At 41.6% G+C, this 72,089-nt stretch overlaps 1 pseudogene; it reads right to left on the minus strand.

The window, feature by feature from the left end:
• Nucleotides 1-8,611: 8,611 nt before the first annotated feature.
• LOC140726022 (uncharacterized) lies at nt 8,612-43,135 on the minus strand (annotated as a pseudogene).
• Nucleotides 43,136-72,089: the final 28,954 nt, after the last annotated feature.

A 72,089-nucleotide genomic window follows, 5' to 3' on the forward strand; every position in this document is an offset into this window, starting at 1 on the left:
AGAAGTGTGATATGTCTACAAGGATTGGTGGGAATCATTTCAAAACTGGTTCTGTGCTTTGATTGTTCAATCAAGCACTGGCTTGCTGGAAAGAATACATCATGAACTGAAGGCTTTGCTGCAAAATGTGGATAGGAATGACTCTTTTAGTCTCATGGCACACTAAGTCATATATTTCGCTAGGAGGTAAAAGAGGGAGGAAGTGCTAAGGTTAATGCCTGGATTAGAAATCAGTTGGGAGAACCCTTTACCAATTAACCTCTCATAGAAAATAAACATGCAAAATAGGAGCAAGGGTGGGCTGCTTTGGCTCCTAATCTGCTTCGTTGTTTAAGAAGACCACATCTTATCTGAATATGGTCTCAGCTCCAGGTTCCTGAATACCCCCAGTAACCTCCAGGATCACAAATGTTTCAATCATGTTTCCCCCTCACTTTTAAACTCCAGTAGATGATTTGAGGCCTATTTAAGAAGCCAACCAACCTCAAAAGACAACTAACTGTAAGACCATAAGATACAGGAGCATTAATAGGCAATTTGGCCTGTGCATGACTGATTTATTCGTTCATGACTGATCTATTCTCCTGCCTTCTCCCCGTAACATTTGATGCCCTTACTAATCAAGAACCTATCAACCTCCGCTTTAAATATACCCAGTGACTTTACCTCCACAACCAACTGTGGCAATGAAATCCACAAATTCATCACCCTCTACCTAAAGAAATTCCTGCTCAACCCCTGTTCTAAAGGTACGTCCTTGTATTCTGAGGCTCTGCCCTCTGATCCTAGACTCTCCCACTATTGAAAACATTCTCCCCATGTCCATTCTGTCTCGGCCTTCTAATGAGAACTCCTCTCATTCTTCTAAATTCCAGAAAGTACAGGCCCAGTGCCATCAAGAACGTCTCATACATTAACCCTTTCATTCCCACGATCATTCTCATAAACCTCCACTCGATACTCTCCAGCACATCCTTTCTTAGATATGGAGACTACATCTGAAAACTCCCAGATATTAGTTTGGTAAACCTGAGTTGCTTCAAGAGTATTAGCATCCCTTCTTAAGTAAGGAGTCCAAAACTGTACATGATATTCAATATGTAGTCTCCCCATTGCCACTGATCTGAAGAATACTTCAGTGCTCAATTGTTTTAGCAATGAATGATAACATTCTGTTAGTTTCCTAATTAGTTGCTGTACCCGTACACCATCCTTTTGTATTGTTAACCACGACACTAAATAAGTTTAATCATTGGGTTGTGTGTGGGATTTGGAAAACGGAAAGAGTGTCTATGAATCAACCTAGTGCTTTGCTTTGTGACATTATCTTGGAGCTCCAAAAAGTGCCTTAGGTTGCTATGTCTTGGGTTGCCCCCACTTGGAGTGCTGTGCTCAGTTCTGGTCGCCTCACTTCAGGAAGGATGTGGAAGCCATAGAAAGGGTGCAGAGGAGATTTACAAAGATGTTGCCTGGATTGGGGAGCATGCCTTATGAGAATAGGCTGAGTGAACTCGGCCTTTTCTCCTTGGAGCGATGGACGATGAGAGGTGACCTGATAGAGGTGTATAAGATGATGAGAGGCATTGATCATGTGGTTAATCAGAGGCTTTTTCCCAGGGCTGAAATGGTTGCCACAAGAGGACACAGGTTTAAGCTGCTGGGGAGTAGGTACAGAGGAGTTGTCAGGGTTAAGTTTTTTACTCAGAGAGTGGTGAGTGCATGGAGTGGGCTGCCGGTAACAGTGATAAAGACGGATACAATAGGGTCTTTTAAGAGACTTTTGGATAGGTACATGGAGCTTAGAAAAATAGAGGGCTATGGGTAAGCCTAGTAATTTCTAAGGTAGGGACATGTTCGGCACAACTTTGTGGGCCAAAGGGCCTGTATTGTGCTGTAGGTTTTCTATGTTCCTGTGAGTCCAACTGCCTTGAGGGATCATTAAGGAACATTAATCAGGAATTATGGGAGTAGCTGTCAGTAATACAAACAAAAACAAGACTCAAACAAGTGGCCACAGAGAGAAGCCACTGACACTGACAGGCCACTAGTCATTCTCACATGCACTGCCATATACTATATACAGACAATAAAGCTTATTTTATGTAGCCCACTTCAAACCAGGCATTAGATATATTCAGCTAAGGCATTTTGTATCAAGAAAAAGATCAAGAATTGTTATTTTGCCACATAGCATATCGGATGTGTTCCTAGACATACCTGTATCTGTTCCATCAATGGAGTATTTGTTTCTCTGCTTTTATTTCTCCATAGAGTCATCACTCAATACTGAGATAAAGGTAAACTTCAAAAGATTATTGTTTTATGCTCAGAAGCTTTCAGACTATTTATGAAAATTATGCTGTATCAACAAAGATGTTTATGTGTTTCCATTGTATATATATAATTCCAAGGAACCATTTGTCTAAACTTAATTGAAGTAAACTGCATTTGCAGCTGCAGAAATTGTATTCAATCAACTGTGGTTATCTTTGCACTTAAGATAAAACCTCAATTGTACTGTGAATTCAGAGAGATTCTTCCAAATAATTCTTTCAGGAGAGTTTACCAAGCGAGTCTCTCACCACATCTCCTCAGCATGTCTGTTGTGCATGTTACATCTGCTCCCATCAAACTCTGTAAGGCTCACTCATTTGGTTTTGTTTATTATTTTGAGTTCATTATTTGATAAATCCCTTCAGCAATGACTTCACTTGTCAATGCAGCCTGTTATAAACAAGTATGAAATGCAATGGATGGTTTCTGTTATATTGTGACATTGAACATTTTTGCATCTTTTTTACCATTTTAGTTCTGCCTTGACAATATAGAGAAGTGTATCTAGAGGTAGCACTCACTCATTCAGCTGGCAACAACTCTGCTTCACAGGTTGGTGCATTCATTTAGAGTCATCGACTTATATAGCACAAGGCCAGGCCCTTCTGCCCAACTTCTTCAACCTGACCAAGTTGACTATTTGAGTTGACCCTATTTGCCTCCATTTGGCGAAGAGCCTCTTAACTGTTCATATCCATGTACCCACCTAAATTCCTTTTAAAAATTGTAATTGTTCCCACCTCTGTCATTTCCTCCAGGAGATCATTCCACATACCTACCATCTTCCATCTCTCTCACCCTCTTTAACTCTTTTCCTCACACCTGTCCAGGTTAAATTCATCTGCCATTCATCGCCCACTTTACCTGTCATCTTGTTGTTTTCGGAGAGATTCTTCCAAACTTCCTAGCAGTTTGGAAGGAGTAAAAGGGACATTTGATTGAGTTGTGTGATTATATAAATCTTCCTGAACATTCATTAGACAGTATTACACACAACATTGTTTATCATTCTGCCATTATTCCTAAGGATAATTATTATGATAATTAGCACAGATGCATTTTCTTGCTGTATACAACCTCTTTATTCAGCTCACATATTGATGTTGTGATCAATGACATTTTAAACAGGTCATATGACCTATCAATTAAAATAAAGTTGAAGGTTCCCTTTCATTCTCCCACCCCATGCCCCACCTTCACCCCTACCTTGATGAAAGAATTCAGTATTCTTTCATCATTCTATTCACAATAGATAACTTGAACATATAACCTGACTAATCTCTTTATGAAATTATTGAATAGCTCATACACCTCTGTAAAGCTGCTCATGGTTGTGTCGCTTCCTCATTAGAGTCTGATGGAGGGGCGTAGAATATTCACAGGAGTTAGCACAATGGCAAATTGGTCACAAAAGAAAAGGTGTAGTAGTAGAGGGATGTCATTCTGACTGGAGTTCTATGGTATGCGTCACATGGATCAGTGCTGGGATCTCTGCTGTTTGCAATATACATAAATGTTTTTAATGAAATGTAAGTGGGCTGATTAGTAAGTTAGCGGATGACACAGAAATTAATGGAGTTGTAGCCAGTGAAGAAAGTTGTTAAATAAGACACCAGGCTATCAATCAGTTGGTGATATGGACAGAGGAATGGCAGATGGAATTTGATCTGGACCAGTGTCAGGTATGTATTGCAAATGACAGGACCCTTAAGAACACTAATGTACAAGGATATCTTGAGGGTAATTCCATCACTTCCTGAAAGTGGCAATACAAATAATTAAGGTGGTGAGATTGCTAATGACATACTTGCCGTTATCAGTTAGGGCAACCAATAAGTAAAAAAAAAGTGTCAGCTCATGTCCCAGATGTACAAAACTGTGCATATACTGCATTTGACATATGCAGTTCTGGTTGCTGCATTAAAATATAATTATAAAAGCTTTAGAGAGGGTGCAAAGGAGTTTCACCAGAATATAGACTGAATTAAAGAATGTTGACTATAAGGAGCGACATGACAAACTTGGATTGTTATCTCTAGAGTTTTGAAACCAAAGGGTCAACTGATAACAGTATATAAAATTATCAGACATAGAAACGGTACACAAACACAAGAGTCTGCAGACATTGGAGCAAGAAAAGAATGAGCTGCCGCAGAAATGGACAATTGACCTTTTGGGTCGAGCCCTTCCATCTGACCTGAAAGAGTAGAGGGGAAACGGCCCATATAAAGACATGAGGCAATGAGTGTGATAAAAACTAGCAATTGACAGGTGGTTCCAAATGAGGAAGGGTTAATGTAGTCAGGTGGGTACGGAAGGGTGGAGATAGTAACGGGATGGGAGGTGATAGGTGAAGGCAACGAAGGAGTGCAGATCATGGAACGTAATTCAGATTATGGAGGTATAGTGGGCTGATGGGAACAGTGGATGAAGAGATCTATGGGAGGATGGTGTAGGTGACAGGCAGATTGAATTGATAGGGGAAACAAAACAAATGGTGCTTGGAAAGAAAAGTGTGTGAGAGATGGCCAGGGTGAAAACAAAGAGAGAGAAGGGAGCAGAAATTGGAGGATTCAATATTCATGCAGTCAGGTTGCAGACTACTCACGTGGAACATGAGGACAGTTTTTCTAATTTCCATTTGGCTTTGCTCTTGCGATGGGGAATCTGAGGATAAACGTCTGTGTGTGAAAATGGGGAGGGGAGCTAAAATGACTGGAAACTGGGAGCTCCAGATGGCTGTGGCAGAGAGAACACAGATGTTTGGCAAGGTAGCCATCTCGTCTGAGATTGGTTTCACCAATGTAGAGGAGGTTGCATCTAAAGTACTGACTGTAGCAGACTAGGTTGGAGAAAGTGCATGCAAAACCTCACCTCTCCTGGAAGAGCTGTCCTAGGTGATGGCAAAGGAGAAGAAGGTGAGTACAAGTGTTACACTTAAGATTCGCTTTGTTTGTCACATGGTCACTGAAGCATACAAGGAAATGCATCATTTGCATCAATGACCAACACAGCCTGACGTTAGAGCAGCCTGTGAGTGTTGCCATGCTTCTCATGCCAACATAACATGCTCACAAATCACTAATCATACCCTAACCATACACCTTTAGAACGTGGGAGGAATCAGGAGCACTTGGAGGAAGCTCATGCTGTCATGGGAAAAACGTGTTGCGAAGGAGGTGAAGGGCAGCGATGGATGAGTGGACCAGGGAGTCACAGAGAGAGTAGTTGATAAGGAAATCAGAAAGGGTGAAGAAGGGAAGATGTGACTGGTGGTTGGATTGGGTTGAGCTGACAGCAGTGTCAGGGAATGACATGTTGGATGCAGAGGTGAAAGGTGAAGACGAAGGGGACACTATCTTTGTTCTATATGGAGGGAGATGGGAAGACAGCACAAGTATAGGGAATGGCATGAAAAGGCTAAAGTTTGAAGGTGATTTGTGAGGTGAAGGTGATTCCCTTAGCACTACACATGGACTGATAAGTTCTCTGTGTGCATTGATCTGGTGTCTATGCATGTAGATTGCTCTGCTCGCTGTCTCTTTCACAAATTAATGCCATCTCCCACATACCTTTATTTAACTGATGTATAGATGCACAGACACAACAAATTAGAGACGAGTACAAACCTGAAAGTCAGTGAATATTAGCCTCAGGACCAAAAGCTATGAAATGACAGAATTTGGAAGAAGAGAGAGTGACTGAGTACAGAGAAGACCGTAACAAAGGGACGAGTGAGTAACTGCACAGTACACAGTGAAAGGCGCACTACTAGCAAAGTTAAATAACATGACGAAGGCCTGAGCTGGGAAAGGCTATTGAAAGAGTTGAAATGTATTGTGAGGCAAATGACGTGGATGAGGAAAAGAAAGTATCCATGCTCCCTAGCTTAACTGGTGCTAAAGTGTATGGGCTGTTATGCACTTAGTAACTCCTGAAAAGCCAGCAAGCAATACATGTGATGAAATTGTTACAATTTTACAAAATCACTTGAGACTTAAACTGCTGATAATAGCTGAGAGATTTAGGTTTCATAAAAGGAACCAGTCAAAGGGTGAAATCATTGCTGAATACATTGCAGAACTGTGCAAGCTTTCCCAGTACTGTGAATTTAGAGAAAGATTTTCTGCTGCATTAAGGGACAGGTTTGTATGTGGCATGCATTGTCAAAGCACTCAAAAGAGGCTACTGGCAGAAAGAGACCTTGAGAACAGAAAGAGAACTTGGCATCGCTCATTGCAATATCATTTGAGACCACAGCAAAGGATGCAACTGAACTACAGAAAAAGAGTTTAGAATGTGAAACGCACAAAATATTCCTGAATGGTGCAAAAAGCCAAAAATTTTATCACACAAAAATCCTTCCATGATGCAAATGACCATTGGGTCAAAGAAAAACTTTGCAGAAAATGTCACAGACAAGGTCACATAGAGAGAAAGAGCACAACCAAGGAGAAAATCCGCACAGAGTAAAAAGTTTCAAACACTAAACAAATGTATAAAGTGACTGAATGTGAAACAGAATCAAACAACCAGAGTCTGACAACGGTGAGCTGTCATGCCTAGCATTACTGAAGCAGATCACAAATTCACAAGTGTCTGATGTGAAACTGAAAATGGAGCTGGATACAGAGTCAACTCTGTCTATAACTCCAGAGGCTGACTACAACACTGTTTTCTAAGCTGCCATTAGAAAAGACCTCAATGAAGCTAAAGATCTACACAAGCAACAAAGGGCAAACTGAAAGTAAATTTGACATACGGAGGCAAAAGCACAGCAGTTGGAGCTTATCTGTTTAAAAGTGGAGGGCGAGCACTTTTCAGATGTGAATGGTTGAGAAAAATTCCAACTAGACAGGCACACAAAGAAAGCTCTCAATGTGTCATCAACAGGCAACTGCAGCCCAAATAGTAACACTGACCAGAGACTATCAGAGCTGCTTAATGCTAATGAGAAGGTGTTTGAGAAGGGGATTGGTAATCTCACAGGCATAAATGCCAGAATTGAACTGAATGAAGAAGCACACCAGGACTCCATAAAGTGCATTGAGTGTCTTACGCACTGCAGCCTAAAGTGGAGGCTCCTGGAATTCTATCCAAAGTTGAATGGAGTGATTGGGCCTTGCCCTTTGTCCCAGTGATCAAGAAAAGGAAGGCCAGACTTATTTGCACATGCAGGGACTTCAAAGTGAGCATCAACCTTGTGCTGCGTACTATGTAATATCCCCTGCCATGAAGAGAAGACATATTTGCATCTTTGGCAGGCAGGAAGAGGTTTTCTAAGATTGATTTGTCACAAGCCTATCTGCAGTGGAGATCAAGGAGTCAAGCAGGAAGCTCCTCACAATTATCACGGGACTGTCCCAGTACCATTGTCTTATGCATCAGCACCAGCAATTTAGAAAAGAGAAATGGACCAAATGCTCCACGATATACCAGAGTCACAATGCTACCTTGATGACATCATTGTGACTGGCAAGAATGATGAAGACCACCTCCAGAACCCTGGTAAAGTGCTTACCAGGCTGAGTGAGTGTGGTCTGCGCGCAAAGAGAGAGATATGTGAGTTTTTCAAGAATGAAATCTCATATTTTGGACATGTCGTTGACAAGCACGGCTTACATAAGTCACTGGAGAAGATTGAAGCAGTGCTACAGGCATCAAAACTGGAAAACTTGTCACAATTTAGGTCATACCTGGGCCTTGTAAACTACTACCACAGGTTTTTCCCAAATATTGCGACAGTGCTGCACCCATTGAATGCACTGTTGCAGAGAGGAGCAAAGAGGGAATGGACAGAAAAATGTGAAAGAACATTCAAGGAATCAAAGAGATGAATTACATCAGATGGATTGCTCACCCTTTATGACCCATGTCTGCCCATCAGACTGACTTGTGATGTGTCCCCTTATGGCATTGGTGCCATTCGGTCACACATCATTAAAGGGTGATCTGAATGCCCGATTGCATTTGCTTCAAGATTACTGATGAGCGCAGAATATGACTACGTACAAATCAACCGAGAGGCCCTTAGGCTTGTATGGAGAATAAAGAAGTTCCACAACTACCTCTAAGGACAAAAGTTTACACTAATAACAGATCACCAGCCCCTTTTGTCCATTTTCAGTCCCAGGAAGGGAATTCCAGTGATGACTGCTACCAAATCACAATGCTGGGCACTTTCCCTAGGAGCCCACTTTTATGACAAGGGCACCAAACAATAGAGCAATGCTGACGGCTTGTCATGTCTTCCACTGTTGGCAACAGCAGAGATGTTCTACACAGCATTGGTGAACCAGTTGCCAATATCAAATTCTAAAATACAAAGAGAAACAAGGAATGACCCGACATTTTCAAAAATCTATGAAATCACCATGCAAGGGAGGCCAGCTCACGGTAATCCTATGTTTCCTGAGTTCTCAGTGAGACAAGACCACTATCAGTATGTCAAAGACCGCTGATATGTGGATCTCGTATTGTGGTTCCCTCTAAACTGCGCACCAGTGTTAGAAAATCTGTATGAAGGACACCTGGGTACTGTCAAGATGAAGAGTCTTGCACAGAGCTACATGTGGTGGCCGGGAATAGATAGGCAGTATGAAGACTTGGCCAAAAACTGTTTGGGATGCCAAAAAGTTTAATATGCACTCCCACAGGCCATCTTCACTATAGAAAGAGTACATATTGAATTTGTTGGGCCATTTATAGACTCCATGTTTCTGACCACATCAGAATAGACTGTTTCTGCTCTGAGGACTATCTTCTCCTGAAAAGGCTTTCCTGAACAAATTGTGATTGAACAGATGACAATACATGTCAGAAGAGTTCAGAATATTCGTAAACAAAAATGGCATCAAACATTTCAAGTCAACTCACCACCCAGCAATGAATGGACGAGCTGAAGGATTTGTCCAAACCTTCAAGAAGTCCATTAAAGCCATGGATAAGGAGGATATTCCTCTACAGCAGAAGGTGGACAATTTCCTTTTTGTTTGTCAGAACTCTGTTCATGCGATGCAAATCAAAAACCTGCTTTGCTGTTCATGAGCAGGAATCTGAGATCTTGCATAGACCTCCTGTAACCGGATCTGTGGAGGGATGTGCAGAAGAAACAGTTCAGCCAGTTGGCAAGGAGCTTCGAGGTTGGACAGGAAGTCCTAGAGCTTGATTACCGAGAAGGCAAGTGGACATCCAGTAGGATAGTTCAAGAACTGCTCTGCTGATATACAGAGTGGGAGGTTGGAGGTCAGACTTGAAGACATCATGTGGACCAGATACTGGATGCTCAGCTGAAGAACACATCTGAGTCCACTGCATCCAAGGAGCTAGACACATTACAGCCATTGGATTTACCTGTCAGTGATGATCATGTCACTAACTGCAACATGACATCTGCAACAGAGAAAGTTGTCCTTGACAAGACACCGGCCAAACCTGATGCCACTCCACAGGTCCAGAGGTGCTATCCTGAAAGAAACAGGGCATCACCAAAACAACTGGATCTTTAGTATAGTGAAGTTAGTTATGGACTATTATTGTGAAAGCATCTTTATCTGAATATGGGTTATTAAAAGGAAGTTGAATATTTCATTAGAGCAAACACGAGGAAATCTGTAGATGCTGGAAATTCAAGCAACACACACAAAATGCTGGTGGAACACAGCAGGCCAGGCAGCATCTATAAGGAGAAGCACTGTCAACGTTTCGGGCCGAGACCCTTCGTCAGGACTAACTGAAAGGAAAGATAGTAAGAGATTTGAAAGTAGTAGGGGGTGGGGGAAATGCGAAATGATAGAAGAAGACCGGAGGGGGTGGGATGAAGCTAAGAGCTGGGAAGGTGATTGGTGAAAGTGATACAGAGCTGGAGAAGGGAAAGGATCATGGGACGGGAGGCCTCAGGAGAAAGAAAGGAGTGGGGCGAGCACCAGAGGGAGATGGAGAACAGGCAGAGTGATGGGCAGAGGGAGAGAAAAAACACAAACAGCTAAATATGTCAGGGATGGGGTAAGAAGGGGAGGAGGGGCATTAATGGAGGTTAGAGAAGTCAATGTTCATGCCATCAGGTTGGAGGCTACCCAGCTGGTATATAAGGTGTTGTTCCTCCGACCTGAGTTTGGATTCATTTTGACAGTAGAGGAGGCCATGGATAGACATATCGGAATTGGAATGGGATGTGGAGTTAAAATATGTGGCCACTGGGAGATCCTGCTTTCTCTGGCGGACCAAGCGTAGGTGATCAGCGAAATGGTGTTCAGCGAAGTGGGAGGAGCCAAAGGAGAAATTATTGAGAGTAAGAACTAGTTCCGCTAGACGGAGGAGAGTGGTGGTAGAGGGGAATTGGTTAGGTCTGGAATCCAAAAAGAAGCGAAGAGCTTTGAGACCGTCCTGGTGGGGGATGGAGGTATATAGGGACTGGACGTCCATGGTGAAAATAAGGCGGTGGGGGTCAGGGAACTTAAAATCATTGAAAAAATTCAAAGCGTGAGAAGTGTCACGAACATAGGTGGGAAGAGATTGAACAAGGGGGGATAAGACAGTGTCAAGGTATGCAGAAATGAGTTCGGTGGGGCAGGAGCAAGCTGAGACAATGGGTCTACCTGGACAGGCAGGTTTGTGGATCTTGGGTAGGAGGTAGAAATGGGAAGTGCGGGGTGTGGGAACTATGGGGTTGGTGGCAGTGGATGGGAGATCCCCAGAGCTGATAAGGTTGGTGATGGTATAGGAGACAGTGGCCTGGTGCTCCTTAGTGTGGTCATGATCAAGGGGTAAATAAGAGGAGGTATCAGAGAGTTGTCGCTGTGCCTCAGCCAGGTAGAGGTCAGTACGCCAGACAACAACAGCTTCCCCCTTATCAGCAGGTTTTATAGTGAGGTTGGGATTGGTGCGAAGGGAGCGGAGAGCAGTGCGTTCGGAAGGAGTGAGGTTGGAATTGGAACAGGGTGTGGTGAAGTCGAGACGGTTGATGTCCCGTCGGCAATTATCAATAAAGAGATCCAGAGCAGGCAGAAGACCAGAGCGGGGTGTCCATGAAGAGGAGGAGGGTTGAAGACCAGAAAAGGGGTCATCGGTGGGTGTAGGAGAGTCCTTGCCAAAGAAATAAGCTCGGAGATGAATCCAGTGGAAGAAGAGTTCAGCGTCATGGCTTATGCGGAACTTGCTGAGGTGTGGGCGAAGGGGGACAAAGCTGAGGCCCTTACTGAGGACAGAGCACTCTGCCTCAGAGAGCTGAAGGTCGGAGGGAATGGTAAAGACCCAGCATGGATGAGAGATGGGATCAGAGGGGGGAGGGAGGCTGGTGGTGTCAGTGGCGAGGGAAGGGTTGGGGTGAGAGGAAGATGGAGCCTCTGAGGGCCCAGGAGCTGACGATGGGATCTGAGGGAGAGGGGATGGCAGAGTGGTGGTGGGGGAAGGGGAGACGGGAGACACAATCGCAGCATGTGAAGACCCGGCCAGGAGTTCAACGCTGGAGTCGCAGTCGGTGGTTGTACAATCGCTTTAAAGCTGTCCATGGCCGTTGGAACCCGCGTTGATGGTGCTGGAGTCCGGGTTTTCAATATGCCCTGGGTTTCTGGGACAGCTGAGATCGACGGCCGGGCCCGGGGCCACGATGCAAAGACCATGCTCTGGGGTCTGCAGATGGAAGATCTTGCGATCCTTGCAGGACGTGATAAAGTCAAAGAAACGGCGATTGCACGCATGAATCCGACGGAGGATGAAATAACGGACAGGTCCATTGCAAATGGAAATGTTTTGTTATATATATAGTTTTATGTTACATTAATCTAAAGGGGAGGAAGTGTAATGTATGGATCTATGTCTTTTAGAGTAACGACTCCTCTTAACACTATGATAATCAAAACATAAACTGCTCTGTACTGCAATGTTAGCTATGTTCTCTCGATTGCTGCTTTCTGACCTGCTAAGGTTTTCCAGCATTGTCTTTTGTTCTTATTTTAGTTTTCCAGCATCTGGTGTTGTTTTAGTGGATTGATTTCTTCTTCTCTAGAATAGGCTTGCTGAGCATTTCCTCTGCTGTCACTTAAGATACCAGCAATCCTACAAAAGGTTTCGTGCTTACAAATTTTTCCTATTCCTACCAGGCTTTGTGTGCTTCCAATGTTCTCAGTGCTGTTCCAAATGCTCCTTTTCCAATTTGGACAGACATGGACCAGGAACTCCAAGAATTCAATAAGGATCTTGTACTTCTCTAGGGACACTTAGAGAATATGCTTAATAATCTAAACCTTATAAGCAGCACTATAAATACAACCATTGAACCAAAGTTCAAAGCAAATTTATTATCATACGTACAGTACATGTCACCATATATTACCCTGAGATTTATTTTTTAATACGAGGAAACACAGTAAAATCAGTGACAGAAACAACCAAATTGCGATAATAAATAAATAGTATTGAGAACATGGGTTGCAGAGTCCTTGAAATTGAGTCCATGGGTTGTGAAGTCATTTCAGTGCTGGGGTGAATGAAGTTTTCAACTCGGTTCAGAAGCCTCATGTTGAGTGGTAATAACTGATCCTGAATCTGGTGGCGTGGGACCTAAGTTTCCTGTACTTCGGAGATTCCGAACCTTTTTTATGCCATGAACCCCTACGATTAACTAAGGTGTCTGCAGACCCCAGGTTGGGACCTGCTGCTGTACTTCCTCCCTGATGGCAGCAGGAAAAAGAGAGCATGGCCTAGATGTGGGGTCTTTGATGATAGATGCTCCTTTCCAGTGACAGTGCTTCTTGCAGGTGTGCTCAATGGTGGATAAGGCCGTATTCACAACTTTTTGTAGCCTTTTCCATTCATTCCATACCAGGTTGTGATGCAACCAGTCAATATATTCTCCATTGTGCACCTACAGAAGTTTGTCAAAGTTTTAGATGTCATGATGATTCTTCACAAACTTTCTAGAATGTAGAGGCATTGCCCAGTCTTCTTTGTAATGCATTTATGTGTTGGACCCAGGACAGGTCCTCTGAAATGTTAATGCTGAGGAATTTGAAGTTACTGACCCTCTCCACCTCTGATCCCCTGATGAAAACCGGCTAATGGACCTCCAGTTTCCTCCTCCTGTAATCAATAAACATTTCTTTGGTTTTACTAACATTGAGTGAGAGGTTGTTTCTGCGGCACCATTTACTCAGAATTTTAATTTCCCTCCTGTATGCTGACTCATCACCTCCTTTGATTCGGCCAACAACAGTGGTGTCATCAGCAAACTTAAGTATGGCATTAGAGCTGTACCTAGCTTTGCAGTCATAAGTATAAAGTGAGTAGGGCAGGGTGCCAAGCATACAGTTTTGTGGTGCACCTTTGTAGAGGAGATGTTGTTATCAGTCCAAACTGACTGGAGTCTGCCCGTGAAGAAAATGAGGATTCAGCTGCACAAGGAGGTATTGAGGCATAGGTCATTTCTTCAGACCTAGAGTTTGTTTATTAATTTTGAGGGGATGATCATGTTGAATGCAGAGCTGTAGTCAATGAAGAGCATTCTGATGTATGCATCTTCATTGGCCAGATGATTTAGGATCAGTTAAGAGCCAATGAAATGACAACTGCTTTTCACCTGTTGTGACAGCAGGCAAATTGGGACAGATCCAAGTAGCTCCAATATTAGTCATTAATCTAAATGTATATCCCTTGCTACAGAAACTGGTGGAAGTTTTGCTTTTCTCATATGAAGATTGTGCTGGAACATTCTCCATGTGGTGCTGGCCTTTGAGCACTCTTAGAACTCCCTAGACATTCCAAAGAGACTGAAAACTGACACTGAGAATTCTGGACTGTCACAGCTTTACTCGTGTCAGGTTAAAAACACAGAGAAGCTTTTGAAACAGAGTTTTATCTCTCTCCAATGTGGTTTGCTGTGGCACCTTCAGTCCGCAATATCTGATGTCAGTTTAAACTAGTCCTGTCTTCTTGCACTACGCCATTTTCCCTACATCCCCTACATGTTCTTCTGCCTATCTAAATGCCTTTTAAATGTCGCTATCACCTACCCTGGCACAATGGTAGCATAGTGGTTAGCTCAATGCTTTACAGCACCATCTGTAAGATTAGTGTTCAATTACTGCCATTGCCTGTAAATAGTTTCAATGTTCTCCTCGTGACTGCTTGGATTTCCTCTGGGTGCTCCAGTTTCATCCCACATTTCAAAGACATATGGGTTAGGGTTAGCGGATTTTAGGAATGCTCTGTTGGCACTGTAAGCTTGGCAACATGTAGGCTTTCTGTACAATCCTTGCTGATTTGATAAAATGAAAACTCTGCATTGCACTGTTTTGATGTACATGTGACAAATAAAGTTAATCTTTAACTTTTAATCCATTGCTATCATTTGTAAACTCCTCTGTATGTGGGATATGTATATAAATTGTCACAATGGCTATCAAAGATATTAATGGTTTACGAACAAGGTTGAACACTTTATCCCTAAACTAGGTACATTTCATTGGTACATTTCCTACATTAAACTGTCTGAGGAGCTATTATCATATGATTCTCTTGTCCAATCCGAGTACAATATGTACGTATATGGAAATAGGTTCAAAAGTCCAAAGGGCAATGTGTGTATTTCTATTGATATCAGAGTCTTGGAGTGATACAGCAACCCAACTCATCCATTCCAACCAAGGTGTCCACCTCAGCCCATCCCATTTGCCCATCTTTAGCCTGTGTGAAACCCTGACTCCCCTGCAGAAAATCAGGTCAGGATCTTGATTCCTTTGCTTGTGTGCAATTAGTCTTGCAGCTTTTCTGTCAACTAGTACTTGTTTTAGTATTTAATATAGAACTTTTATTCTGCCTTATTGATTCGTGCAGTGTTGTGACTGGTCAATTATACTGCTAAATACATTGAAATCAACATGACAATGAAATCAGTGAACAGATCATCTATTTTGTGGCATTGATCAAAGGGATAATATCATCCAGAATGCTTTAAAGTACTGCAGGCATTTCTTTAAGTAATGTGATAGAACAAGTTTAACATTTGATGTACAAACATAACTGGGATTATTTTGGGCTTCATTAGCATTTGCAGGTGACTTATAAAAATTACACACAGTGTACATGAGGAGCTCATAAGGTCTGGCAGCATCTATGGATGGGAATAAACAATCAAGGTTTTGGGTCGAGACCCTGCATCAGGACTGGAAAAGAAGGTGGAAGAAGCCAGAATAGGAGGGCAAGAGGAGGGGAGGATGAAGTACAAGGTGGCAGGTGACAGGTGAAACCAGGAGATGGGGAGGGGGGTGAAGTAAAGAGCTGGGAAGTTAATAGGTGGAAGAGATAAAGGGTGGGAAAAGGGGGAATCTGATAGGAGAAGGTTATGGAAGAAAGGGAAGGGGGGGGGATCACCAGAGGGAGGTGATGGGCAGGTAAGAAAAGAAGGTATGAGAGGGAAACAAGAATGAGAAATAGAGAAGGAGAGGGACAATAACCGGAGGTCCAAGAAATCGATGTTCATGCCATCAGACAGAGTGTGGCCTCATCGTAACAGTAGTGGAGGCCATGAACTGACATGTAGGCATGGGAATGGGGAGTAGAGTTGAAATGGGTAGCCACCGAGAATCTGACTTTTTGTGGCAGACAGAGCAAGGGTGCTCAACAGAGCAGTCTCCAAATCTACATCAGGTCTCACTGATATAGAGGAGGCCAAACTGGGAGCACCAGCTCATCTTACCTGCCCGTTAGCTCCTGTTGAAGGGTCTGGGCCTGAAATGCTGATTGTATGTTCCCACCTCTAGATGCTGCCTGACCTACTGAGTTCCTCCAGTGCATTGTGTCTGCTGCTCTAGATTTCCAGCATCTGCAGTACCTTTTGTGTTTATAAAAATTACTTTGACATCTGGGACTTTAGAGCAAAATAATAGAAGAAAATGTTGTAAATACTGAACAGGTCAGGCAATCTCTGTCGAGAGAGAAACAATTAATGTCAGGTCGATGAGTTTTCATCCATCTTGAAGCTAACTTTAGAGGGTCAGAGGTCTGCCATTTACTCATGTTGATTCCCAAGGCTGTGCAGGTGCCTTTTGGGAACTGTTGCCTGTGTCCTTACCGTTTGCATGGTCTCCTAAGAGAAAAATCCTTAGCTACTCTTTTCCACTAGCGCAAGATAAAGTCAGTGCAGACCTTGCTTGCCCTTTACTTCATCCTCTTCCCAATGTGAGATCCTGGTAAGTTTGTCCTTAATTTTAACCCTCCCCCTTCAACCATCTGAGGGGGAGGACTAATGGGGAGAGATATCATAATTGAGCAAATTGACCTCAATCTGATCTCATTCCCACCCAATTAAATATTGATATTAGTGTTCAGAAGTCAGGTAATTTACAAGGTTCTTATAAAAAGTGAAGAGGTAGGTGCCCTGAAGGTTCAGACTAGCAATGGCATGATTTAATTTCAGCTGGAGGTGAGGATCCACCTGAACTCCCACGTGCCTAGCCACTGACTCAAGACGGGAGCAGCTCCCTAATGAGCAAAGTGCTGAAGATCCACGGCCGGGGGTGTAATGGAGGGGCTGGCTGCTGATTTTCTGAGCAGTTTCATTTCATTAGTTACAGGCACACAATCAGAGCAGAACCAACTGAACCAGAACAAAAGGACAGAGAGTTTTAAACATTGCTTACCCTTGTGTTCTCTGCAATCTTTTCCACGGTTCAGCTGATTCTGCTCGAATAAGGATCCTCCCTCAGAAACCTTTCCCCCACTGTCAGTTGTAAGAATTTATCAGTTGGTCCGGAGAGAGGAGGTTGTGCTTATTTTTTGGTACGTTGCATTATTAGACACATTTCAAAGGTTTTGCTTACCAATCTTGTTCTTCTGCATTTTGAAATCAGATTATTCATAACTGGAGGACTGCATTGGACTCATATATTAAATGTGTTATTTTCTATAGATTAATTTACTGTCAACTGAATGAAATAAAAGGTTACAAGTTTATCATGTTTAGATATATCATGAATATTTCCTTTGGAAAAGGGAGTAACTGTAATCTGTTACTCTTTTCAAATACATTGGATTGAAACATTTCCACCTAAAAATTAGGTCAAGAAGTATTTGGAGTTATATTATTTTAAATATTATATTTGTTATGTTGCTTGTAAAGCATGGATTAGAAACAATGTCTACTTGGAGTTTGAATGTTCTCTTTATAGCCTCATAGGTTTCTTCCAGCTCCTCCAGTTTTCTCCTATATCCCAATGACGTGCAGAATGTTGGATTAATTGGCCATTGTATGTTGCCCCTGGTGTGTAGGTGAGTGATAGGATCTGCAGAAATTGATGGGATTGAGGGGAAAATTAAAAAAAATTGTATTAATATAGGATTAGTGTAAATGAGTGTTTGTTGGTCAGCAGGGATCCTGTGGACTGAAGGGTCTGTTTCTGTGCTGTATGTATCTATGGTTCTATGAACATTTTGAATTATATAAACACATGCACAGTATGTACTGATTGTATGTCGTATGCATAGATTATGTCCTTTCGTCAGAGACTGAAGAATAAAAATACTGTTGAGCCACAGGCCCGCGTCTGGAACTCTCATCGATCGATTGTGCTCTAAAAAAACCAAACAAGATGTTACATGGTGGCGCCAGTTAAAAGAATAAAATGAAAAATAAATCTACATTACACATGCGGTAAGAGTGCTGAATTAAAATAAAGTCAGCCCTAGTTTGTCGTTACTGTGTGTGTAAGGAAAGAAAGGCTGCAAACTCAGATCATGATGGAAAGCCAATGATGCTGAAGAAGAATTCAGATAAATTAAACACACATGGAAGCTGGCATTCAGTAGTTTCTGAAAGGCTGAAATGATCAGAAAAGAAGGTCAGCAATATCCTTTAGAGGAAAGACGAGTAAGAATTAAATCCTTTCAATGGTTAGGAAATGAAGAAGAATTGAAATAAAAATCCAATGTGATCTTTGAAGTATTCTCTACATACCCTGAACAATTTTATTAGGTACAGACACACAGTCTAGGCAGAATCAGCTAAACCAGAACAAAAAGACAGTTAGCATCACTCAATCCACAGGTACGAATTCTAAAGCCTGAGTCAATAAAATGGTGATTTCTGAACACACCTAAGGAATACAAACCAGTAAATAAAGATTTAATGAAATATATCAAAACATTGGTATACTGGGTGTGTGGAAGACTTCAATTGGTATGGTAGACCAGATGTGCAGAATTACTTAATTTGTAGGGGGCAATAGGCATGTGGAAGACTTCAATCAGTAAGATTGATTAGATGTGCAGAAGACTTTAATCAATGCAGTAGAATTTGCAGTCAGATCACAGGAGGCTACAATTAGGCAGGTGTAAACTCTACTACTGAAACAACTAACTTCCAGGACAACCCTGGGGAAGGAAGCACGGGTGATGTAGTTAGACAAAAGAAACAAAAGATTAAGCACTGGATATCTGCCGCTGTAAAAGTGTTAAAGTCAGAATATATCATGCCCTGCATAGAGATAGAACTTCAGTTTATGTCACCCATTGGGACTGGCAATGCAACTCCATATGACATACAGAGAAATAGTGAAATGACCAAAGGAATCAAAACTAGAACATTCGCATGATGGAAGGGAGCTTCAGAGCACAGTAGTTATTGGAATGATCAATCTCAAATGCTTTTCATATTTATTCATGGATTCCAAGGAGGACATTCAGCCCATCAATCAATAATATTTCTCACATTTCTATCTGTCCTTGTCCTTGTTTCTTCCTCAGGTGTTAATTCCCTCTGATACTCCTGTCAGCCACCTACACAAGGAACAACATTTAGCTGGCATTTAATATTTAACCTATCAACTGATCTAGGGGATCAGCATTTCCTCTATTTTTTTTTACAGCTGAGTGGACCAACCATTGCGCTGAGTAGAAAGTGTTTACACAGCCTGACAACTGCACGGCACTTTAATAAAACATTATATAGAAGAAAGCTCCAGCTGCACAGCAACAATGTCTATGTGCATGGGAGCCTTTCAGCTACTGTGCGGCCATGTGCCTGCACAGCTTAGAGGGAACAGCGTTAGGGACCCTGAGGGAAGGCAGCACACCAGAAGGAAGAATTGGCACCTAAGATCAAGATGAACCCAAGGTTGGTGAAGCTGCGTAGCAACACAAACTCCACGGTGTCCATGTGGAGTAAGTGGGTGAGGTAGTCGTCAGCAAACTGAAATTTTTCCCACTATCAATATTGGAAAAAAAGAAAAAGAAACAAATCCACTATACTAAGCATAAAGCTTGCTCTAGACAGAGTGGCATCATGTCAACTTGCTAACGCCAGAGTTTGTACCTGGAAAACTGAAACATGTGGGTGTCCAACAGAAGCTATCCTGAAATAAAATAATATCATAGCTACAGTGTGTAGAGGGGTAAAATTCAAGAATTTGGAATGACCAAAATTAGGAAAACACAAAGAAGATGAAGGAAATTAAAAGAAAGTTGAAAGAAATATGCCAATTGAAAAGGCTTGGTATTTAGAAACAATGGTTAGCTTCCTTCTTCTTCAGCCCTTTACATCTTCTACCTATCTCCTTCCAGCTTCTCACTTCATTTCCCCACCCCCACTCACCTTCCCCACCACCCAGCTTCCTTCTTCTGACTTGTGCCCCCACCCTTTCCAATTCTGCTGAAGCATCTCAGCTCCGAAATGGCAAACCATTTATTCCTCTCCATAGATGCTGTCTGGCCTGCTGCATTGTGCCAGTATTTTGTGTGAGTACCCAAAATGTTTTGATAAGATAATTTAAAGATTTTGAATAATGCATCACAATTAATTCCCAAGTTAAACCATTATTACAGTCCACCTATAATAAACCACTTGAGTGAAGGGAGAGGCTGAAAATGTGCTGAAAATATAATTGCTGAATTCACAAAATTAACAGACTAAGTCAGATGGAATTAATTTATAGATGGCTAAGGATATGCAGAGAAAGACCTAAATCAAGTGATCTAAGAGGATTTCTACATGCCCATTTCTCCAGAAATCATGAAATTTATGGGCTTATGTACAGTTTAAATTTCTTTAAGCTTGTTGGTTTTAATATTTTTATACCAAATCTTTTTCAGTCTTCCTCATTTGAGTTGACTTCCTTCCTAAAAGACAGTTCTCAAAAGGTAGCTCAGGAAATGGTTTGCATTGTTTTAGTATAACATCGACTTTTAAATTCATGGTCCATTAACAAAGCCATATAAATTTTCACTGTTTAACTGTTTCACAGTTTTTAAGAATAGTGTCTTTGAATTCCAAACCGAATGTATACTGTAAATCATTAAAATTGGGAGTATAAGTAGATAATGCTGTAAAATCTGCACTTAGCAAATTTGCTTCTAATGACATATTTGTGAATTTTAATTTCAGCTATCTGAATAAAATTATGCCTCTTAATTTAGATATCATTTTCACCTATTGCTTTTCAAAGTTACAGTTAACTAGGCAAAAAACATCTCAGAAAATCAGTGATGATATTTCTCACTTCCTATTCTGAATGATACAAACAAAGTCAACATCTCTTGATCCCTGGCTGCAGTCAAGCATTGAACAAGAATTTAACCTCACCGACATTTGAGAGATAGATCTGGAAATGCAGCAGTTTCTCTTCCAAAAATGACCATTAAGTACCTTAAATTAATCCAGTAGCTTTCATGATTATATGCTGACACTGACCTTGGTTTCTTTGTATGCAGTATGCTTTGGTAAATGTCATAGAATCAGAAAATGTCGTGACAACAAGATGTAAAAGAACATGCAGTGTGAGTTCCCTGCTATTAAAGTAAGAGTAAACAACTCAAGATAAGCTCCAACTCTGATCAAAAGTAGACCTTACAGAATGGCTGCATTTTCACAGTTCACTTTAGAAGTCTTTACAATTGGTGACAGGACTTTTTTATACAGGCAATAAATTAGTAGTGCATGGGAGAAATCAGACAAATCATTCTCTTACCTTCAAAGTGTTGCTCCTCTGTTCCATATCTTGTGGAATCCTTTACAGAAGCAGAAAGTAAGAAAAGATTGTTCCAGCTTGATACAGCTCGATAGCACCAGCTAGGTTATTATTGCATCTCCTAGCCAGTCAGTGCACAGAAAGTTTGAGGTAACAGTAGTCACTGGGTTTGTTTCTGAACAGTAGCATCTGATTTTAAAAGCAGATTAATCAACTTCAAAGAAAAAAAGATAAAGGAAGTTCAAGAGATTAAAATTTCATGAGTCATGAGGTAATATTGCAGCGCTATAAAATCCTGTCTAGACCGCACTTGTGTTCATTTCTGGTCACTTCATTATAGGGTGGATGTGGAAGCTTTGGAGAGAGTCCAGAGGACATTTAGCAAGATGCTGCATACTTTGGAGAGCATGCAATATGAGGATAGGCTGAGTGAGTTAGAGCTTTTCTCCTTTGAGTGAAGGAGAATGAGAGGTGACTTGATAGATATGTACAAGAAGAGGCATAGATCAAGTGGATAGACTTTTTCCCAAGGTGGAAATGGCTAATATGAGGGAGCATAATTTTATGATGATTGGAGGAAAATATAGGATTTTAGACATAGTTTTTTACTCAGAGACTGGTGGGTTCATGGAATGCACTGCTCGGGATGGTGGTAGAGACAAATACATTAGAGACATTTAAGAGACTTTGATAGGCACATGAATGAAAGAATAATGGCAAGCTATATGGGAGGGGAGTTTTTGACTGATATTAGAGTAGGTTAAAACGTCAGCAGAACACTGTGGGCCGAGGTGCCTGCACTATGATGTAATGTTATATGCTCTATGTTCTATGAACACAGTGCTAGTCTTCAATTGGTGCCTTGGCCATGTAATACTGTTTTATTGGCAAAGGAAAAGAAAAGCTGGCTTGAGCACATGTGGATAGCACTAGTAAACTGGGTGTAAAAAGGTGTATTTCTCACATTACATATTCAGGGTGGAGATGTTTGGCCTATGATCTTCTCGAAGTACAAGTCAATGCTGAAAGTATGTCAAGATTATTGGAGAACTTGTCAATCTACAGACAATAGAGAGTTATAAATTCAGCACATATAATAAAAGTTGGCAGAGTATGAGCTGAAGTACTGCAGCAAAGACCAGTAAATGCTTTGTAACTTTGTTTTAAGATTGTGCATTTGGCGATGAGTTTGCATGTGGTTTAAGAGATGAAAGGGCTGAGGTGAAGATTCTGAGCACAGAAAGACTGTTGTTGTGGTGAACTACATATACCTGTCTGGATGCCCCCCCGCTGACTGCTCCTATGGCTCCTCCCACGGACCCCGGTATAAAGGCGATTGGAGGCACAGCCCCGGCCTCAGTCTCCAAGATGTAGTGTGGTGGTCACTTGCTGCTTGTTCTTTCTTCCAGACAATAAAAGCCTATACCTCACCTCACGTCTCCGAGAGTTATTGATGGTGCATCAGTTGTGATGGCAGTTTAGAGAAACAGGGAATTCTGCTTTGTTACAGCTATAGCTGTAGTGATAACCTTCATTCAAAGGTAATTCCTGGAGCATTAGATCAGAAACAAGAACATGTCATGTGACTGTAAATACTCCAAGTGACTTACAGATGTACCTGTACATCATTTCCTACACAGCTGTATCTGTAAAGAGTCAAAGTGCTACTGATATACATAGAAAGTTAGTGTAGCAGCAAATAGTATTATAAAACACAAAACAACTGATAGGAGCATAGTTTTAAAAGCTACATCAGCAGAGAAGAAGCAAGTTATACAAGTAAGAAATCTGCATACGATTTTACAACCATTGCAAATTATACAAAATTTATTTTGCAGAACTTCTAGTGCTACATACAATTGTAGTGATAGACAACAGGACTATAATATCACAGTCCTGATAGAGAAACATTTCAACACAGTGGCTCATTGTTTCCTTATGGGGAAGGATATCTATTGCAAACTGTTCAGTCAACTATCCTCAGTAAGGAACTGAGTGAGTCTAAATTCAGTCTAAGATTTACTCAGGGCAAGTTTTAGAAGTCTTTGGAGAAACACAGTGCATGGTATATTATATCTTAGGTTACCCATAGTTGTCACGGATTATGCCAGGTGACTAACAATAAAGGCAAAGATCAGAAGTTGCCAGTGCGGAAGAACATCAGTCTGATGTTCTCTTCAGGTTATTGCATGAATTGTCACATATTTCTCATGAATATTTGATTCTCAATTACAACTGATACTTCCTGATAACAGACCTTGGGGTTGCTCAAGCGACTCAGCAATATGTATCAAAAAAGATGATCAACAAAATAGAAGGACAACTGGGTTGCCTTCATATCTCCAGGTCTGAGTTACCACCTGCCTAGAAATGTTTCAAATGAGGCAACTGATCAATCATTCCAAAAGTTGACAAGTTTGTGAATGACGTGCATGCTAAAAGTACTGGACTTGTCCATATGAAGAATATGTTGCCAGAAATTTTGGCTAGTAGCCAAATACGTTGTGCTCATATATCCAGTTTTCAGAGGAATACCAGTGTGGTATTACAGCTGGGCAAGTAACCATGGGGCTATACCAATGAGTCAAAATCAATTTTAGTTAAAGTAGAATCATTTCCTCATGCACAACAGCAGACAATTAAAATGATATGTAATTAATTGTTCAACATGTAATATTCAAGAGTTTTGAATACACATGAAGTTTTGGCAGAACTAATGACTAAAAATGGATCTTAATTCATGTCAAATATATTTGAAAAATTTATGTTTTCGAAAGGCATCAAATCACTGGGGCAGTTGTACCCGCTTGCTTCCAGTGAGGCAGCAGAGTGTTTTACTATTAGCCATCGATCAGCTAACTGTTTGCAGGTGCTCCAACCTCTGCTACCAGGTTAGCCATTAATGCATCATTTTCTACACGTGAGAATATGTTGGAAGGGTAGGGAGACAGAAACTGACGTGCAGAGGAAATTACAACCGCTGTCAAGTGAAGAGGTCAGAATCAACAGAGCATCCAGCAAGCATAAAATGCGGAAATAGGAGCTTATTTATTTATTTATTGCAATACAGCGCAGAATAGGTCCCTCCCGCCCTTCGAACTGCGGTGCCTAGCAATCCCTCGTTTTAATCCCAGCCTAATCACGAGACAATTCACAGTGACCAATTAACGGCACACCTTTGGGCTGTGGGAGGAAACCGGAATACCTGGAGGAAACCCACGCAGGCATGGGGAGAATGCACAAGCTCCTTCAAGGCAGTGGTGGGAAAGTGCAAACCTGTTCTTTTGCTGGACTTACATTAAAACCCCTTGTTTAACGTCCTTGTGTCCTATTACTACAGAGAGAAATGACTAGATCACCAACAGCTTCCAAACTCCACATCAGGTGGCACGACAACCTATAAATCATCAGTCCTATGCAAGCTACATATCGTGTATGATAATTTTATACTGATATAAGTTGAATTCCTAGCTATTGGATCATGAGTATAATTGATGTGATGTCATATCCTGTAATGCATAGAAACAAGCAAGAATAGGAGAAGGAGTCGGCCATTTGATCATTTTTGTCTGTATTATCATTCAATGCAATCATGATAAATGTTCATTATAGCATTTTCTGCTATGAAGGTCCAGAATTACAGGAATCCATTTAATACACTTTTGTTGTACTTTCCCATAAAAACAAAGTGCTTCATTTTTTGTATAACAAGACCAAAATTGCACAAAACAGTCCAGCTGTGGTCCCACCCCTGTATAATTGTAGTAAAACACCTGGATCTATACACAAAACCATTTTAAATGAAGGCTAGTATTCCATTTGCCTCCTTAACTGCTTGCTGCATCTATCCATTTTCTCTCAGTGGCTGACGTACAAGTACAACTAACTTCCTTTGTACAGCAACATTTTTCAAACTATCACAATTAAATAACACCTGGCCTGTTTGTTTTCTCTAACAAAAATTATACTGCATCTGCTGTCTATTTGTCCGTTCACTTAATTGTCCCAAACTATTCTGAAACCTAGTGTGGCGCATGGCTAAGTGGTTAAGGCATTGGACTAATGATCTGAAGGCATCGTCAGGCAGCTGAGGCAACATGTTATGTTCTTGAGCAAGGCACTTAACCACACACTGCTCCAGTCCAGCCAGCTGAAAATGGGTACTGGCAAAATGCTGGGGGTTAACCTGGCGGCCTATCTGGGGGGTGGGGGGGGGAGTCTCCTACTCTCAGTCGCTTCACACCATGGAAACCAGCACAAGCACCAGCCAGGTGAGCCTAGAAGGCTCGGGACAGACTTTAACTTTTAACTAATCCTGAAGCCTCTTTGAATCCTTCTCAAAGATCACAATTCCACTTTTTTCCTATTGTCAGTAAGCTCCAAAATGTCATGTTCAGTGACCTCATCCAAGATATCAATATACTGCATATTGTGAACAGGTGATTCCAAAATCACTTCACTCATGCCTGTCTGTTACTCCAAGCAAAACTATTTACTTCCACTGCCTGTTTTGTGCCTGTGAACCAATGTTTAGTCCATTCCAGAATATTTTCCCCAGTACCATGTGCTTTACTAACCACATGTGGGACTTTATCAAAGGTCTGGTGTAAGTTAAAAATACACCCATCCCCAATATCTATTCTAACAGTTACACCCCCCCAAAAAACTCCAGTAAATTTGTCGAACATGATTTCCCTTTTATTTCCATCCCAGCTTTGTCTAATTTTGTTGAAATTTTCCAACACTGTTGCTAGCACCTTCTCTATAATGGACTCTTGCATTCTCCTATTACAGATAGTAAGCAAATAACTGTTGTTCTTTGCTTTCTCTCTACCATTTTTATTTGAACAGTGAAGTTAAATTTATCACCCTGCCGTCTGCAAGAACCATTCCATCTTCTATAGCAATTTGGAAGATGACATCTAATTAGATTATTTAAGAGATTACAGGGATATTCTTGCAGAGTATATTAAAGTGTAGTCATCTTGATTTTCCAAAATATATACTCTCAGAGGAGATTATACATAGGTAGGTTAAAAAAAAACACATTCATGAGTGCAGAAACCATTCAATCAATTGGCATGTCTCCAATGATTTTAATGTAAAGCCTCATTGAGTGGCCTGTGTTGTTTCAGTTTATAAGGAATAATGCCGCTATTGATTTTTGAGTATAGCTTCAACAAAATTCTCCTCTAAATGAGATTGTTATTATGCAAAGAAGATCATAATGTCTGAGTTACCAAGCTTTCATTTATGATGGCCATTGTCTGTTGCAATCATCTTGATTGTCAGTCCATTACGATGGTCTCGTTCTTCCAATAAACACTGTAAAACATGAAGGATGTTGACAGCTTTGTGTTTATCCTCTAACAAGGTGACATTTAGCAATATCAATCATAATAATTATCATCAAAAAAGCCAATGGACCATGGCTGAAAGGTGACCTCATGCACTGTTGATGGGGAGCACTGTAAGGTGAAGAGCCATTTGGCATGTCATTGCATATTTATTCAGTGAAACCATTTCATTTTAACTAGATTTTCCAAAAGGCGAAATTTTAAAAAAATGAAAATGAGAAGAGTAATTTATCGGTGATACAAATAATTAACCAATCTCAGTGTGAAATAAGCCTGAAGTCATGTAAAACTGGAATTGTTTGGAGCAATTTTTGTCTGTTCAGGTTTTTTTTGAGTTTCATTTCTTCAAATCGGTTCTCCTGTTGGATGATACATATTGCTGGCTGCTGGGAAAACAACTGACAGCACGATTGTGAATTCAATAATGCTGCAGATAAAAGTGATGTGGTGTAGAAATGAAATGCAGAGTTCACTTGATGATATAATCCTTATGAATTTCGAGCATCATTGGACAGGTAGATCAGCTTCATTCCTAGTTAATTGCAGGGATAAGGCCGTAAGACATAGGAACGGAATTAGGCCACTAGACTAATCAAGTCTGCTCCGTTGTTGCACCAGGACTGATTTATCAACCCATTCTCCTGCCTTTGCTCCATACCCTTTGATGCCCTGACTAACCAAGAACTCTGTTTTAAATACACTCATGGCACTGAATTTCACAGATTCACCACTTACTGGCTGAACAAATTTCTTCTCATCTCTGTTCTAAATGGACATCCCTCCATTCTGAGGCTGGTACTAGACCCACACACTATAGGAATCAATAGGAGTTACCCTCTCCACATCCACTCTGTCTAGGCCTTTCAATATTCAATAGGTTTCAATGAGTTTGCACCTCGCCCACTATTCTTGAAAACATAATGATTGACTCCAGCGTATCCTGAAAATTGACTCCCAATTCCTTTTGCACCTCTGATTTTTGAATTTTCTTAACATTTAGAAAGTAGTATTCTACCAAAGTGCATGACCATATACTTCCCTACATTATATTCCACTTTCCACTTCTTTGCCTTTTCTCCCAATCTGTCTAAGTGTACCAGTTAAAGCCTGCACTCTGGGTATGACCATCTCAGTAAAAACTCATCTGTGAAGTTTGCAGCCCCGCAGATAGTCTTGAGTGCCTAAATCCTATCGGGAAACCACATAGTTCTGAAGGATTCAGTAACAGTATCATTTATTAATATCAGAATCTGAATTAATTTTAATATCATTGGCATACGCCATGAAATTCACTGTTTTGCACCAGCAAAAGTAGTGTAAACAGAGAGCCAAAAATAGCGAGTCTTCATTGGCTGCTTCATGATCCGTTCTAGAACTTGATGTTGGAGGGGAAGTATGTATTCGTAAAATGATGAGTGTGTGTCTTCAGGCACACTAGAGAGCATGTCCTGGATGATGAGAGTCCTTAATGATGAATGCTACATTTAGAAGATGCCTCGATGCTGGGGAAGGTTGTGCCCATGATGAAGCTAGATGAGTCTGAAACCTTCTGCCATATAATTTTGTACCAAGTCTCTGTCACAAACCCACCAGTCCAATTCAATGCTGTTGCCCGTATTCATGGTAACTTCTAATACCTCTGTAACTATGGGGTTTTTCATTATTTGCAGTGTGCTCAAAGTCATAAAGTGACATACAACATGGAAACTGTTTCTTGGCCCACTGACTGTAGTGACAATCAACCTCATATTAAGCTAATTCCCCCGTCCCCACTTGCTCTTCAACTGCCTCCAGATTCTACCATTCACCTACACAGCAGCACACTTTGCAAAGGGTACCAATCCACATATTTTTGCTATACGGAAACCAGAGCACCCAGAGGAAACCCACATGGTCACAAGTAATGGAAACTTCCCACTGCTGCGACTTGAGGTCAGGATTGAACCCAAATCACCAGCAGCGGCAGGGAGCAGCCACACTAGTGCCTCCCAGCTCCAGGCTTGATCTCCCACTGACAAGCAGGATTCCATCAGTGCATGGCCACACAATCCTGGCATCACTATGGTAGAACAAAAAGAGTAGTACTCAAAGCAGCAGCCCAAAGAAGACAGGACACTCACAGGGATGAAAGGCAACTGAAATCAAAGCCTAAGAAGAAAAGGTCATTTGCCAAGAAGATGGTTTGCTCTGTTTCTGCAGAACTAAATTCTTGCAAGATTTGTTCCTAACCAGTGTTCAATGGTGTTAACACAATTTTGGCACCCGTATCTCCTTTATGTGTTACCCAGCAGTGTCCCAATGGATGCAGTGTGAATTTCACTCAGTTACTAAGTCTGGCATTCAGCAACACAGCAGGGTTAAGGCATACTCCACATGAGAGATGGAGAGACGAACAGCAGCAGTACACTTCACGACAGCCATGGTGCCAAAAGAGGCTGCAGGGGAGGAGGGCAGAGCCCACTATTTATTGAAAGCAGAGGAATATTAATGGGTGAGATTCACACATGGAACAGTGGCTTCTACATCAAGGGAGCTAAGAATCCAGCCAGGGAGGCCATTTAAAACACACATATACACACACACACACACACACACACACACACACACACACACACACACACACACACACACACACACACACACACACACACACACACACAATATCATTGCTCTGATGAACATATGGGTTAAGGGATGTAAGGGACAGAAAGAGACAGACGGAAGGAATGGAGAAAGGACCCTGCATGGTCTGTAAGAATGGAGGAGGAGGAGGAGGGGGGTTTGCTCCCTCTCCTGAAGCTTTCCCACTTGTAATTGAAACTTCACTCATCAACTTCCATGGAAGTTTCTTTCAGTCTCCTCCCAGATTTGAACTGAATCTTGCTCATCCCATAAACTGCCCACAATCCAAAATCATTTCCTTCCTCTTTGATCATTCCGACTCCCCCAGTGATACACCTTTAACCACAATCTCTGAGCAATTCCAGGTCTCCATAGCAACATCTTTTCTGAATCTCCTTCTCCTTGACCCTACCGCCAAAATATCCCTGACACTCTTTGACACAAGACAGAAGTTTGCATTAGGTCAAAATTCTGAGGCAGTTTAAGAATTTTAATATCTCTAACATTCAGAAACTATCAAAAGTTATTGTAATTATTATTTATAATTAAAATGTTAACATCATAAAGTATTTATTGAAACACATTATGATCTAACAATAAAATCTTCCCTCACGTTATCTCTGTTTCTCCCTCCATGGATACTGCCAAATACCTTCAGCATTAAAAAAAAAATCTATAATCTTACAAGATCTTACCTTCTAAACTGTAGGAAGGCTATCAAAGCTTGGAAAATTTAAATTATAAATCATAATTAGAAAATAGAAAAGGGAAAGTAAGGTAGTGCAGGTCAGGTCCGGATATTTGGAAGGTACGGCCCAGATCCGGATCAGGATCCGTTCAGCAGTCTTATCACAGTTGGAAAGAAGCTGTTCCCAAATCTGGCTGTACAAATCTTCAAGCTCCTGAACCTTCTCCCGGAGGGAAGAGGGACAAAAAGTGTGTTGGCTGGGTGTGTCGTGTCCTTGATTATCCTGGCAGCACTGCTCCGACAGCGTGCGGTATAAAGTGAGTCCAAGGATGGAAGATTGCTTTGTGTGATGTGCTGGGCTATGTTCATGATCTTCTGCAGCTTCTTCCAGTCTTGAACAGGACAATTTCCATACCAGGTTGTGATGCAACCTAGAAGAATGCTTTCTACAGTGCATCTATAAAAATTAGTGAGGGTTTTAGGGGACAGGCCAAATTTCTTCAGCTTTCTCAGGAAATAAAGGCGCTGGTGGGCTTTCTTGGCAGTGGACTCTGCTTGGTTAGACCAAGTCAGGTCATTTGTGATATTCACCCCGAGGAACTTAAAGCTTTTGACCTGTTCCACCTGCGCACCACCGATGTAGATGGGGTCATGCGGTCTGCTACTCCTTCTGAAGTCAACAACCAATTCCTTCATCTTGTTGATGTTGAGGGATAGGTTATTGTCTTCACACCATGCCACCAGATTCTTAATTTCCTCTCTGTACTCAGACTCATCATTACCCAAGATACGGCCTTCAATTGTGGTGTCATCAGCAAACTTATATATTGAGTTTGATGGAAACTTGGCTACACAATCATGGGTGTACAGTGAGTACAGCAGGGGGCTGAGTACACAGCCTTGTGGGGCACCCGTGCTCAGAGCTTCAGGCCACAATAAAGGGTTTTAGCATGTTTGCTCGAAGAACCCCAGCAAACCTACTCTTTAATACTGGTCAATGTCCATTTGCATGTCTGGTGTGTTTGGTGGATAGTTTTAGTGAAAGTCATTGCAGACAAGACTGCAAACTGCCAAGAGACCACATCTTAAGCTACCTTCCCTTCCTTTCCCTTTGCTCTGTGAACTTTGTCAAGGTCTGAAGCAGGCTTTTGCTAGGGAACAATGCCAGCACTTAATGATAAGACTGCAACCTTCCAATTACCTGCATCAAAATGATCAAGCAAAATATTATTTTACAAATGACGTAGCCTCAAAGCATTCAATAAAGTAATCTCAAATAGTAATTGTAGCTAAAACATAAAAATTCAAAACTACATATGTTGGAAATCCAAAATAAAAATCTAAAATGCTGTAAACCCTCTATTAGGCAGCATTTGTAGAAAAGACCTGAGACCGGAAACATAACTGTTTCACTCTTCAAAGATGCTGTCCCACCTGCTGATGGTTTCAATATTTTCTACATTTAAAGCATTATTTGTGCTAATATAAATATATGATGAAATGCCTGGACAATCGAAGAATGCCTGTAACATTGTAATTTGTATAAATTAGTTTCACTTTGCATCATTTTCATAACTAGTGTGATGTAAATGGTGCTTGAGTGCAGCATGAGAACAAAAAAGAGGAGTGTCTCGTGGGAAGGATAACATATTTTTCAACACTTAAGAATCAGTAATGGCTTTGACATCAAATTTACATTCAGGGTTAAATTTGTCATACAGAACTGCTTCTGACAACATGTTAATCCATGTTAATATGCATTATTAAACAACTTTCACTTCAAAAAATTAAAATGCAAAATAATGGTATCATCCAAAATGAATGTTGCTGGTGACATGAGAGAAAGGGTAATATATTGAGCTGAATTAGTTCTTTCTTTTGAGATGCATTATAACTCTTCCCAAAGCTGCTTTTAGATTCTAAGACAAAAGTAAAAGAATAAAAGGGAAAGTGGTTTTGTTTCAATTTGATCATCTGTCAGTTTTATTATATTAGTAAGTACCTTGGAAACTTTTGAAGCTTTAACTGTCAGCCTTATTCTGTTATTTTAATTGGACAAAATTTTGCAGAAGTGAAGACTGCAGGAACACCACAGGGAAATAAATTCGGAGAGAATAATTTATCATATAACCAAACAAATTTAAATATTCAGTATCTTTATATTTAAGGATCACAATTCTGTGTAATATTTCAAACCAAACTAATCTGAACAAAGATTTCATATTATACTATTTAGGAGTTCTTCTATGATTCAAAGGTTGATATTATGAATATTTTTTCAATTTAATGTCATCATTTTTTTCCAAATCCCTTTTTATCTGTATACAAAATACATAATGAGCCAATGAAGTGGACATCCACAAAGAACATTTTTGATCATGAATTGGTGCCATTACCAGGGTTTGGTATTAGAGAATTCAAATTAATGAAGGTTGAGCTTAAGTGTATTAATTTTACTGGATAATGACCTGGAAACAGATCATTGATACAGAATGTTACCTCCAGCAATCTGGATGTGATGTTATGCATTACCAATGAGAGGGGATATATTGCTTAGTTTTCTCTATTTCGATTATAGGTACACACTCACAGTACTTTGCTAATCATCAATTAAAGACTCCAGCACACTTTGGCTGGAGTGGTTGACCAACATCACAGGAATGACCAGGCTGATTTTTGACTAAGTGACACAAGTCAAGTTTTGATTTTGTTGGATAACATAGCTTTTTTATTTTATGAAGAACTATAACTAATATAAAAGTGCTCTTTTTGCATAATCTTCCAACATAAGACATAGGAACAGAATTAGGCCATTCAGTCCATCGAGTCTGCTCCACCATCCCTTCATGGTTGATCCCGGATCCCATTCAACCCCATACACCTGCCTACTCACAATATCCCTGGATGTTCTGATCAATTAGGAAACTATCAAATTCCGCTTTAAATATACCCATGGACTTGGCCTCCACTACAGTCCATGGCAGAGCATTGCACAGATTCACTACTCTCCAGCTGAAAAAATCCTTCTTACCTCTATTCTAAAAGGTCGCCCCTCAATTTTGAGGTTACGCCCTCTAGTTCTGGATACCTCCACCACAGGAAACATCCTCTCCAAATCCACCATATCCAGTCCTTTCAAAATTGGTTAAGTTTCAATGAGATGCTCCTGCATTCTTCTAAACTCCAATGACTACAGACCCAAAGCTGCCAAATGCTCCTCATATGTTAATCCCTTCATTCCTGGAATCATCCTTGTAAACCTCCTCTGGACTCTCTCCAATGACAACACATCCTTTCTGAGATATGGGACCTAAAGCTATTGACAATACTCCAAGTGTGGCCTGACTAGTGTCTTATAAAGTTTCAGCTTTATCTCCTTATTTTTATATTTTATTCCCCCTGAAATAAATGCCAACATTGCATTTGCTTTCTTTACCACAGACTGAACCTGTAAATTAACCTTCTGGGAGTTTTGTACAAGGACTCCTAGGTCCCTCTGCACTTCTGATGTTTGAACCTTCTCCCCATTTAGGTAATAATCTGCACTACTGTTCCTTTCACCAAACATGCATGATCATACATTTCCCAACACTATATTCCATCACCCACTTTTTTGCCCATTATTCCAGTTTGTCCTGCTGCAATCACCTTGCTTCCTCAGCACTACCTACCCTTCCACCTACCTTGAATCACCCGCAAACTTTGCTTCAAAGCCATCAGTTCCATTATCTAAATCATTGACAAACAATGTGAAATGTTGCTTGGCGGCCGGGGCCGGGATCGAAGCGCTCAGCAGAGTTGGTGCTCAGTATTCGGTGTCGGAGGGCTGGTCGGAGGCTCAAAGTTTTCAGACGGACTCAGAGTTGGCTGTGGTCAGGTGCTTCCAGGGGGCTGCATTGGCAAGCTGCGGCACTGGAGATTCATGGCAGGAAGAGTTTTTCTTCCTTCTACCATCTGCGTGAGATGATGGGCTGTCAGGACTTTGAGACTTTTTACCGTGTCCATGGTCTGCTCTTTATCAGATTACGGTATTGCTTTGCACTGTTGGAACTATATGTTATAATTATGTGATTTTTGTCAGTCTTTTATCAATTGTGGTATTGTCTGCACTGTTGCAACTAAACATTAACTATAACTATGTGGTTTTGTGTAGGTTTTTGGTTTGTTGGGTGGTAGTGCTGGTCTCTTGACTTGGTGTGTCTGGGTAGTCTTGTTTTGTCTGGTGGGTTTGGAGTTCCTTTCCGGGGAACGTGCTAAGATGGTAATGCGATATTGATATGCAGCAGCCTCTCCGGACTCTGGATTGGGGATTACCAAATGTTATGTGGTTTTTCTTGTGTGGTCTGTTTTGTCGTGTACTTTTTTGTGATATCACTCCAGAGAATGTTGTCTCATTTTTTAACTGCATTGCATTTGTGGTTTCTAAATGACAATAAACTGAATCTGAAAAGTAGCAGGCCTAATACTGACCCCTGAGGAACACCACTTGTCACTGGCAGTCAACCAGAAAAGGCCCCATTTATTCCCACTCGCTTCCTCCTGCCTGTCAGCCATTCCTCTATCCATGCCAATATCTTTGTCATATGTAATGCTATAAGACTTTATTTTGTTATGCAGCCTCATGTGCAGCCTCATTTATCAAATGCCTTCTGAAAATCCAAGTAAATGACATCCACTGTCTCTCCTTTGTCCACCCTGCTTCTTACTTCCTCAAAGAATTCACAGAAACCATGCTGACTTTGAGCATTAGTGTCGAAGTACCCCAAAACCTCATCCTTAATAAAAGACTCCAACACTTTCCCAAACACTGAGGCTAGACTAACTGGACTATAATTTCCTTTCTTACGCCTTCCTCCCTTCTTAAAGAGGGGAGTGACATTTGCAATTTTCTAGCCCTCCAAGACCATGCCAGAATCAAGTGTTTCTTGAAAGATCATGACCAATGCATCCATTATCCCTTCAGCAATCTCTCTCAGGACTCTGGAATGTAGTCCATCTAGTCCAGGTGACTTACCCACCTAAAGACCTTTCAGTTTGCCTAACACTTTTCCCTTTGTAATAGCATTGGCACTCACTCCTGCTCCCTGACACTCATGGAATTCTAGCACACTGGCTAGTGTTTTCCACAGGGAAGACTGATGCAAAGTACTCATTAAGTTCATGTGCCATTTCTATTTCCACCATTACTACCTCAACAACATTATTTTTCAGTGGTCCAATATCAACTCTCACCTCCCTTTCACCCTTTATATAACTGAGAAACTGTTGGTATCCTGCTTTATATTGTTAGCTAGTTTGCCCTCATATTTCTTCTTTTCCCTTCTTATAGCTATTTTAGTTGCATTTTTTTGGATTTTAAAATCTTCCCAATCATCCAACTTTCCACTCACTTTTGCTACCTTATATGCCCATTCCTTGGCTTTTATGCAGTCCTTAACTTCCCTCGTCAGCCACAGTTGCTTACCTCTGACATTTGAGAACTTCATCTTCTGTGGGATATATCTATACTGTGTCTTGTGAACTATTCGCAGAAACTTCAGCCACCTCTGCAATACTGTCATCCTCGCTAGTATCCTCCTCCAATCCAGCTGGAAAAGCTCCTCTCTCATGCCTCCATAATTCCCTTTATCCCATTGTGATACTAATACACGTGACTTATGCTTCTCCCTCTCAAATTGCAGTATGAATTCAATCATATTATGATCACCGGCTCCTAAGGGTTCCTTTGTGTTAAGCTTCCTAATAAGATCTTGGTTATTACACAACACCCAATCTAAGAAAGCCTTTCCCCTAGTAGGTTGAAGCACAAACTACTCTAAAAAGCCATCTTGTAGGCATTCAACAAATTCCCTCTCTTGCAATCTGACACCAACATGATTTTCCCAACACCCTTGCATATTGAAGTCTCCATTACAATTTTGACATTACCCTTATTACTTCCCTTTTCTAATTTCCTTTGCAATCTCAACCCCACATCTTGTTTACTATTTCAAGGCACATTTTTGATTCCCATAATGGTTTTTTAACCCTTGCCGTTTCTTAACTCCACCCACATAGCTATCTGTCATTTAACAATTAACTAAAGAGAGTAAAAACTCCACAAAGCCTTATTTATTTGCATAGCCATCAAAGACGATCAAAGTATGTAAGTATGTATCCTCTACCTCATTTCTTGGCGCTCTTGAAGCTCATGTTTTTCATTTCTGACATTCTGTCAAAATATAACTGGATGAATCAGAATGCAGCAGACATTTTGCAGTCTCTTTTCAGACTAACCTCTATTACAATTTCTGAAATGCAATAAAACGATTCATGAGATTTAAATATTAATGAGGCACAGAGAAACAGCTCTAACATTTAAAGAATTTGTGCAATTTTACACTTTTGGAAGGAAGGAAAAAATAAAATAAAATTTTTCTTTCATGATTAAGACATAATCTTATGTGCACTCAAAGGCATGAGCCTCTAGTTAGTGTTATATTTCAAAAAACATCATATACAACACACAATAGAAAATTGTTTGAAAAGGGTGAGGCAGAAATAAAGGCTGCACTTAATGAGGTTTTCTTTCCACTGAGTGGATTTCTATCTGTTGACAGGATAGCTCTTTATTAACCATGTAATAAAGTGTACGCATTAAAAAGCTAATGTGTCAAAGTCATCCTAATCACAGATTTATTCCCATCATTATTCCCTTTTAACTGTAATCTTAAACAAATTTGCTGCTCCAAGTGCAACTGGGCCTCCATTAAATATCTGCCCAATGTGACATTTTGACTGAGCTAAGACTGAATGCTTTTCTCTATTCCCATCCAGCTAATAAATTGGAGAGAATTTCTGCCACAGAACACATGAAACAATTCTATTAATTTGCAAAGATTTAATAGAACCACACATAGGTTAAACCTAAATCAAACAGAAATTTCAAAGCAATGGTTGAACAGCTACAGAATACATAGACCATAGAACAGTACATCACAGGAACAGACTCCTCAGCCCACAATATTGTGCCAAACTAATTAAATTAGTAATCAAATGCCCAACTAAACTAATCCCTTCTGTTTGCATGATGTCTATATCCTTCCATGTCCAGCAGGTTCATATGCCTATCTAAGGACCTCTTTTGTATCTGCCTCTCCCACCACTCCAGGCACCCACCACTCGCTGTGTACAAACTTGCCCTCACTCACCTTAAATGGATGCCTTCTAGTATCAGACATTTCTACACTGGGTAAAAAAGATACCGGCTGTCTACTCTTGCTATGCTTCTCATAAACTTGAAAACTTCAATCAGATCTCCCCTCAGCACCTGCAGCTCCAGAGTAAACATTCCAAGTTTTTCCATCATCTCTGTTTAGTATATGCCCTCCGATACCGTATCTGAGTAAAGCTCTTCAAAGCCTCTACATTTTTCCTATAATAGGGTGATTAGATTTGAATGGAACACTTCAGATGCACCCTAACCAGAGTTTTATAAATCTGCAACATAACTTTCAGAGTCTTTAATTCAATTCATTGATTAATAAAGGCAAGCAATACATATACCTTCTTTACCTCCCTATCGAACGATGAAGCCACTTTCTGGGAGCTATGAACTTGGACCCCAAATTTCCTCTGTACATCAGGATTGTTAAGGGTCTTGTCTATATCTCAGTACAATCCCTTTACATTTGATCTCCCAAAGTGCAACATCTCATATTTGGCCCGATTAAACTGCATCTGACTTTTCTCCACCCACATCTGTGACTGATCTTTTGTACATATTGTGATGAGCATTTGGTCCATAATGACAGACAAGGAAGCTCGTTAACTCAACAACCATTTTATTGTGATAAACACAAACAGACCGGGCACCACGACCCGGAGAGTGAACCCAACCAGTTTCTCCAGACAGGGAGATGACCATCACTCACCCCAGTTACGGTCAGAGTGACCCACCAATACATAAGCAAGTAACCGTATAACCCAAGTTAAAAGGTAACAATAAATGAACTGAAACTTCCCAATATCATCCCACAAATGCATTTTAACACAAGAACAGTAAACGGTACTGGTCATTCGAAATGCAGGGGCAAGTTGTCGACCATGCCCCCACCCAGAATTTCACAATATATTCCACTGTTTCCTTTGACAATCTTATACAGTATGCTCAATGCCACCAGTCTTTATGCCATCTGCAAACCCAACCTTTCACATTTTCATCCAGGTCATTTATCATAAACAGCAGAAGTCCTCAGAACCCTATGCAACACCACTAGTTATGAACCTACAGCCATATTAATCACTACCCTCGTCATCTGTGAGAAAACCAATTCTGAATCTAAACAGTAATTTTACTGTGGATGCTATGCAACTTAATCATTTAGAAGGGCGCACAATGAGGGATCTTGTCAATTGCCTTACTAAAAACATGCAAACAACACTTACAGCTCTATCTTCATCTATCACTTTTGACAGCTTCTTGGAAAATTCAATCAAGTTAGTAAGAAATGATTTGGCTTGTACAAAGCCATGCTGATTGTCCCTAATTAGACTAAGGTTTTTCAGATACTCATAAACCTTATCCCTAAGAATCCTTTCCAAAAGCTTCTCTACCTTGCCATCCTTGTTCTTCCTTCTTTCTGGAACATACCTGTTCAATACGCAACTGTTCTTTCAACATTGTTCGCATGTCAGATGTTGATTTGCCCCAAAACCAGCTGTTCACTATTAACTCTTCCTACTGTATACTTTTGTAATGTGCCCTGCCTCAATTTAATACTCACTGGCAAGGTCCATAATTATCCTATACATAACTATCTTAAAACATAAGGAGTTGTAATCACTGCTTCCTAATAGTTCTTGCAATGATGCATCAATCAAGTGACCAGGCTCATTTCCAGAAAAATATTCCCAGCATGGCCCTTCTTCTATTTACACTATTTTGACTATTTACATACTAATTTAGGAAACCTTCTAGGATGTACATAACAAAGTCTGTCCTTCTAAACCTCTCGCACTAAGAGCTCCCTGTCTATATTGAGGAAATTGAAGTCACCAATGGCAACAACTATGTTGTTTTAATCGCATCACAAACCACAACAAAAGTGATACCTTTGATTTTGGTGTTACAGTTGAGATCTTGCAGCTTATTAGTTGCAGACTGGTTCAGGGGCAGGAGAGGTCTTGTTCTTCTGAATAAGAAATTAATTAACTTGAAATGTTCATGTGTAAGTAAAAAAGATTCTAAAATTTCAGGTTATTAGCAGGAGATTCCTAACATTCTGGCCAGTATTTATCCTCAATATTGTTCTCAGCTGCGCTTGTCACCTAGTCTATTGGTTATGTGCTGAAATATCAGCCCAGGGGTCTACCTGGAAACATCTAGCAGTTAACTTAACATTGAGAGAGTATTGCACTGTTGGAATTATCAAATTTTGGAGAAGACATTAAATCTCTATCCGTTAGGCATTGCCCTCATACTACTTTAAAAAAAAAGTATGGAAAAGTTAACTATTGTTATTTTCTCTATACTTAATCCAAATTCAACATCAAATAATTAACTGACCACTTTCCAACAACTGTTAGTGCAAACATGTTGTGTCCAAATTGATTACTACATTTCCTGCTTTACCACAGTAACTACTTAGATCCCATTGACTGTGAAGCATTTGGGATAACCTAAAGCTGTTAGAGGTGCTTTAAAATATTCTTATACAACTGAACATCAAGCATCTGGTGAAATACTAGTGTCTCAGTTTTGCTACCATAGGATTCTCAGGTACTACTCATAGAAAATAATGCCGTTTTACGGTTCACTAGCCAAAGTTTACCTCTCAAGCAAAATCACCACAGTCATAAACACAAGAAATCCTGCAGATGCTGGAACTCCAAAGCAACACACGCAAAATGCTGGAGGAACTCCTGGTCTTAAAGAAGGGTCTCACCCTGAAACTTCAGCTGTTTATTTATTTCCATAGATGCTGCCTGACCTACTGAGTTCCTCCAGCATTTTGGGAGTATCAGTGCAATCAGTTAAATAGCCCATTAATCCCCTGATATTTCAGAGACCCATGTATGTCTAGTTCATTCTCTCTAATATGCGTAACATTACAATTTACAATCCCACTGAGCACAAATTGATTGCTACATTTCTCATATCACAAGAACAACCTCAGTTCAAAAGCATTCTACTGACTTTGTAATACTTTGGCATTTTAGATTTTTTTAATTAGATTTAATCCTTATCGCTCCTTATGGAGCATAGGGCCTCAACAAAAGTCCTCCACTTCCTGCGATCTCCAGCAGATGTTTTTGCAGTCTCCCAAGTTTGGCCGGTGGCTTTCAGTTCCTCCAAAAGCCTATGCCTCCAGGTTTGCTTTGGGTGACCTCTTCTTCTCTTCCCTTGTGGATTCCATTCGAGTGATTGTCGAATGACATTCGACTGGCTCATCCTCAAGGTGTGGCCGAACCATCTCCACTTCCTCCTCCTTATCTGGAATACGATGGGCTCTTGGTTTGCTCTCTTCCATAGGTCTAGGTTTGACACTCTGTCGTACCACTTGAGGTGGAGGATCTGCCCGAGGCATTTGTTGAGAAAGGTCTGGACCTTGTTGCAGCTGGTGTTAGTGATTCTCCATGTTTCGGATCCATATAGCAGGATGGCTTTCACATTGGAGCTGAATATACGGAGCTTAGTTTTGACAGAGATGGCCATGGATCTCCAAACAGGTCGCAGGGTTGTGAAGGCATGTTGGGTTTTTCTGATCCTTGCTCTGATATCCTCATCTGTACCTCCTGATTTACTGATTTTGCTTCCGAGGTAGGTGAATTTGTCTACATCTTCAACTATTTGTCCTTCGATCTGTAATGACTCCTCTTGTTTGTTATTAATGCGTAGAACTTTGGTCTTCTCCTGACTGATCTTAAGGCCTACTCGCTGTGAGGTCTCTCCCAAGGAATCTACTTTCTTCTGCATATCTTGAAGCCGGTGTGAGAGAAGAGCGAGATCATCTGCAAATGCCAGGTCTTCCAATTTCCCTGTTAACGTCCACTGGATGCCTCTCTCTGAGTCAGCATAGGCTGTTCTTGTAACCCAGTTGAGTACCACAAGAAAAAGTAGAGGCGACAGCAGGCATCCCTGTCTGACTCCAGTAGTGACCAGGAACTCTTCGGACAGTCTCCCATCGTGGATGACCCTGCATGAGAAGCCATCATAAAGCTGCTTGATGATATTCACCATCTCTTACGGTACACCATAGTGTCATAAGATGCTCCACATTGTCTTTCTGTCCAGGCTGTCAAATGCCTTCTCAAAATCAATAAAACACACATATAGTGGAGTTTGCCATTCTATTGTCTGCTCCACAATGTCTCTAAGTGTAGCTATCTAGTCAATGCATGATCTCTCTTTCCTGAACCCTGCCTGCTCATCTCTAAGTCTCTGGTCAATGGCGTCTTTCATCCGCTCCAAGATGACCCTGGTGAGAACTTTGCTAGGAATGGACAACAAGGTGATCCCCCTCCACTTGCCGCACTGTGAAAGATCTCCAGGTTTTGGCAGCTTCACAAGGAAGCCCTTCTTCCAATCTGATGGGATCTCTCCTGTTCTCCATATCAAATTCAGCAGTATATGCAAATGGTCCACCATAACCTCTCCACCCTCTTTCAATGCTTCTGCAGGAATGTTGTCTTCTCCAGCAGCCTTGCCCTTCTTCAGGCTTTTCAGGGCTTTTTGAATTTCTTGCTTGGTGATTTCACCTATATTGATGTTGAGTGGGTCTCCAGGCTCCAGGTCAGGTGGGTTCTGTGGTGGTGGTCTATTTAATACTTCCTGGAAGTGTTCCTTCCATCTCGCCAGCTGATCTTCAACCGAAGTGAGCAGATGGCCTGTCTTGTCTCTAACAGGTCTGTTGAAATTGCTTTTAGGTCCCTCTCAAAAGTTTAGTTGTCATGTAGAGTGCCTTGAGGTCCCCTTTACTGACCGCTGTTTCTGCTTGCTCTGCTATTTCATTGAAGTATGACCTCTTGTCCTTTCTGAGCTGTTTCTACACCTCCTTGGCCATCACGCTGTACCTGTTGGTGGTGATTTGTTTCTGTTGCCAGGTTCTGGCCTGATTCAACTCCTGTTTGAGCTTTTTCCTCTCCTCCACCTTCTGCCATGTCTCGTCCCTGATCCAAGGTTTACTGTTGACTGGTGGTCTTCCCAGTACTTCTTCGCAGGCTCCTACAGTGGCCTGCTTGAAGGTAGTCCAGGCGTGTTCCGCTGTTCTCTCATCTTGTTCCTCTATTTGAAGAGCCCCAAAGCGGTTTTGCAAGGCGATGTGGAAATCTTTCTTGTTCTCTTTCATCTGTAGTTTTCTAACATCAAACTTTATTCGCGTGTTCTGTTGCTTCTTCTTGGCTGACAGCTTCATCTTCAGCTTTGCAACAACCAAATGGAGGTCAGATCCAATATCTGCTCCTCTTTTGGCTCTCACATCTTGCAATGAACTTCTCCAGCACTGGCGGACTATGACGTGATCAACCTGGTTCTCTGTTTGATGGTCAGGCAAGACCCAGGTTATCTTGTGGCAGCGTCGGTGGGGAAAGAGGGTACCTCCAATGGTCAGTTCGTTGAAGGCACAGAAGTCGGTAAGGAGTTCTCCATTTTCATTCATATTCCCCAAACCATTCTGGCCTATCTCTCTCTCCCTAACAGTGTTATCGCTGCCTACTTTGGCATTCAGATCTCCCATGACGATCAACATATCTTGCTTAGGTACCTTTCCAACTACTGCTTGAAGCTGGGTGTAGAAGAGATCTTTTTCTTCTTCCTCAGCGTTGTTAGTTGGGGCGTAGCACAGGGTAATGGATACCTTCTGGAATCTGGACTCGAACCTGGCTGTGATGATATGGTCGAACACTGGTTCCCATTCTATCAAACTTCTGGCTGCTTCTTTGGACAACATCAGGGCCACACCAGCCTCATGCAGGTCTTCCTCTTTTTCTTTGCTGGAATAGAGCAGAGTTTCTCCCGTCTGCAGTTTGGTCTCACCAAAAGTATTCCACTTTGCTTCACACATACCCAGGAGTGTGAGGTGGTATCGGTTCATTTCCTTCACTGCCTGTGCGCACCTACCTGTCTCCCAAAGCGATCTCACATTCCATGTTCCAATCAGGATAGATTTCTTCTGTGAGAGCAGCTTTGGAACCTCCATTATGGTTTTCCTCGGGTGAAGGAGGGTTGTCAGCCCTGCAGCTTCCTGACGGGTTTGGTTGCAGCGCGTCATCAGCCTCCTGAATGGGGCCCTGCTTTTCCCAAGATCTGGGTTAGTGGTTGACAATCTGTTGACGGTTTCTGTAACAATTGCTTGTTTTACGTGAACGGGTTGTTAGCCCATTGGACAACCCCCAACCTGGAGGACCAGGGGTTTTCTGTCGGGGTCACCTTCCCCTAGGCAATGGCATTTTCATGCTAACGATCTCCACCTGCCCGGGTTTGAAATCAGAGTTTACCCTCTCCTAGATAGGCTGCTATCCAAGGTTAACGAGTCCTATCTACCCGGGTTTGGAATTGGAGTTCCTTCTCCTAGGCTATGTTGGTTCATGGCAGCTTCTTCCATATTATCTGGAGCACCCCTCACACGAGGGATCCCCCATCCACCACCCAGGCGTCGCACCTCAACACCGTATAGCCCCAGTGCGAGGACTTTGGCATTTGGAACTGGAGAATGTAATGAAAGCCACAAGAGTCAAAAAAGTTTTTCAATTCAAACATGTTCAATACTAAGGTGATTATAGATTAGAATCCTTGATGATATTCCAGTAGTTATTGAAGTGTTTTGGGGACTTGTAGGGTTTAGTGGCCTCAAAAATTCAGGCTTAAATCCAGCTGGTAGTAGAATTGGTTGGCTTCAAATGCATATAAGCAGTACACATATTTTGATGACATAAATATATTGCATGGCAGTGATTAAAAGGAATAAAATGTTCAACTATGCAAAGTAACAAATATGGTGACTGAAATGTTCTGCTTTTGAGCAGATATGATTATCACATTTACCTATAGATTCTCTTTGGCTACGTCCACACTAGACTGGATAATTTTGAAAATGCCTGTTTCACGTAAAAACGGTAGGCGTCCACACTATGCAGTTTAAAAAATATCTCTGTCCACATTGAAATGGAGATTTCGGCGAATCTCCTCCTACTGCGCATGTGCAGGACACATCTACCGAAAACAAGCGACATGTTTGGTGTTGAATCTCGCTGTGAAAGACAGTCTAGAAAACTTTCAGTTACAGACTAGAAAAACTTAAACGATGGGCAGCTGTTGGCTCTCACGCAGGAGGACTTAAAACTAAAAAAAATACTGAAGCGTATGGAGGCAACCGACGGGGAGTTCACAGACAGCATGACCCGGCTGACGACAAACATTGGAAAACTGACCAACTCTGTTGCATTAATAAAACACCTTGTTAAATGTGTAAAACATGTCTGCATCAGTACTATCTTGTATTTCTATACAACGTTACATTAGGCTGTTATACATCTATTGTCAGAGAAGTACTTGCATAAATAGGTAAACCACCTTCATACGAGCAAGGACAAAAAACAGGGCAAAGTGAGTATACTTATTTATTCAGAAAGTTATGGGTCAAAGTATTTGGTGAGTACATTTCTAACTCTTCTGGCTTCAGTCTTGTTGCCTTCTGTTCTGAAATTGCGTTCAAGAAAACAGTGAAATGGCGCGCTGCCATCTGATAGCGTTTTCAGATTTCTCCGGTTACCCCGTCCACACTGATCTGCCCAAGCGGCATTTTCAAAATTACACAGCCTGGACAGCGTTCCTGAAAAGCTCCAGTTTCGGGGGACGAAAACGCCATTTTAGTGTGGACGGAGGGTAAAAACAAAGAGAAAAAGCTTTGGTTATGGATTTATCCGGTGTAATGTGGACGTAGCCTCAGCAATAATATGAGTGATGTGAGCCTTGGAGTAAGGCAAACAAACTCGGCTATGGTTACTTCCAGCATGCCAGGTATGGCGATCAGACCTGAAGATTTCTTGATTCACAGGATGGATCAATCTGCTGATTCAAAAAAAGCAAAAGGTAGAAGTATGTTTTTCATGATAAACTCCCAGTGGAGGTCCAATGTGGTGAATTTGTCGAACTCGTGTTCCTCTGACTTTGAACATGTAATGATCAAATGCCACCCATTCTATTTACCTAGGGACCTCCCATCTGTGATAGTCACTGGAGTTTGCATACTACCAATGGCCGACTATAATCAAGTGTTTGAGATACCACATGATGCTGTCTGCAAACAAGAAACAAATCATAGTCGGGGACTTCGGGGATTCCAACCAGGCTTGTTTGAAGAAATCCCTGCCCAATTATCATCAGCATATAACCTGTAGCACCAGAGGACCCAACACACTAGACCACAAAGATAAGGAATGCCTACCATTCTATACCCAGACTGTATTTCAGGAAATCTGCTCACTTAGCTGTCCTTCCCAAACCTACATACAGGCAGGGATTAAAGTGTAAAACTCCAGAGGTCAGGGCAACAAAGAGATGGCTGTGGTAGGTAGAGTGCCAGCTACCAGTGGAGTGGGCCGTGTTCAAGGACACACCTGTGGATCTGCACCAATATACCCTGGTTGTCATGGACTTTATAAAGCAGTTATTTACAACTGTATCTCCACAAAATCATCCAGTCTTCCCCAAACAGAAGCCCTGGAGGAATCACAAAATCCACAATCTGCTGAGGGCCAGATCAGAGGCATTTAAGTCCATGAGGTCTGCTATAATCTCAAAAAAATTATCTCATGGGCAAAGTGGTAATTCTGGACTAATCCTGAATCAACAAAGAATGCTAGACAGTTGTGGCAGGTCTTGGATGCTATCTTATGAAGTAAAATCAAGCGATATAGGCGACAACAGTGCTTCACTCTCAGATGAGCTCAGTAGCTTCTATGCTCACTTTGAGCGTCATAACATGGAAGAACCATCACAAACTCCCACAGCTCCGGACGATCCTGTGATTTCAGTCTGGCTGGAGCATTCACTGAGCTCTTTAACCTCTCACTTTGGCAGTCTGAGGTACCCACCTGCTTCACCTGTACTGGTGCTAAGAAGAACATGGTAACCTGCCTCAATGACTATTGTCCAGTAGTACGTATATCCATAGTGAATATGTGTTTTGAGAGGTTGGTGGTGAGGCATATCACTCCAATTTGCCTACCAATGCAATAGATCCACAGCAGATGCCATCTCATTGGCTCTTCACTCAACCATGGAATATCTGGATAGGAAAGATACATTAGGATGTCCTATTTGGACTACAGCTTGGCATTCCTTCAGACCTATCTCCTCGAAACTAATCAATAAGATTCAAGATCTAGGCCTTAATACCTTCCTGGGCAATTAGTTTCTTGATTACCTCACTTGCAGACCTCAGTCAGTCATCTCCTCCACAATCTCTGTAAGCACAATTGCAAGGCTGTGTGATTAGCCCCCGTTATGTTGTGTACTCGCTTTATGTTTATGACTGAGTGGCCTAGCACAGCTCCAATGCCATATCCATGTCTGCTGATGACACCACTGTTGCAGGCCGAATCAACAGCAGTGAAAAAATCAACAAATAGGAGGAAGATTGAAAATCTGGCTGAGTAGTGCCACAACAACCTCTCACTCAATGCCAGCAAGACCAAGAAGCTGAAAATGGACTTCAGGAGCAGGAAAGCGGATGTTCTCGAGCCAGTCCTCACCAGAGGATCGGAGGTGAAGAGGGTCAGCTACTTTAAATTCCTCAATGTTATTATTTCAGAGGACCTGACCTGGGCCTGGCTCATAAGCGCAAGTATGAAGAAAGCACAGCAGTGTCTCAGCTTTCTTAGGAGTTTGTGAAGATTTGGTATGACATCTAAAATTTTCACAAGCTTCTATAGATGTGTAGCAATGAGTGTATTGACCGGCTGCATTACAGCCTGGTATAGAAACACCTATAAAAATCCAACAAAAAGTAATGGATCCAGCCTAGTCCATCACTGGTAAAGCCCTCTTGCCCTCTTCATCATTTAACACAGACACATGAAATGTTGTTGCGGGAAAGCAACATCCATTATCAGGAACCCCACCACCCAGATTATGCTCTCTTCTTGCTTTGTCATTGGGATGGAGGTACAGGAGCCTCAGGACTCACACTGCCAGGTTTAGGAACAGTTATTGTCCCTCAACCATCAGGCTCTTGAACCAAAAGGGATAACTTCATTCAACTTCACTTGCTGCATCATTGTAATGTTCCCACAAACTATAGACTCATTTTCAAGGACTCTTCATCTCATGTTCTCAATATTTATTGCATGTTTTTATTATTATTACTTCTTCCCTTTTGTATTTGCACAGATTTTTCTGTCTTTTGTGCATTGGTTGAACACACAAGTTGGTGCAGTCTTTCATTGATTCTATTCTAGTTATTAATCTATTATGGATTTATTGAGTATGCCCACAAGAAAATGAATCTCAGGGTCATATGTACACTTCAATAATAAATTTACTTTGAACTTTGTAAATGAAAACTATAAGAGCATAAGACTTAGAAACAGTATTGGGCCATTTGGCCCATCAAGTCTGCACTGCCATTCGATCATGGCTGACTTATTTTCCCTCTTAACCCCATTTTTCTGCCTTCAACACACTTTCTAGTTAAGAGCCTATCGACCTCCTCTTTAAATACAGTATACCCTATCCGTTGGCCTCCATACTGTGGCAATCTATTCCACAGATTCACCATCGTCTGACTAAATAAATTCCTCCTCATCTCTGTTCTAAAGGGATGTTCTGCTACTCTGAGGCTGTGCCTCAGGTCCTAGATGATTCCACAATTTGAAACATCCCCTCTACATTTAGTCTGTCTTGGCCTTTCAATATTCAGCAGATTTTAATGAGATTCCTTCCCCCCCACCCCCCCCCCCCCATTCTTCTAAACTCCAGTGAATACATTGCCAAGCCATCAAATGCTTCTCAAATGCTTATCCTGCCTGTTATTTCCTTAAGAAGTTCCAATAGATTTATCAGGCAGAATTTCCTCTTAATGAAACCATGCTGACTTTAGCTTACTTAATCATGTGCCTCCAAGTATTCTGAGCCTAATCCTTAATAATGGACTCCAACATCTTCCCAACTATTGAAGTCAGGCTAACTGGCCTATAATTTCCTGTTGCCTCCCTCCTTTCTTAATGAGTGAAGTGACATTTGTGATTTTCCTGTCCTCTGGAACCTTTCTAGGATTTAGTGATTCTTGAAAGATCACTACTTCTTGTGTATTTAATATTTCAGTTATATTTGAATAAACTGGTATATATATTGTTTGATTAAGCATTCTTGTCTGTTTAAATAATTAAAAACAGGTTATGTGTAAAACTATGTTAATTGCATCGGTCATCACGCTACCATGTGATACGTGCACACCTCACTTAATGTAAACTTGAACTAAACCCGTAGTTTTGGTCTCCCATATTTCACTTGAATTAATTTAATGTTTTGAAGTTACAATGCATAATATTGGAGACAAGGTATTTTAAATGAACCCGAGATAGCTACCGATCTGCTAAAGCAAGCGAGACGTTTGAAGTAAAAAAGAAACAGCTCAGCGCAACCCAGCACGTGAAGAAACAGTATTCAAACAGGAAGACAAGACTGAATTTTTTTAAGGCAGTAAACGGAAGAATTCAGGATTCATAAACTGAGTACTGAATAATACTAGTCATTAAATAAATTTAGAAATGGCTGGTCACATTGGAAATATTGATGAGTTTGATTACACAATGAGTAATTGGCTCATATATACTGAGTTATTGGAGCAGTATTTTGAAGCAAATGAAATAGCCAATGAGAAACGAGTGCCAATTTTGCTGAGTGCACTGGGTTTAAAGGCATACTGTTTGCTTTGTAGTTTAATTGCTCCAACGAAACTATCGGAAATAAGCTTTCCTGATATTGTCAAAGTAATGCAGGAACTCTTTGAGTCAAAGACACTATTAATTGCAGAATGCTTTAGATATCATAAGCGGAATCAAAATGAAGGAGAGACCATTTCAGCACATGTGGCTGAATTGAAAAGATTGTCTGAGCATTGTCAGTTTGGTAATGGTCTTAATTATACACGAAGACAACTTCACTTTGTGGAATCTTAAAAGGAAGCATTCAAAAACAGCTCCTAACTGAAGCAAGGCTTACTTTCAAATGAGCAGTGGAAATTACTGTTTCAATGGAATCTACAGAGAGAGATGCAATGGAATTGCAGTTGGGGATGAAAGCAGGCATCAACAAAATTGCATTCTCTACACAGAAACCGGCCTGACCAAACAAATCTGCATTTCCATTGTGGCATGGGCTCACATACACCAAACAAATACAGATTTAAGTGTAAAACTTGCAAAAAAAAGCAACAAATTAGGACACATACAAAGAGCATGTCAGGCAGACTACAGTAAATGGATTGTACAGGGAAGAGAAAAAGCTAAAAAGTCAAGTTGCAGTTTCAAAAAGAGCACTAATCTGCATGCTGCAGATAAAAAATCTGATAATGATGAGAGTGCCACAAGACTGGCTAGCCTTGAAATTTTCAATGTGGAAACTAACAATAGACAAGCAATATGGCTTACACTAGAAGTGACCATTAAATTAATTAAAATGGAATTGGGCACTGGTTCAGCTGTTTCTGACTTTTTACAAAATTAGTTTGAACAGCATATCAAAGATACCAAACTGAAGTCTACAGATATCCAACTAAGAATTTATACCGGAAAAAAGATAACTCCTGTGGGAATGACATCCATAACATTGAAATACAACAACCAACAAGACACATTGAACTTGTGTGTGGTAAGAACAGGAAGGCCAGAATTGTGAGGATGTGATTGGCTGAGACAACTACAACTTGATTGGGGATCTACCCATCAATTACATACCACATCCCCTGCAAAGAAGCCAACTGAAAGTGAATTAAGAAAGGTACTGGATGATGCCACAGCTGTCTCCATGCCACACACCATGAACCGTTGCCCAACAAGGGCAAACAGATTTTGCTGCCAACTTCTGTGCCTCTGTTTGGAAAGTATATTCGACCAAAGAAGAACCATGCTGATCAGAGGAATTGTGAAAGTGATGAAAGCAGTGGTCTGACTACAACAGTTTTTTGTAGGCAAAATGTCTGAGAAAGCTTCTGATATGTTAATCAGGCAGTTAATTGTGAAATGTGGCTTGGTTTTAAGCTGGAAGAGCTCGAGGAGCTTCAGGAAAGTTGTAAACATTCAGCTTTTGTAAGTATAAAGAACCAGAGTCTACTCTGTGTGCGTTAAGGTTATTGCATGAACTTCAAATGGGAGACAAGAAGTTGCTTGTAAAAGTAGATGCAAAGACCAAAGCCTAACTGGATGAATGGAAGGTGAAAAAGAAAAGAGTAAATAGAGACGTACAAACAGGATTTGTCAGATGATGTTGTGGATGAGGAAACAAAGAGGAGAGGTCAGATCGTAAAAGGAACAATAAAATGATTAGTAAGACAATACTCCAGTGAACTAAATGCCCCTTCCCAAGATCAAGATGAACAACTGGAAGGAGAAAAAGGAAGAAGAATGGTGGCTACCATTATCAGAACCATTTCCTATGATCTCAAAGTCAACTCCTACAACCACCACAGAGGAGGCCCTAGAACCTGCCAAGCAGAGAGCTCCTCCTTGTCAGAAAAGATGTTATTCTGAGTAAGAAAGCCTCCACAGTGACTGAAGCTTTAGACTTGAATGGGACAATTTAAAATTTACTATGCTGTGGATGTCTGTATATAGTAGTTGTATTATAAAGTATACCGTGGATATAGTTGAGATGCTTTATATATTGAGTTGGGGGTTTATAGCTACACCGGGGGGGGGGGGTGTTCTGTATTTAATATTTCAGATATATTTGAGTAAACTTGTATGTATTTTGTTTGATTAAGCATTCTTGTTTGTTTAAATAATTCATTCAGGTTATATGTAAAAATACATGAACTGCATACGTCATCACGCTACCATGTGATATGTCCACACCTCACTTAAAGTAAACTCGAACTGCACCCATATTTTTGGACTGCTGTGTTACATTTGAATTAATTTAATGGTTTGAAGTTATAAAATATAACACTACTAATGCCTCCACAATCTCGTCAGCTGTCTTTTCAGGTGTAGTCAATCTGATCCAGGAGACTCACCCACCTTCAGAGCTTTCAGCTTCTCAGCACCTTCTCCTTAGCAATAGCAACTACACTTATTTCTGTCCCCTGACATTCCTGAAGTTCTGGCATGCATCTGGTTTCTTCCATGGTGCATTGAGACCAGCCTCCATAGGAGCAGAATAAAACTAGGTAAAAACCTCCCATACTAATCAATGGTCAAGCCTAGATGTTGTCACAATCTGAAGCAGTAAAATTCTGTGTTGGAAACTGCACTTTATAAATCAAGTAATGTTCTTTATCAATCCAACTTGACAGCCTATGCTGTCCCTATAATCTAGCAATATTGTCAACTGAGGTGACACAAATGGAAAAGTAGAACTAATTATTGAGTTTATATTGTAGAAGATCCTAATGCCAAGCAGCATCCACATTTAATCCAGAAAAAATACAGTTAATTACAACCAAATAGCTTCCAGAAAGTTATGTAGAAAATGATCCTTTTTCCTTTTCTTTTTAAAAGCAGCATTTATTAAATGCTACTTCATCAGAGATAATCACAGAATAAACATACTTTTTATTTAATCTGGAAGTAGCTCATTACAACCTTCCTGCCCCACATTTGTATACAAAGAGGGAATAGGGCTTTGATTAATTTCCTCTGTCCATGTTCAGCCTTCCTGATTATTGATACTGACAACTTCACATCCACCAGGAAAACTGATTCCTCTTGTAAACTGTAAGCATGAGGGTAAGGATACACACTATAAGTTTAAAGATGATAAATCACATATAATGTTGCTCAACAAATTGGAAGTAATAAATTTTACTTAAAAAAAATCAAAGCATTTGAATCATATTATTTTGAATCCAAGCCTTCTGTATCTAATCTGGGAAAGTCCGATGATTTCATCAAATAGATTATTTTGGAATTTTTTCTTATGAAGTGAAGTTTTGCTGAAGGTGACAATAGTAGCAGAAAGGTTGTAAATTTATCTCATTGCTAGTAAGGCGCTGGTGGGAGTGAGGTTTGCGAAATTCCTCTGAGTGCCTGCAATGGAAAACAATGTTTCTCACCTAGAAGATCACATATTTCCAGCAAGAAATATGAAATGAAAAGTCAACACAATATATATAATGGAGCTTTTCTCACTCAGCTACAGGCATGTAAAATGCCAATAACTAAACATGACAGAATTCTAAGTCCAGATGTGTACATAATTGTAAACTGATACTCTGTGTAGATAGATGTGTAATTGATTGACAGAGCTAGTTTCACAAGAGCTCAAAGAATTTGGTAGAAACGTGAACAACTGAGGTACTTAATTAATAAAATGTGTATATGGTAGACAAAAACACTGGTAACGTAACTGGATTTTAGAGTTATAAAGTAAGATATTAACCAGAAATGCCAAAAATCCATAGTAAATAACAAAGGAGTGGAACCATGTATTGTGAAGAAAATCAAGTGTTGGACACAATTATAAGAAATAAGTATCTTAAAAAGTGTAGATTTACCAGGAATCACTGGCATAGTTATAGGTTTAGTTTCATTGGAACAGTAAAAGCTATGAGGATGTAGGGGTTGTCTGCTGAGGCTGTTGAGGATAGTGAGGATAGTGGCTCGAAAAGCTTGCTGTATCAAGACACTAGATAGGATAAAGGAAATCCCAAATACATCAACAGTGAAGTGTGAAGCTAGGAAAGGGTCAATCCCCTGAGGGAAACATGGGGGTAATCCAAGCAATGTGGACAAAGTTTTCAATTAATATCTCTATCGGTTTTCGCCAAGAAGGACATGGATGATCATGAGTTCAGGGAGTTTTACAGGGATAGTCAGAAGTAAGTCAATAGAGGGTACAGAGGCAATTTATCAGGAAGGTCCCTGGACTGGAGGGCTTTAAACACAGGGAGAGATTGAACAGTCTAGGCTTGTTTACCCTCAAATGAAGGACATTGAGAGATGAACAAATAAAGGCTTATAAGAGACCTGCATAGGGTAGATAATCAGAATCTATTTCCCATAGAAATAATATATTAAAAAAACAAGAGGCCATAGGTTGTAGGTGTAATTGTCAAGCTTTAAAGGGGATTTGAGGGACACACAAAATACAGGAGAAAATGCTAAAACGTCAAATGTATCTTTTCCATAGATGTTGCCTGGCCCGTTGAGTTCCTCCAGCATTTTGTGTGTTTGCTTAGATTTCCAGCATCTGCAGATTTTCTCTTGTTTGGGATTTGAGGGAAATGCTTTTCATACAGAGAGTAGGTGACATCTGGAATTTGTTGTGTCAGAAGGTGGTGGAAGTTGGTACAATCACGCTGGAAATGGAGGGGAGGTTTGATCCAAACTCAGAGCACTGGAAACAATTTAGTGGCAAGCGATAACTTTAATAATAAACTGCAAAATAACAAGCCATGAGGGGCCACAAAACAAGAGAGAACTGATTCTTAACATGACAAGGCAACAAGGTAGCTGAAGGTTAGGAGCAACTGGTTGAAGCTGGCTGGTTCACATGAATGATGTCATAGGCCCTGCGGGCTCTGGGTCAAGTCATGAATCTGATGTTCGTAGCTCCTGGGTTGAGTCAGTGCCAACCAGAGAAAGAGAAAGCCTGCTGTTCCTCCGCACCTAGATCCATCTCTCCGAGAGCGCATCATGTTGGAATGACTCCACTCACTATGGACCCAGCGGAGGTTCTAAGTGCCCCGAGTCTATGTTCTGAGTGCACATCCCGAGCCTGTCCAGTCTACGTTCAAGATTTTTTTCTACGATTCTCTGGGTCAACAAGGTTTGTAAGATCTCCCAAATTATGCTTTATTTCCAGATTTCATGTTGTGCTCCTAGGTTTCATGCTACACTCCTGGATTCCACAACAGATCTGTTCTGGATTTTCCAGCCCTAACCTGAGAGCATCAGATCTGCCTTGTGTTTTTCAGACCTGTGGCCTCTGCAGCTTGCCATGGAGTATTGAGCTTCTAGGGTTTTTGAGCACCTGCATTTATTAATGGTTATCTTAACTAGACTTGTTAAGTTCTTGTGCTTTCAGTTTAAACTTGTCAAGTTAAACTTGTCAACTTGTGATCCTCGCAGTCAATGATTATTTAAAGAGGACTCTCATTTAGTGCCTTAATGGAGTCATTGTTTTGGAGAGAATGAATGATCTCATGGTGTTGCTCAGTCAATCCTCTGAGGCATTTGCTATTCCTTTGTCTAACCTCTTGCTTCCATCTCTTCATGTGGTTTCTGCCATTCCTCTGCCTGTGGGTTGGGTTGTGAGCCTGTCACCCGCAGCTCCTGGGTTACATCAGTGCCAGTGATCCCTATGAAAGAGAAAGCTTGCCGTTCCTTCGCACTTGAGTCCAATCCTCCGAGTGCACGCCATGACAAGTAAACAAGGGCTGTGGATGAGTTCTGGGTTTAAATAGATTGCAGGTGATGAGTTGGAAATGAGTGGCAGGTGATTCCTGTTAGCTGGATGGAGACTGGGAGGTGCCTGCCTTTGGAGGTCCCTCTTCCACCTCCTAAGGTTGGCACCCCACCGCTCAGGGCAAACTGGATGGCAATGAATCCAAGATGAAAATGGATCTCTCCTCTGGGAGGTACACTTCCCAGTCAACCAGGTGCTGCACGCTTCAGTCACAGTGACACGAATCCATCAACTAGCAAACTGCGTATACTGGACTACATTCCACCATCCTAAGTACCAGACATGGAGGCTCAGGTGGATTGAGTGGCAAACAGACAACCAGATGAGGCCGGACAAGTGGAAGGCAAGTGTGTTCTTGAGGGACAGTGGCAGCTGAAGATGATAAGAGACTGAATTGATGCAATGAGTAATCATGAAGAGACCAACGAACGGGGGTGAGAGCTTGTGGGAGTCAGAGTGCAGGGGAAGATCTCAGGTGGACAGAAGGATATGGTCCTCAGGCCAGAGTGGTCTGGCTGGGCACCCTGGCGGTTGGCCTAGTGGCAGTAGTCTTGGTTGGCAGCTAGGGTGGCCCTCTGTGCCCTTTTCTAAGCAGTCCAGCATTGGCAAACCAGGGCCCTGGCAGATGGGACTTCAACTGAGGTTGGTAGCCATGAAGCACTTCAAAGGGTGACATACCAGTGGCAGTGGTGTACTGACATACATCTGTGATCATGGTGGGCTCTCTGAACCAGCATCACAGAAAATCCAGAATACATCAAGCATCTGGATGGCCAGAGAGGGGTGAGCAATGGGCCCACTGGAATGCCTCAGGATACACAGACACCGGCATGTTATGTGGTTGTCAGGCGTGTTGGCTGTAGCAGGCTCGTACTGTAGGGCCTGGCAGATCTGGTTCTCAACATCCCAGACAATTAGGGCAATGACCTGAGAGGATGGAATGATAGATTGAGGGTTGAACTGTCATGACAGGGAGCCCACTTTAGTGTTCTTGGAGATGGGTCAGTAGGAGGTGGTGAAGTTGAAATACTCAAGGAAGGGGACCCAGCGAGCCTGACGTTGGTTGAGTTAGCGGGTTTGTTGAATGGATATGAGGTTCTGGTGATCAGTCCAGAGCCAGAAGGGCTTGGTGTTTCCCATCAGTCAATGTCTCTATTCCTCCAAGGCCCATTTGCTGGTGAGTATCTCCCTGAATCCTACTCCATAATGGCACTATGTAGAGTTTAACTTGAGAAAGAAGAACGTTCAATGGTGTGACTTCCTGCCCAGTCCTCTTTGGGAGGGGATGGCCCATGTCAGATATATCCACAAAAGGTACAGAGGGGTTGGGACGGTGGAAAATGGGAGCAGTAGTGACGCATCTCTTGAGCTCGTCGGAAGGATGCTCCACGACAGCAGACCAGGTTATCTATGAGGCAGATGATTTGGTGAGCCAGGTGAGAGGAGGTGCAATTTGGATGTAGACTTGATTTAGAGAAACCGCAAGCATGACTTCATTAACACAAAGTACATTGCAGATGCTGGTGTCAAAGCAACACATACAACATGCTGGAGGAACTCAGCAGATCAGGCAGCATCCATGGAAACCAACAGTCAACGCTTCAGGCTGAGACCCTTTGTCAGGACTGAAGAGGGAGGGGGCAGGGCCCTTATAAAGAAGGTGGGGGGAGGGGGGGAAGATGCCAGGTAAAAAACCAGTAAGAGGAAGGATCAAGGGGTGGGGGAGGGGAAACAGGGAGGGGACAGGCAGAAAAGGTGAAGAAGGAATGTAAGGGGAAAGCACTATGTCTAATAGAAGAAGGCAGAATCATGAGAGAGGTAATAGGCAGCTGGAGGTGGAGGCAGAGTGAAACTGGGATGAGGGAAGGGAGAGGGAGGGAACTACCGGAAGTTGGAGAATTCGATGTTCATACCAAGGGGCTGGAGACTACCCAGACGATATATGAGGTGTTGCTCCTCCAACCTGAGTTTGGCCTCATCATGGCAGTAGAGGAGGCCATGTATGGACATATCCGAATGGGAATGTGAAGCAGAGTTGAAGTGGGTGGCAACCGGGAGAACCTGTCTGTTGCGGCGGACGGAGCGGAGGTGCTTGACGATGCAGTCCCCCAATCTGCGTCGGGTCTCGCTGATGTAGAGGAGGCCACACCGGGAGCACCGGATGCAATAGATGACCCCAACAGACTTCAGGACTTCACACTGCTCGTTGTTGCACAGTGTTTGGAGCAGGAATAGATCAAGGCTACTGCCTCATAAACTAGGCCACATGATTTTCATTCACCATCTCCCTTAACAGAAAACATACAAATAGTACCACAGCTGGCACACATATCAATTTTATGTCATTTATTTTTATTATTGCTTTTATTTATTACTTCTCAGCCCAAGCTGGAAAAAACTGAGGTACAGGCATAGTATTATTGTTATTGCAGTTGTTCTTATCATGGTATGTTTTCTTCACAGGTAGTCCTTTAGGATCAAGGGTTACTTGCTTCTACTTTTGTGAGTTCTGAGCAGGGGACAGAAGCTGAGCTGCAGCGTGAGAATGTTAGTAAGTATAGCTCATTCACTATGTTAGTGTTCCTGCTATATTAGAGGGATTGTAACCTACTACTGGTATAAAATGAGGATATTGAGCACGGGCTATTATTATTTGGTATACATATGGCAGAATTGATAAAATTGTTCAACCAGCAACACTTTATAGTTTCAGTTCTGTTGGTTTGGTAGATGCTGTCAATGTGATCATTTGAAGAAGATTGAGGCGGTCAACACTGGTGCTCTTTTATTTTAGTGTGGTTTGAAGAGGCATTGTAACTGCCATTGTCATAAAACTGATACCCTCCAACAGCTATCATTTAGTAAAACACCATGGTGCATTAAAATTTGCCAAACACAGTCAAAAACGCCTCAGAGTATAAATATAGATGCAACATGAGTCATCTTCCAGTTTGATTAATAGGACTGGATGTTACAATCCCTAAAGTTTCTGCACTGTACTTGACTTGAGTGGAAGTAGTTCTTAAAGATGACTACTAGATGATGTTACTACCATTATGACACATCTTCAGTTGTGTACCTCGACATCACTGGGTGTTTTGGCCTTTTATCACAAGACACTCTCAGCCGAGGTAGGCCCACCACAGGCTGATCAGGCCTGGGTGTGTGTCACATGGTTAGTCTCTAGATGGTCACTTGGCAGGCCAGACAGCTTCCCTTCTTTTCAGCCACAGCCAGTGACTGCTCATTTTGGCAGCATTAGCAAGTGCTTTGATTGCCTTCCTATGGGCCAGCCCACTGAATCCTACTTCCCTCAGCAGCCTTACGGTGGAACTGCAAAGCCCCTGCACCCCATCTCAACTGGGCACACTTTTACGTTCCAGCCTCGCTCCTCTGCTTCAACTGCAAAGTTGGGATATCGCAGCCTTTTCCGTTCGTAAGCCCCATCCATAGCATCCTCCCAGGGGACTGTCAGCTCAATAATAAAGACAGGAGTTGGACCAACGGACGAGGTCAGGCCGCAGGTTGGTTGTTGCAATTTCAGATGGGAAGGTAAGTTTCCGGCCTAAATCAGCACGCATGTCCCAGTCCCTGGCTGCACTCAGTTGGCATGAGTCATGAGGCAAGGAGTTAGCCCCTGGTTTCTCTCCTTCCCGGATGAAGGATGATAGTTGTGGGACCATTGTCTGGGCATTGAGAGGCCTGTCGATGGCGGTTACTCTCTTACACTCCTTACACTCAAGTTCAGCTGCCAAACACCTCAGCACTTGGTTGTGTCGCCGGGTGTATCTGCCTTGTATTAGGCTGGTCTTGCAACTAACCAAGATGTGCTTGAGGGATGCCGGAACTGCACACGGAGGACAGGCTGGATCCTCTCCCAGCCAAAGATTCAGGTTTGTAGGAGAGGGCAGGATATCATATGTTGCTCTGATGATGAAGCTCAATCTGTTTGACTCCATGCTCCACTGCTCACTCCATGTGATTTTCCTCCTCTCAACACCCTCCCACCTCATCCAGCAGCCTTGCTTGGCTTGGGATGTTGCTTTGGCACATCTGGCTGCTGCTTCTTGGTGGCGCACCTCCTCCATCACCAGGTGCTGGTGTTCAGTTGTAGTTGCCTTTTGCCAGGTATATTTCATTAATCCAAGGCCAAAGCCTCCTCTGCCCTGTTGGACATAGCCCACTACGTCCCTGTGTGGGAGGGTGGCTTCTGCGTCCAGTACTGCTGCGGCTGGGGTCCATTTTTTCTCTGTTGCTAGAAAGGAACAATGCCTCTTACTATTGGGTCCGAGATTTTTTGAGTGTCATTTCCAGCCTTGCTTTGGCACATTTGTTTTCCTCCACCAGGCTAGAAACTGGCAGAGAAAGGGCTCCGTTCCCATAAAGTCCTGTGCTGCTAAGGCATCTCGGTAGCCCAAGCCACTTCCTCACATGTGAGTTCACCAGCCTCTCCAGCCGATTTGCATGAGACATAATGACCTTATGAATGGAAATTGGCCACATAAGTCAGGGCAGCACCAAAGCTCCAACCTCCCTGGCAGGGCCGTGTTGTTGATTAGCTTGAGGCCACTGATTGTATCCTGCCTTAGTTGTTCCACCTGCTTGGTGTCTCTGAGGTCTGCGTTGTACCAACGTCTGAGGCTTTTGATGGGCTTCTCCAGGACAGCTGGTATTGGCTCAGCATTGATACGAAACCTTATATCGGTGAGCCAGCCTTTGACAATTGAGATACTGCGAGACTTACTGGGTTTGATCTCCATTCATGCCCATTTGATGTTTCCCTGGAGTTTATCCAGCAGGCGTTTGGTGTATGCTTTTGTTGGTGTTATTGTGGTCATGTCATCCATGTACACCCTGATTGGAGGAAGATGCAAACCATTCTTCAAGCGTTTCCCTCTGACCACCCATTGTGATGCTTGGATAATGAGCTCCATTGCCATGATAAATGCCAGAAGAGCGATAGTACAGCCCACCATTATGCCTATCTCAAGGTGCTGCCATGTGGTGGTGTTATCTTGTGTTGTGACACAGAACTGCAGGTCCTGGAAGTACGCTTTGACCAGCTTTGTGATGCCCTCTGGAACCTGGAAAAAGTTGAAAGCTGTCTAGAGTCTCATGAGGCACCAACCCAAAAGTGTTGGCAAGATCCAGGAAGACCACATGCAGGTCTTTCTTTTCTTTCTCGGCAGTTTGTATCTGGTGCCAGATGACACTTGCGTGTTCCAGACATCCTGGGAAACCACGTATTCCTGCTTTCTGCACTGATGTATCGACAAAGTTGTTGCTCTGCAAAAAGGCTGAGAGTCTTTGAGCCACAACACCAAAGATCTTCCCTTCCACATTCATGAGACTAATCTGGCAGAACTGATTGATTGTTGAGGAATTCTTCTCTTTGGGAATTAGTATCCCTCCCGCCCTCCACCATGCCTTAGGTATAATTCCTTTCCCCCATGCCACCTTCATTAGATTCCAGAGGTATTTCAGGACGCCGGGGGTGTTCTTATAGAGCCTACATGGGACGCCATTGGGCCCTGGAGCTGATGCTGATCTTGCTCGTTTAACTTTACTTTCCTCCTCCCTCCATGTAGGGGGCCTTATGTCCATTTGGTGCTCAGGTGGGTGGATTGGTGACATGTCATTCGGAATGGTGACTGGCTCATGCCTCCGATTGTCAGATATCCTCCAATAGTTATCATTTAGTAAAATACCATGGTGCTTTAAAATTTGCCAAACACAGTCAAAAACACCGTAGAGTATAAATACAGATGCAATGTGAGTCATCTTCCAGAAACAAATTCTCAATAGGAAAACAACCTTGACTTCCTTCCACCACTACAACCATTTGAGTACATTATCAGTGTATTTCCAGCAATACTCAAGGGAAATTATGGTAGAGGATTAATTGCATACATTTAATTTAAGTTTGGGGACTTTTATTCTCTTCTACTTCAATTAATGCATGCCATTGGAAAATTAAAGGATATACTTAATCCTTGTTAGCCAATCATTAACAATCCATGTACCACTGTCCACTTGTAGTTTGGTGTTGTACAGAATTATAAAGATGAAATGCTGGGTTTAATCATTTTCAATGGTTTGCACCAAAGTACATTTTGGTAAGAGAACATCACAGAAACCAGTAACATTTTAACAACACACAGTTTACAGCTCTGGCTGGTGCCTCTACTGCCGTATTTAATCTCTACTCCCTGTGCAATATCTTGAATCACAGTGATCATATTATAAAATGGAACGAATGCCTTCCTCGCAAATCACTTTAAAGGGATGAAGTGCAACTGAATGTAGAATCATAGAGGCATAGAATTGCATGGCACAGAAATAGCTTCTTCAGCCTACCATGTCCTTTCTGAACTTCTTTCTCATCTGCATGAATCCCATTTGTGTGCATCAGAACTGTATCCTTTGCTTTGCCTATTTAAGGGTCTGTCTAAACATCAGGAACATCACAGTTGTTTCTGTCTTCCACCATCTCAACTGGCAAGGCATTCCTGGTATCAACCACTTTCTGACTGAAAGATTTACCCCTCAGCTCCCCTCTAAAGTTCCTTTCTTTTACCTTAAACTTATATTTTATGGTTTTATATACTTGCTGGGGGTCTAAATACACTGCGGGATTCATCTTCTAATAATTGTCTGATCCTCTTAAATCCAGGGTTAAAGAGACTTGGTGAATGAACACTGGACTATGTAGCAGAGAAGTGGAAGGAGGAGACTCCCAGCAGTCCACTTCCATCTGAGGGAAATAATCCTCTATTCTTGACTTCAGGAAAAGGCCATTGGATAAAACATCCTCGCCTCGCTGCATAGGTTAAGAATGAAATCTCCCAACAGCAGCAGCAATAGCTGCAACCGTAAACCAGATCAGACTTACCAGTGGCCACGCTTGTGACTGCAGTTTATAAATTTTAAGGCACAGAAGGAGGTCACGTTAGCTCCCAGCAGATCAATCCTATCAGTCTATGCCCCCTGACCTTACTTCCAGTAACTTTCTCTCACATGCCCGTCAACCCCCAACACTGAAGGGTAATTTACAGGAGCCAATTCAATTTGGAGGGAACAGGAGCATTAAGCAGAAACCCACACTGGCACCAGGAGAATGTGCAAATTCCACAAAGACAGCAGCTGAATTCTGGATTAAACTTGACTCGCTGGAGATGAGAGGCAAAAGCACAAAATGCTATAGCATAGTGGCAGTCTTTCCAGGCTGCTAGAGATATGTGGCATTTCTTGCCTTGAACTACAGCGGTGTATCAAAGGTTGGTAAACAGGAGACAAGAGATAATTTGCTTTTCATTGCACACAGTTTCAATCCAGAACTCAGAAGTGCTGAGGTAAAAATGAGCTATATTCTTATTGAATTGCAGAGGAGGGATAAGGAATTGAATCACCTCTGCCTGCTTTTATTTTTCTTGCTTTCTTTCCTGCTCACAGTGAGCACCTTCAATAAACGGCTTGCTGCATCAAGGGTCATCACAGTTCACACTCGAACAGTTCTCATACAACACTTATTCCGGCAAGACGGCTCCAGAGGAGCAGGGTCAAGATTTGTGGTTGTGTGCTACGTGCTGCACTATCTGGACATCATAAATAAACAGGACATTCATTTTCCCTGTAAATGAATAATGTATCTTCCTCTTTCTCACAAATTAAAAATAGAAAACACCTGAAAATATATATTTCAATCTCATTTTATGAGGAGATTTTATACATTATGCAAATCTTGAAATCACAGAAGCAGTTTCAGTGACAGAGGAAAGAATGATGCCAGCCATCAGGTAACAATGCCATAATGTAGGCACAAGAGCTGTGAAAATATTGAAGAGGATGAGCTTTGGGTCAATGTCAAGCTATTGGATTTGTCCATGGTGCTTAACAAAGTGCACACTCTTTCTGGCAGACTCCCTTGTCCACTTATCCTTCCCTACTCGTCACACACAGGACAAGTGCTACACCTGCCCGTTCACCTCCTCCGTTACCACCATTCAGGGCCCTAAACAGAGCTCCTAGGTGAAATGACATTGTCTGTAGGGATTATCTACTGTAGCCAGTGCTCCCAGCGTGGCCTGCTCTACATCGGTGAGACCCGGCGCAGAACGGGGAGACTGCTTTGTCGCGCACCTTCGCTCTTTCTGCTGCCAAAAGGCAGGACCTCCCAGTGGCTACCCATTTCAATTCAACATCCCATGCCCATTTAGACAAGTCCACCCATGGTCTCCTCTACTGCCATAACGAGGCCAAACTCAGTTCAGAGGAGCAACACCTCGTATTCCACCTGTGTAGCTTCAACATGATGGCATGAATATTGATTTCTTTAACTTCTGATCATTTCTCCACCTGCTTCCTTCACTCTTTTTCCATCCCGCATTTGGTTACCCTCTCACCCCTTCTCTTTTCCTCACCTGCTTTTCATCTCCCTCTGGTTCCCCTCCTCCTTCCCTTTCTTCTGTGGTCCACTGTTCTCTCTGTCAGATTCCTTCTTCTTCAGCTCTTTACCTCTTCCACCTATCACCTCCCAGCTTCTTACTTCATCTCTGCCCCCTCACACCCACCTTTCCTCTCACATGGTCTCACCTGCCAGCTTGTATTCCTCCCCCTCTCTACATCATCTTATCTTGTATTCAGCTTCCTTACTTTCCAATCCTGATGAAGGATTTTGGCTCCAAACATCAACTCCTTATTCCCCTCCATAGATGCTGCCCAACATGCTAAGTGTCTTTCTCTTTCAGGTAGGCTTTCCTAATCACTAATTACTAGCTTGCAAACAGCCAACAGCCTTGTGCTTTGAAGCACCTACTTTTGCAATGTGTATGAGTGATGAAACTGTCATGGTTGAATGAGTTGCTGACAAGTGGAACCTATGAATTGTGTATACCCAGCTGGCAACAATGCTAGAAATGATGGTGAATCTATGGACTGAAGGTTGAAGCCCTGACTAATGGAGGTTGTCAGTGGATGGGTGAAGGAGCTCTACTATATCGTTTAGTTGATAAGATCGATGGAGTACTTGGGGTACACCACACATACTGTAGATTGCACAAGTTTGCCTTGGTAGCGGGTGAAGTCTGGGCTCATCCAGGGAAAGTGTACATGCAATACATTGCCTCTCCTTTCTCAGTGTAGTGATCGCCACATGGTCACTGTCTGGCTTGCTAGGCAGGAGGCCACTGCAAATGGCCTCTCCACACTACTGCGTCCGTAGCAACACCTTCTCATCCGTGCCCCCCGTTTCCACCGAGCTTTCTACGCCATGGCACGACCGAGTGTCCGGTGGTATAACTAGATGGGTAGGCTGGGCTCATTAGCCTTGGTTGGCAGCCAGGCTAAAAGGACAACTCTGACTCCAAACCCAGGCAGGTGGGTCTCGTCAGCCTTGTCAGGCATTCACCTAGGAGAAAGACGCTCCGACGTAACTCCTACAACCCGAGGACCTCACTGTCACCGTTCCAGCTTGCTAGGCTATGGCAGATGAAAGCCAGGTGTAAAGGGTAGGGCCAGTACTGCGAACACTGCACTCCACCTAAAAAAAACCTTTGCGCAGGCTGAAGGACACACCCACATCTATGTGGGCAGCCTCCTTTCTAAATCTTCATTGACAAAGCCAAGCCATGACTGACTGACCTTGGTAGCCTATTAAGACCATTAAACTTCCTGCGTGACACTGATATTTTTGGGGCTGCATCCTAAAACGAAGTGAAATTTCTGAAATCATCTTCTTTGGTAGATGATCTCATGGTAGAAAGGTGAGGGCTGAACAGTTCCTTCTCAACAGAACCTGGGTGTCCTCTTCTAAATGTCCCACTGACAGTGAATGCAGAATTGCAGAAAATTATATTTCTCCACTCCTGGCTTCAGTCATCCCCTCCAGCCATGTGTTCTTAGCATCAGCTGCAGCTTTCTTCCACCTGTCAGAGGGAATTTTTGAAGTTTAGAATTATCTATCACAAGTACATCAAAACATACAGTGAAAAGCGTCAACAACCAAAACAGTTCGAGGATGTTCTCAGCACTGTCACCATGCTTCCAGTGTCAACGCAGCATGCCCACAACTTACTAACACTAACCCGTATGCCTTTGGAATGTGGAAGAAAACGGGAGCACCCGGAGGAAACCCAATGGAATGGGGAGGAGTATGGACAAATTCTTTACAGACAGTGGCAGGAACTAAACCCCCATCACACAGCTGGCACTGTAATGCATGATTCCCAGCAGATCTACACAATCCAAATCCCAACATATCAGTATTCCCCTTGAGACTCAGATTTGAATTGTGGCCATAGGTTTCAATAGGTATATTTAATGTCAGAGAAATGTATACAATATACATCCTGAAATTCTTTTTCTTCGCAAATATCCATGAAAACAGAGGAGTGCCCCTAAGAATGAATGACAGCTAAACGTTAGAACCCCAAAGCCCCTCCCCAGCTCCCCCATCCTGCACAGAAGCAGCAGCAAGGTGACGACCCCACCTCTCCCACCAGCAAAAAACCATCGGCACCCTCCACCGAGCACTCAAGCGTGCAGCAAAGCATCAGTAAAGATACTGACTTGCGATACCACAAAGACTGCTCATTCACCTGGTAATTCGGCATACCACAGGCTCTCTCTCTCCCTAATAAAGGGAAAAAAAGAGGTGTTCCTGTTTCACAGTGAGAGGGGAGGCATAACAAATAACTCACTGATTTACGATGTTAAAAGTCTGTTGTGTTGCTTTTTCTGAGCTCTGTGCCCAGAGAGTCGGCCCCAGAAAGGCGCAGCTCTTCAGACACACTACCCACAGCAGCTCCCAATGTTCCGTGTTCTCCCACAATGCTTCAGTCAGGAGCACTGGCCTAGAATCAGCACATCTCCAGAGCCAGAAAAATCTGGAACCCTGTAAGTACACTTGTCTTCCTGGCCGCATCCCTGGGATTTCAAAAAGCGACTGGTCGTGATGCCCTGACAGCAGATCCTGCAAAGAACCAAAGTCAGAATATAACTCCAGGGCAAGGTCTTCAACAGAAAAGGTAAAAACAAGATATCAAAGATAGGAATAGAGCTGTTTCCGAAGATGCAAGCAATGGAGTCGCCATTTAGCACCATCGTGACTTTGCTCCTCCCCTCCGGGTCATGATCCATGGACAAAATATCCAAGTCTCTTCTTTTTCATCCCTTCACAATGAGGGTAGCATTTCATCCATTCTGGTTCTGTGGGTGCTGAGGTGTCTATGCCACTACTCTGACATTCTTAATCAGCTTTATTGAAGCTATGACATGGAATGGTGAGGGAGGCACAAGAGGTGTCATGGCTGATGAGGCCGAAGTGGGAAGCATCACCTCTGCCACAGTGATGTAGGAGGTGCTAACAGGATAGGCAGATAAGCTTGTGAGGTGTACACCTCCACTGCCTAAGTATTTGGGGCTCCTGACCCACGGATAAGAAATTTACAGTATCATCCCAAAGCATCTTTCTCTTTTATGGCTGGTCATAGGCCAAGCATTCCCATGAATCAGTGGGAGGGTTTGAGAAAATCCTTGAATCGTTTCCTGTACCACCAGCTAATTTCTTGCCATGACAGAGGTTAGAGAGGTTTCTCTATTGGGACTCCCTTGCTGGTATATGAATAACATGATCTGTAATCCAAGTGAGAGTATCTGTGACCTCAGTGATGGATGATGGCTAGGGAGAAAACACTGATGTTGGTTTAGTGGATTTGGAGAATTTGTTGAGCTATCTCTCCATGCATCAATCATCAAGGTTATTGCTTAGGCAGTCTGGTTTGAATTTCAGTTTTGAAGGGAGGGAATAGTTACTTGGATTTTTAAAAAAATTATCTGGAATAGATATTAACTGAACAGAGCAGCAAAAACAGGACATAGAGTAGCCAGGCAGCAAGGGTTTGTGGCCAAGGTGGATCAGAAGAAATAGGGGTCCGTTTATTAACTCTTTGTTAAACAGGATTGCTACTGAAGAATTCTCAAAATTTGTGCCTCACTTCCAAGACCAGCATTTATTGCCCATCACTAATTACCCTTGCTAGGCATTTCAGAGTCTCTCACCTTGATAAGTCTGGAGTCACAAATAGGCCAGATCAGGCATGGATGACAGATAGCCTTCAATGGGTGTGTTCAGCACAATTTAGTAGGCTTGTAATCATCATTACTCATGAGTATTAATTTTATTGTGGATTATTAAACAAACTTAAAGTTGCATAGCAGCCATGGTCATCTGCAAATCTCTGAATTGTCAGTGTAGGTCTCAGGATACAAGTTCAGTAATGTATCTACTCCATTGACACCTAAAACCATTAACTGCATCTACTTGGGGCTATGGTAGCTGGCTGTCACTGGTCAAGGAACCTAGATGCATGGTATTTAGGTGTGAGAACAAATGCTGAAATGCAGAAGATGATGATTTTAAATGCAGTTAATCATTTAAATAGATCTGGAATTAAAAGATTTGATTTAGTAATGATGATGATGTAATTACATTTGTGTCACAAAAAGCAATCTAGTTTTCTATTGTCCTATAGGGAGGTGATCTGCATTCTTCATCCAGTCTGACCTTTACATAACTCCAGCTGCATAGTAATGCAGTTGACATTGCTCAGTTCAATAACATTATTAATGAAAGCAAATGAGAGGGCCTGGCAATGGTCTGCATGGAATATCCTCCATGAGGTGGTTAATCTATCAGCTGGATTCCAGAGCAGATTGTCAAAGTCATGATAACTCAATACCAGAATTTTCAAGCAAGCACCAAGGCCTTTTGTGCCTGATGATGAGAAGGACCCTTCCTATAAATTCAATCGTTCACATCCAGACTTGTGCTGTCTTCTAGATGGCTGCAGTCAGGGTGAGTCCCTCGTCCATGTTCATGCTGGAATATAGATTTGCAAACAAAGGTCTGGAAAGTAGTACAACGGTCTTTGTTGAGTGTCATGCCATATAGTTCTGTATAACTCCATAATCCACAGAAGCACATTGAGATAAATATCAAGAGCAGTTAAAAGATCATTGACTTGGTGAAAGGTTCAACTTGATTGCCCAAAACCCATGGGCCTCAATGTGATTAAATGTTGAAGACATTCAAGACCACATGCCAAGGGCCACCATGATGACCTTAAGGGGAAATGTCACAGTTTAAGTCCTTCAGCCATTGAACAGTGGGGGCTGGAACATAAGTATAGAATATAGATGTACTTCTTTAATATTAGTATCGTAAATGAATGTAGTAATCTGACCTGTACCTTCATTAGTGGGTACATGGTATATTTTATATTTGAAAGTGTTATGAATAATGCGTATTTCTGAAGAGAAAAAAATAAAAACTGGACCTACTTGGGAATTTGAAAAACATTAGCATAATATATTTAGAATTTTTACATTGGAGTTAAATTTTAATTTTGTACAACAGAGCACTGATGAAACAATATCAAACACATAGTATGTGCATTCTGAATTTATCTTGCACTGACTTCCTTGGAAATGCAAATTAGATCAAGATAGAGAGCACATTTGATCCATAACCCTCAGCTTTCTGCACACAACCCAAATGAAAACCTGAATTGATTGCCGTCAAAATATCATACTGTACATTATCTTGAATGTCTAATGAGGCATCTCGGCAATCTGGAAGCTTAACAAACACTCAGTCTCCTTTTGGAAATGACTAAAGATATACTTGAGTCAGGCTGAATGCCTGGTTTAGATCGTAAAATAATGCCACTGTTGTGGAAGTTATGCCAATGCAAAAAGCAGTTTCAGAGCAGTCTAAGACTCTAAGTTGACCATAATAAGAGAAATTTCCTCAGACTTAAGTGGGAATGATTGTAACGTTACACCATTGATATACTGGCAGCAATTAAATTTGAGAGTTGTTTCTGACAGTTGTTGTTACTTCCAGATGGAATTTTTAATGCCCTTTTTGGACAAGATTTCAGTTGCAATCTCTGTTTACTAACGGAATTTCTTTTTGCTTGTCATTCCAAAGTATTCAAAGTTCAATAGAAAAACAAAAGCAATTTTCAGGATAAAAACACAAATATTGAACACATTGGTGAAAAATACTTGACTCTTTGAAGGTGAAGAAGTATTCATCGGCCCTTCACTTGGATTAAAACTTTAAATAAGAGTTTTAATCTGAATGTTGATAGGCAGATTTCATGAATTTCAAATTTTACATAACAAAAAGCTAATGATTCATTCAGCAAATGTGAACTAACTGTTTTAAGGATACATATAACAGAGTTACTTCATTAATAATGACTATGTAATGTGATACATAAAAGACACGCTCTTTTATGAATCATTTGAATTTTTATTACAGGCATAACTCAATCAAAAGAAAAATAATAAGGAAATTTGTCCAAATAGTTAAATAATAAATTTCAGTTTAAACTCTTTGCTTCAGTAGTTGACACGACACTCCATTGCGTGTTTAACCTGGCTTCTCAAAGGTGACATTTCAGAATTCTTACACTCTGTGTTTACGTCTATAGAGGATTACACTGAAAATAGTAACTCAATTTATAAGACCTTTACCAATCACAAGGTGAACTTGTCGTTTCTTCAAGAAAAAAAAGCTGTGGCCTTAACCTTTGGTGACAGGGAATTTCAAACATTGCACATCACATCATTAACAGGAATGGCGGAGGTGAAGGATAGTGAGGAAAAACATGCTGCACGTAACAGCTTCCAAAATTTTCTTCTCATCTTTTTCCCAAACTACACGACTTCTCAAATTTCTCAGCTATCTATCTACAATGCACACATTTATATTACCATTCATCTTGGTGTTGATTTTATTTTGAAAGCTAGGACAATCCGAGATCAGCAGTTGGTGCTGTGTGCAAATGTGCCAGGTTATGGCTTTGCTGTATTGATTCGTCATTCATTGAATTTGCAATCTCATACATGTTATCAGTATGCAATGTTGAGTGAGGCAAGGAGATCATCCACAGAAGGAGTGATAATCAGCAGGAAGTCAGTTAGAGATGCATACCCACACATCATCATGGATGGTTGCTATGGGTTTTATCAGGTTATTCTACAGAGCTATAAAAAATTAATACAACATAGATGCAAAACAAAAACTTAGAAAATAGCATTGTTGCCTCATATTTAGAAGGAAATGCTCATGATATACTACATATATTGTTTTAAAACATAAATGGGTCATTTAAAATCCAGTGCTGTACATGTACACCCTACAGTTTTACAGCACGACATTCTGGTTGAACATTTATCTACATTAACGATTCCTGTGAAATAATTATTTCAAAATGTTGTTGCTTTTTATACATGGATCATACATACTGTATATTAATTCCTCTAAATGGGTGTGTTTTCTCATCAGTATTTACTGACAAGCTTTTTGAAATTGAATCCATGCTAGTCAAAAATTCTTATATCTTTACAATGTGACTTGAAGCCACTTTCTATAGTATGAAAGTAGCTTTATCTTTAAAAATAACTGGTGTATGTTAAAACATTTTGGAAAATGACAACATACTACACTATTGTGTGAATCAAAGTAGAAAGAATACTGGAAAGAATAGACATCAGGGGCACTTAGTCCCAAACTGAGGAACCGGTAATAAATTACAGGTAAAACCGAAGACATAAAGCTGCCTCTGAATTGTTTGCTTATAAAACTGTAAACTGTGTGGGGTGCAAAGTTAAGACACATTTGTGAGGCTTGCTCATGTCATAACTGACTCGAATGTGGTCTCCCTGCAAACATCCCATTTACAGCATACTCACTGTCACTCGGTACCACTTCAAACTGATAGCTTGTGACCTTCTGAACTGTGTATTGTGGATATGTTGTTTTAACACAGAACCTACCAGAAAATCTGTCTTTCTCTCTGAGAAGTATAAGCTACATAATGCAGTATATTTATAAATACCCAGTCTTTCTTTGTTAGTTTAAATTACTAGCTAGCCCTCATTACCTTTCTAAGTGTGTGAGAGAACATACTGAGGCATCATTAACTTGTTGCCCTATGAAGTTTCAAGTAAGATATTAATAGGAAATCTTACTGTAGCAAGCTCAGGAAAGAAAATGGATGTTGGAGAATATACTGAACACAGTATTAATTAATTAAAAGTGAAATGAAAGGGGTCTGTACATTAAAATCCTTTAACTGAATCAGAGCTCAGAGCTGAAAATCACATATTTTATTTTGTCATAAATGTAGGTTAACAAAATACCATGATATGGGTGTTAAAATTGCCTGAAATTAGGTGAGGGTGTCTAATGCAGGATGAATCAGAATTAGATTTATTATCATTGACATACTCTGTGTGATGTAAAATTTGATGTTTTGTGTAGTGGTACAGCGCAAAAGTATGCTGCAGAAATCTGTAAATTACATAATTAAGTAAGTATTGTAAAGTAAAGGAATAAAGACGTCGTATTCATGGATCATTCAGAAATCTGATGGTGCAGGGGAAGAAGTTGTTCTTAAATCATTGACCGTGGATCTTTAGGGTCCTGTACCACCTCCTTGATGGCAGTAATAAGAAGGACGCATATCTCAGGTGAGGAGAGTCCTGAAATGATGGATGTCACCTTCTAGAAAAGAATGCATGTCCCAGGTGATAAGGATGCTTAATGATGGATGCCATCTTTTTGAGGCACTGCCTCTTGAAAACGTCCTTGATAGCAAGGAGGGTTGTGCCCGTGATGGAGCTGGAGAGTCTATAAACCTCTGCAACTTCTTGCAATCCTATGCCCTGGACCCTCCATACCTGGCTATAATGCAATGTCAGAATGCTCTCCGATGTACATCTATAGAAATTTGTAAGAGTCTTTGCTGAAATCTCCTCAAATTCCTAACAAAGTAGAGATACTGGCATGCTTTCTTCATGATTATATAAATGTGTTGGGCCCAGGACAGATCCTTCAATATGTTGACACCCAGGAAGTTTAAGCAACTGACCTTTTCCACCACTGAGCCCCTAATGAGGACTGGTGTGTGTCCTCCCACCTGAGGTTCACTTGGTCATCTGAGATGCTACCAAGAACAATGGTGCCACTGGTGAATTTTTAGATAAGTGTAGAGAGTATAGAGCAGTGAGCTAAGTGTGCATCTTTGAGGTGCACCTACACTGGTTGTCAGTGAAGAGTCAATGTTATTACCAATTCGCACTGACTGTGGCCTCCCAGTAAGGAATTCAAGGACTCATTTGCAGAGGAAGGCACAGAGGCCCAGGTTTTGAAGCATAGTTATCAGTAGTGAGAGAATGATGGTTTGGAACACCAAGCTGTAATCAATAAACAATAGTCTGCTGTATGTTTTGGGTGGCGAGGGAAGATATGTCTTTACCAAAGGAGCTGTAAGGTGCTTCTTCCCTCCACTGATGTGCAGATCACCCTTGGGCGAGGTGTAGCAGCTGCTTAGCCCCCCGATCAGGGTCACGTGAAGCCATGGGAGCAGGTGGTGGATATTCGTATGAGCCGCTGATGTATATAACAAGTCCTGGTTATGTGACCACTGATGCCAGGCAGACAATCTCTGAAG

This window comes from Hemitrygon akajei, chromosome 4, assembly GCF_048418815.1.
Source record: "Hemitrygon akajei chromosome 4, sHemAka1.3, whole genome shotgun sequence".
Lineage (NCBI taxonomy): Eukaryota > Metazoa > Chordata > Chondrichthyes > Myliobatiformes > Dasyatidae > Hemitrygon > Hemitrygon akajei.